General features: G+C 50.6%; 1 protein-coding gene and 1 long non-coding RNA gene across 2 annotated transcripts in view; both read right to left on the bottom strand.

The window, feature by feature from the left end:
* Window positions 1-5,427, bottom strand: part of LOC130680343 (uncharacterized) — a 15,001-nt gene extending 9,574 nt beyond the window's left edge. Inside the window, exons 1-2 of the long non-coding RNA XR_008993319.1 lie at window positions 4,869-5,427; window positions 2,687-2,888 (exon numbers count right to left, since the gene is read on the bottom strand). This is a non-coding gene — a long non-coding RNA (uncharacterized LOC130680343). The remainder of the gene's footprint in view (window positions 1-2,686; window positions 2,889-4,868) is intronic.
* A 10,749-nt stretch (window positions 5,428-16,176) lies between these two features.
* Window positions 16,177-44,482, bottom strand: TGFBI (transforming growth factor beta induced). The gene is made up of 17 exons (XM_036897798.2): window positions 44,313-44,482; window positions 39,755-39,853; window positions 32,434-32,498; window positions 31,586-31,746; window positions 31,070-31,234; window positions 30,679-30,825; window positions 28,588-28,729; window positions 26,220-26,432; window positions 25,281-25,418; window positions 24,525-24,670; window positions 23,557-23,693; window positions 22,672-22,802; window positions 20,277-20,401; window positions 18,947-19,049; window positions 18,312-18,391; window positions 17,269-17,293; window positions 16,177-16,810 (listed from the first exon to the last, which is right to left on the bottom strand). Exons 1-17 carry the CDS (start codon window positions 44,444-44,446, stop codon window positions 16,770-16,772), a joined length of 2,052 nt encoding a protein of 683 aa, XP_036753693.1. The 5' UTR covers window positions 44,447-44,482; the 3' UTR covers window positions 16,177-16,769.
* Window positions 44,483-70,610: the final 26,128 nt, after the last annotated feature.

Genomic DNA, 70,610 nt, shown 5'->3' with positions numbered 1-70,610 from the left:
TCTGCGGTCACATGCATTACTTAGAAACCGCTTTGCATAGAAATGAGAGACACAATAGAGTACATGTTACTAAGAAAAGTTTAGATCAAGGAACAGGAAAAGGTCACCTGTCTGATACTTGGCTAACCATGTATAGATCAGAAGGAAATAGAAAGATAAAGCTTGCCTATGCTTGTTAATCAAAAGAATAAATAAAACATAATCATATCCTTGTGCAAAATGGTATAAATAAAGATGTCATTGGCACTTTGTCGAGAGACCTCCTCCCTCTGACTCTGAGTCCTGTCTCTCCGGGCGCCGACTCCGTCCTGCACCTTCGGGCCCCCCCACCCCTCGGCTGGAGCTGGACTCCGGCATTACATAGAAGTGTAAGACTGACTGTGTTTGGTTCTTAATCTTAGAAGGGAAAGCCATTTAGTCTTTGACACTTAAGCATGATGTCAGATGGAGGCCTTTCGTAGATGACCATTATCAGGCTGAAGAAGTTCCTGACTCTTCCTGGATTGCTGAGTTTTGTAGTTTTGTTGTTGCTGTCTTTAAACCCGGCATGGATGTTGGGTTTTTAAATGCCTTTTCTGTATCTATTGCTATGATGATTTCTTTTATTTTTTTTTACTTTGTTGATATAGTGAACTATGTTGATTGATTTTCAAATGTTAACCAACCTATCACTTCTGGGAAAAATGCTCTCTGAGCCTGATGGGTTATCCTTTTTATAGATTGCTGGATTTTTATTTGCTAAATTTTGTTTAGAATTTTTGCATTTATGTCCATGAGGGGTATTGGTCTGTTGCTTTCCTGTAATGTGTTTTCCTGGTGTGGTGTTACAGTAATGCTAACTTCATACAATGAGTTGCTTCCCCTAGGGTACAGTCTGTTCTTGGGAGGGTGCCCTGAGAAAAAGGCCCACATAAACACTGGAAGACCCTCAGAAGCATTCTGGCAGGTGGTTAGAATGTTCCATTTACCCGGAATATGATCTAGAAAGTTCTGGGTATGCATTTTCTCTTTCTCAACAACTCCTTACTACACTGTGGAGAGCATCTCAGGCAGGGCTTCTTAGAGTACTGGACATAGAGCAGGGTCCTTATTGCAGGGGGCCAAGAAACACCACCTCCATGAAGCCTTCTGGAATCCTGACTACCACCATCTGGAATCTTTGCCCACCATGACTCTAACCTCTTTCTCTTCTAGAAACTTTCCCATGTGAATCATCCTGGTGCAAACCCTCTCTAGGGAGGGTCCACTTTCCCTTTGGGCACTTACTGCCTCCTTCCCAAGGGAATTTAGACATGCTCAAAGTTCTCCTCTTAAAGAACAACAACAAAACAAAGCTGTCCACAGTTCTGGAGACACTTAGCAATTTTGGAGCCTTATCTCCTTGCATAGCCCAATTTCCAGAAAGAGCTGAACATTCTCACCTTGTCCCAGCATCCCATTCACCCCCAAATAAACCGGAATCTGATTCTCATCCTCACCCCCCATGGCCAAGGTCGCCAGCAAACTCTCTGTTGCCAGTCACTTGGGAGCCCTTCCCTGCTTGACCCCTCACAGCCTTTGGCACCATTGGCTGTGCCTCATCCTGACTCCTCTTTTTTTTTTTTATTTCTTACAAGGCTGATCCTCCCCTTGCATCTCTGGCTTTTGCTTCTTCCACAGACTCCTCCATATTGGTGCTCCCCTGAGATCTGTTCTCTCTTTTCTTCTCATTCCTCAGACTCACCACCTAATTCCAAATGCCTTATCCCATCCCCACCAGCAGCCACAGATGTTTGCTCGGGCTGCACACTGCACCACTCCAGAGAGCACCATTCACACGGCAGTCACTGAAAAGGGTGATGCCCAGATTTAGGTAATGCACTACCTGGTTGACCTGCTTGTACATACTCCAAACATGCCACTTGACATCCTACAGAGCAATGGTCTATTGACATCTCTTGGCTATGAGGTTTTTGCAGGCTGAATTCACCCCTGAATCCTATTTAAAGGGCCTGGGACACAGTAGATGGTCTTCATGGATGTGCTGAACAGATGAGCCCACCATGCCATCCCAGCCAGTGTAGATTTCTCAGTTGAGAAGGGCCACCATGCAGGACGCATGGGGTCATCCACCTTTGAACTATGTACTATGTATCTTTTTGGGCTAGAGGAAGGGACTGTTTGCTCACTCGCCTCTCACCAGACACTCCCATTCTTTGAGCCTGATGCTAGCTCTGCATTCTGCTCTCTCTTTTCTTTTAATTTTGGTATCATTGATCTATGATTACATGAGGAACATTATATTTACTAGACTCCCCCCGTCACCAAGTCCCCCCCACAAACCCCATTACAGTCACTGTCCATCAGTGTAATAAGATGCTGTAGAATCACTACTTGTCTTCTCTGTAGTTGCACAGCCCTCCCCATGCCCCCTCATTATACATGCTAATCGTAATGTCCCCTTTCTCCCCCCCCCAACTTATCCCTCCCTTCCCACCCATCCTCCCCAGTCCCTTTCCCTTCGGTAACTATTCTGCTCTCTTTTTGAGTCTTGGTTTGCTTGTTCATCTAGCAAGTAAAAGCATCTGCCTTGCAGACTGTGGCAAGAATTACTGAAGCAAAGGCATGGACAACGCCCCCTGCTTTCTGTCCCCTTTTCTCCACCCCAGGGCATGCAGGATAATGCCACTGGGTAAAAGGTACCTACCTGGGAAAATGTTTTCTTGTTGATCACGGAAGGGCATCTAAAGGGAAAGGGAGCCAACCCCCTGCTTTACCCTCTGCTAGCTTTCAGCATCTGTCCTGCTCCGTCCGTCCTACTCCTGCTTGTTAGTGTCATTTATTTACTCACTGATCCATTCATTCCACAAATGCTGAGCGCTCCCCACTGCCAGGTGCTGTAGCAGGCCCTGCGGAGAGGGGGTTCATGTGTAAGGCAGGTGTAATCCCTGTCCTCACGACACTGCACTCTGCCACACTGGGAAACGTCTGAGTTTGTGTGGGTGTATACTTGCTCCTGGAGGAAAAGATGGGCTGATAGGACAAAGAGTAAGGGAGGGTGGGGTGTGTGCGGAGAGAAAGAGGTGGCCCTTTAGAGCCAGTATTCAAGGAAGAGCCTCTGAATAGGTGGAATATGAGCTGAGTGTTTAAGAATGAGACTGGAGGGTGGGGAGATCTCTGAGAAATAGGGAAGCAGCTAGGAAGGGCATGCTGAGAAGCTCGTGTGGTTGCATCAAAACAGGGAAAAGGAGAGGGGCACCAGGTAGCAACAAAAAGGCAGGCAAGCACCAGGTCATCCAGCAAATAGTCTGGGGTGCAGTTGAAAAACAAAAGGCAGTCTTTCGAGGTTCTGAGCAAGAATGGATATGATCTGCTTTAAGGTTTCCAAAGACGGGGGATTTCCTTACTGTCCAGGGACATTTACCCACCAGGGGGAGCGCCTGGAACACACCCGCTGAATCTTTGCCTTTCTGCTGGCCAATTCTCATTTCTAAACGCAGGCTCCAGGCCCCCGAGTCGGGGCTTCATCGGGAGTTGGGTATGGATAGGAGGGAAATGATCATAGGCAATTACTTCGGTAATTGCTTATGGAGCCTGTTATGCGTCTGGCCTGAATGAGGCACATTACCAGAATAACTTCCCAAACAGCCCTCAGGCATATACTATGAATAGCCCCATTTTGGAAAGCAGTTTCGTAATGACAATTTTAAATGTGTATATTATGCAGCTCAGCAATTCCACTTTTGGGAATTTATCCCCAAGAAATAGTTATCCACATAAATGAAGCGGCTTGAGCAAAGATGTGCATTGGAGCACTATAATGTAAACTGGCTAAAAAAAAAAAAAAAAAGAAACTTCAATGTCCAGTCCTACCGGGGGAATGGCAAAATAAATCATGGACTCTTAAGGAACTATCATAAATAATGAGAGATGTCCAGATGAGGTTGTAGGAACATTTCCCAGACACACGGTAGAATTCCCCGCAAAGCTGGTGCAGTACAGGCCCATTATAACAAACAAAACACAGCCGTAACCAAAATAAAGCTACATATCTTTGTTCACCTTTATATGTAAATATATAGAAAGACAAGAAGGAGGCACAGCAAACTTTTAAAAATTAGCTGTTAAGTCTGGGGAGGGGTCTGGATTGGTTCCCCGCATGGCTTTCACTACCTGTACTGACTTTTATTTTTCATGTGATTTTTGTTTCATATGAAATAAATATAAAAAACAACTGATGAAAAGTTTGAACTTGAACTCACAGCTAGGAAGAAGGGTTGCTGGGATTCAACTGTTGCAGGCAGCGGTTTATAGTACTGACCCATGAGTCACTCACTCAACACATGTTTACTTAATGTCCCCTGTGCAAGGACAAAATGGAAGAGCTCTGTCTAGTAGGGCTTATTAGTCACTTGAAATATTTTAAAGAAAGACAGGCAGGCAGATGGACAGTCCTTACCCTCTTCCAAACTTTTGTTCTGTCCCTGAATCATTACTTTTTGTAATTCCTAATGTTTTAGTTAAACCCCCAGACTCAGTTTATTCATCTGAAAAATGGGGCAACATTACCAACCTCACTGAGTTTTCTGGCCATTAAATGAGTGAAATGCTTAATCCAAAGCTTGACACTATGGTGTATGCTCAGTAAAAGGGACAGTATTCTCCCAGAGGTCTCAGTCCCTTGGTTAGCAATTGTATGGGTCAATTCTCCATCCAGATCCTGAATCCTCCAAAAAGACAGACATGTAGACAAGGGGGCCGGGTAGGGAAAAGGGGGAATGCTTGCTAGGGATTTTCTCTTGAGCTATAAGGCTTTAAAATTTGGAGGTTCCATCCCGGGCTACCCCCGGGACCTCAGCATCCCGGTAATTTTTCATTAATTCACTCACCGCCCCATCCAAACAACCACTCGTTGATCACGAACTCCGTGTCCCCAGGGCCCAGCCCAGGGCCTGGCACAGTAATGAAGTGAGCGGGTCTCAGCCCTTGGCAAGCTCGCAGCTGCTCGTGGGCGATTTTATGGAAGGCCTTGGACTACCCGCGTCTGCTCAGGGGCGCTCTGACCACGATTAGAGGTCTCTGCTCCCGCCACGGATTCCCGGTCCCTTTTATCTGCGTTGCTGGCAGAGCTGGGGCGGCGGCACCGAGAGGCCTTCCGTGACTCCTCCGACCAGCTCTGATCAGGGGCGCAGCAGCAGGGAGCAGGCGGACCGGGTGACATAAACAGCCCGAAGGCGTGGAGCATCTGCAGCCCGGCCCCTCCACGTCACTCCACTATAGTTTAGAGGTTTCTAGAAGCACCACTCCCGCGGGTCGGCTTCAGCTCAGCGGTTACTTCGCGTCAAGTCATGTCTGACTTCCAATCCCTCTTCTGGGGTTCGAGACCCGCGGGCGCTTCCTGACCCTTTTGTCTTCCGCAGTCTTTTAATTCCTTCTGAGAATTTCAGACGTGTCCTTAATACATTGCATTTTGCCCATTTTTTTTTGTCCTCTGAACTCCCTCTCAGAATTTTAAATGTGTCTTCTATTGTACTTCATTTTGCCCAATTACATAAATAATCGATTGATAACATACATTGAGACAGTTTTGAAGGCCTGACCCAGAGGGTCACCCCTGAACCCGGAATCTGACTGGTCCTTGTAGTGCGAGCTGACCAGCCTCCGCTGCGACGTCAGGTATGTGTGGGCCAAAAAATAGCACCTAACAGGAGACTCGTGGTCAAGGTCAGATCCCGGGGACTGTCAGGCAGCAGTGTGGATTATAGATTTCATTACAAGGGCGAGAGAGCACGTCCGGAACTCTAACAATCTCTGCCACTTATTATTTTATCCTATAAACAATTTTCCTCCCATGTGCAGCGATCCACAGGACCTGCTGGACAGCCCACAGGTAGTGCGACCTGCCCCTCCCCCCTCCAGCTCCCCGCTGGATTTTTCTTTCGGGCCCCGGAATGCCCCGAGTTCTCAGTCAGTGCAGTTTTACCCAAGTGGAACGTTCCTCCGCACGCCTCTCCCCCATTCAAAAGGAGAGCACCCCACTTAGGCTTCCTCCAACTTACTGGTTTCCTTCATGGCGCCCGCACGGTTTTATGTGCTTGTGTTTAATGTGGGGCTCCCCTCTGGATTAAAGACAGGAGGGCAGGGAGGGAGCTTAGGCGTCTCTGCACCCGCGGCACCTCGCACTTGGTAGGCTAGACTGAGCATCTGCTGGGTTAAAGCACACGGACACGCACAAGGATTTTTCATTGCAAATGCCTGTCAGCAGAGCTTCTGCTGGCGTATCTTTAGGGCTTTAAGGCACCCGTTGCCCAAATTCCCTCTGGAGAGGTCAGGTTGATTGGGGGGGCGGGGGCTTTATTCCCCTGGGAGGAAATCCCTGAGCGTTAAAATCACCAGAGGAAGTTTAAAAACTACTGTGACCAGAATTCCCTTAAAACCAGTTAAAATCAGAATCTCTCACACTGAGATGCAGCTTTCGGGATTTTAAAAAGTCCCGCAGGTGTCTTACATGCAGCACGGCTGAGAACCGCTCCGTGGGTTCCTGCTGAATGCTCGCTTCCCCTTGGCTACCCGAGGGGGTGGTTACAAGAGTCGGCTCCCTTCACCTGCACGGTGGGGCGTCACGGGGCCTGACCCTGAATCCAGGGAGGCCCTGCAGCCCCCGGGGCAGGGGGTGTCAGAGACAGGCAGGCACCAGCAGAAGGTGAAAAATCCGTATATTTGGCAGCGGGTGAGGTGGACTCTCACCCGCTCTGTGGGTGAGCTCTGCGCTCTGTGGCTGGTGGTGTATGCGCCTTGTACGGTGGCGTTGGCTCTGTGTCTGACCTGCAACTGCATCCGGGCAACACAGAGCCTCTTCTGCTCTGAAAAGCCCATTGTTTAGCTATCATGAGATAGTTGTCATGAGACCTCGGGGTGGGGGCTCCACCCTGCTGCATGTCTGGCCCATCTTGCTGGTGTCCTGATTTTTAAAAACTTCCATGCAGGGCCAGGCAGAACAGCTGGACTTTGAATGGAGCCCCTTGTGATCACTCAAGACCAGCGGCCGGGGAGCTGGAGGGCTGGCCAGGAAAGAAGGGGCTACTTCACCCCCTTCGTTCTTTTGCTTCGCTGCTTCCACCTTCAGCTGTAACTGAGCCTCCTCTTTTCAGGGCCTAGGGCGACAGCTCAGAGAAGCATAACTGCAGAAAGGAAACACTCAAAAGTCCTCCCAAAGAGCCCTGTCTAGAAGCCAGAAGTCCCTAGTATGCAGCCATATGTCCTTCAAAGGGTATCTAGTGACCTTGCAGAGGAATCCTGGCCCTTGAGCTCTGGGGTGGGCATGGAGCTGGTAGGATGGGGTCTTCGCACACAATAAATGGTATCACCCTTTCTCCCTTATGCTTCCTAGCACAGCACTGGCATACAACAAGCATTCGATAAATATTTATTGAAAGAATTAATGTTCAGAATGATAATCTCATCCCCTCCTTTCAGGGAGATGCCAACTTTCCCTATTTCCTCATGCCGGGGAAATCCTGTTGCTTTCCAGAAATGGGTGTTCTGGCTCCAGAAACTGATGCACGAAATGGAGGGGAAAAACCTAACCAAACAAACCATGTATTTCATCTCCCTGGCAGCTGTTGGTAAACCAATAACTAGACATCTGGAGAGAGGGCTGAGCCAGATCTCATTGAAATCACAAAGTCAATGGCTTTCTTTCAAGACTGTTGCTCTTTGCATATTTGCATAATGATGCCAATGTGCAGCTGCCCCAGATCTTGCCAGTAGACTGGATTTATTCATGCTGGGTTCCAGATGTGGCTGGCAGGACCCTAGTCTGCTTCCAGCTCAACCTGACCTTGCCCCCTGGGGAAACAAAGCTTTCCCCTTGGACCCCAAAGCAGAGCCAACTGGGAGAGCCAGATGCCCCCTCTCTGCTGGCCCTGAGCCACTGTCTTAGCAGATGTGGTCCATTTCTCTAACAATGGTCCTGCATCAGAATCACCTGCTGGCTCCACCCCAGGTTTTAAATCCAATAGGTCTGAATTGGGGCCCCGTTTTCACTTCTGACAAGTTCCCAGGTGATGCATGCAGCAGGGTTGAGGGCCACCGCTCCCTAGGTTCCTGCTGAATGCTCGCTTGCCTTTGGCTACCCAAAGGAGTGTCTAGAAAGGTCAGCCTCCTTCACCTGCATGGTGGGGCTTCCCAGGGCCTGGCCCTAATCCTAGCCCCCGACTCCATCTTGGCCCAGAGCACAGGCTGTCTGGGAGTGAGGACAATTCAGAGGCCTCTACAGATGCCAAGTGAAGAAAATGAAAATAAATTCCCAGAATTTTCCCCAAATATGATTTTTCTAATGTTGAAAATAAAATTACAAAGATGATAAAGGGCTTTTCTTGTTAACTGTTCACTGCTTTAAATGTCTGTATTAGTTTCTATTGCCACGTAACAATTTACCACAAACTTAGTGACTTAAAACACCAACTGTTTCCCAGTTCTGTGAGAATTTGGGGTGGCCCTAACTATGTTCTTGGCTCAGGGACTCATGGGCTGAAATTATGGGGTTGGTGGGCTCTTACCTGAGGCTCTGGGGACGAATCCATTTCCAAGCTCATCAGGTAGGTGGGTAGGTCCAAGGCACCCAGGTCTGGCTGGCTGCTCCGAGAGGTCGCCTGCATCCCTTCTCACTTGGCCCCTCCACCTCCAAACCAGCAACTTGCATCCCGACCTTGAATCTCTCTGACTTCCTCCTCTGCCACCAGCAGGAGAAAACTCTGCTTTTAAAGGGCTATGTCATTAGATTGGACCACCTGGAAAATTCTCCTTTTGCCATCAAGAGAGTAACACTATGGGGCAAAGGGTATGGAGTTGTCTTGCCAATGGGTTTCAGCCCTGGGCAAGTTCGCTATGGATTCAGTGTGACCAAAGAAATTGACAGCAAAACGTTCTTTGGGGTGAAAGGGTTTATTACCTGGCCTGTTCTCCCAGGGGCAGGTCGAGCACTAGCATCTCTGCCTCCACCCAGAGCACTGGGCCAAGCTCTCTATATGGCACGATAATAGCTTATTGCCTAAAGGTGTGGAAGTGGTAGCCTAGCAACAGGCCAGTTACATCATCAGGTGGTTCAGTGAGGATCCTGGTCATAGGAACCCCAACTTCCCCACCGAAGTCCATCTTAAAATTTGGCCTACCACAATGCCTGTTTTGTTTTTATTTTGAAACTTATTGATAATTTATTTTGGCACAGTAAAGGAAGATTACAAGGTGTTACATATGCTCACAAAACAAAATCTGGAAGAATCTGCTCCAGGAATTTGACAAAGGTGGTCACTGGTTGTTAGGATGATAGTTCATCTTTATTTTTTCTTTCTGCTTTTCTACAGTTGCTAAAACTTTTGCAAGGAGAAAGTGTTAATTTTGCAAAAAGAAAACAAATTATCTTCAAAAGCAAAGAAATATGACTCTGTGATGTTAAAAGATACTAAATTAACACCACTTTAAGTGGTGTGGAACAGGTGCAAGCAGAGATCAAAGGAAAAGAAAAGAGAAAATGTAGCCCTGAGACACAAGCTGATGTGAATAAAAATCAAATGTATCTCCAAGAAGGAAAACAATGTAATGGGGAAGGAAGGACCTGTTGAATTCCTGTTGGTGGGAGGAAAATTTGGCTGTGAAATTAATTCACTAAGACCCTACATTCCCATCTTAGAGTAAATCACATTCAAGTTGGATTTAAAAGTTAAAAAGAAAATGATAGACACATTAGGATAGAAAACTAAATTCACAGGTAAGATTTTTCTCAAGCTAAAAATATGTGTAGAAAGATGACACCGGGCCTTTTATTTTTAATCAGTCATTGGTATCAATTCCATCATCTCCAGAAAGGGTGTGTATATAAGCTACTGATAAATGCCTCCAAAGACTTACTTCCTGTAGGTGGTGTTCGTCCTGACTGAATGCTCTCGAGCATGTAAACTATAAGCCACACGTGACTCACATGCCCAGGGGTTCCTACCACTGTGGATTCTCCCATGTTGAAAATGTTTGTGTTCTGAGTAAACGTCTCCCCGTGCTTCTGGCCTCGGCAGTGTTTCCCACCGTGTGCATCTGCCGAGGTGACAGCTATGGGAACTCTTTCCACAGACACCTGCTTATGACTTTTCTCCCCTCGCTTGCTGGCATGCGGCCACTGTGCCTTTGAAGGGGCAACCTTTATGCCCTGTGCTGCTTTTTGAGGGCCTACTTGTTCTAATTTATTGAACACCTACTAATGAAGGACACCTAATAATGTGTATCCAAGCCAGATGCTTTGGGGGCAAAGGACTTACTGGCTTGCTGCCCTCAAGAAGCACCCAGTGCCGTGGAATGTATTTAGAGTGGGTTTCAGTGGCAGTGGTCATCAAAACTGAGTGTTGGGGGTACCAGTGCATTTTCCTGAGGAGAGAGTCCCTACCCTTTACCAGGAATCCCTGCCTTAAGGACGATTAGGAACCCTGCTCTAGGCTGGGTGTTAGGATCTGAATGAAGGTGTCTCCTCTCAAGTTGGGGTTTGAGGCTGCATCTTGGCAGTTCAGAGGCCCTTTTCCTTTGTTCCCAGGCATGTTCTGAGGAGCTGCCCCTCAGGACTGAAGCATTGAGGACATGTGTGCTTACACCTCACCCCACTTACCCCCTCCTCCCTGCACTTACCTCCTCCTTCCCTGGGGCAATTTCCCTTGCCCTCCACTTCTGGGAGACATGGAGGTGTCATCAGGAAAAGGTCCCCACATGCACATGGCCTCCTTGAACTAAAATTGTTTATGGGCTGTTGCCAAGAAGCTGTAGGGACTCCCTGGCCCCACTGACAGGGGACAGTGGTTTTCCATTTGTTCACTCGAAACCTCATTTCTGCACAAATAGGGTATTTAATCAGAAATTTTTTCCCTCTGTCTCTGCTGGTCGCAAATCTCAGACCTTCCTTCTAAGAGAAGTGGAAGAAGAGGATCCTGGAAGTGGGGGAAAGCTGTCCAAGCATGAAACCTCCTTCCCTTCAAAGGGGTAAGAGGGTTGCATCACCTGCTCAAGATGAGGTGACCCATTCTGTGCTGTGATTAAGCAGCCGTTTGTCTGTTCTCTGGACCTAGATGTTCACCTTGACCTGGGGCCTGCTGGCCCATGCTCCTGCTGATACATGACCGGCTGCTCCCCTACCTCACGTAGGGAGTCTTCTTAGCCGAAGTGGACTGCAGCACAGCTGGATACGCACGCTGTCCTGGGGATGGTGATGCCCACAGGGCCACCCTCTGCTTTCCTGGGAGAGACCTGGATGCAACCTGGAAAGTGCTGGATGCAGGCTTCCTCCACCCCATATGCACAAGGCTCCCCCAGAAGGGTACCCCCAAGTGTTTGGGAAGCCCTCTCTTCCTTTTCAGAGAGAAATAAGGTTTTCTTTATTTTTAAAACTCACTACAAAGTTACAGCAATCAAAATGGTGTGGTACTGGCATAAATTAGACCAATAGAATAGAAAGCCCAGACCAAGGCTGACAAATTAGACCAATAGAATAGAAAGCCCAGAAACAAACTCTTCCACACATGGCCAAATTATTTTCAACAAGAACGACAAGACCATTCAATGGGAAGGGACAGTCTTTCCAACAAATGGTGCCGGGAATATCCTCATGCAAAAGAATGACACTGGACCCTTACCTTATACCACATGAAAAGGTGAATTCAAAATGGGTCAAAGATCTAAACTATAAAACTCTTAGAAAAAAACAGGAGATAAGCTTCATGACATTGGATCTGGCGTGGACACCTTGTATATGACACAAAAAGCACAGGGAACAGGGAACAAAAGAAAAAGATACATAAATTGGATTTCATCAAAATTAAAACTTTTATGCATTAAAGGACACTATCCACAGTGCAACCCACAGAATGGGAGAAAATATTTGCAAATCGTATATCTTACAATAGATTAATACCCAGAATATATAAAGAATTCCTATAACATTAAAAAAGCAAACAACCCAATTAAAAAATGGGTGAAGGACTTGAATATATATTTTTCCAATGAACATATGCAAATGACCTTATTGGTATAATAAGCATATGAAAAGACACTCAACATTATTAGTTATGAAGGAATGAAGTGAAATCAAAAGCAATAATAAACTATCACTTCACACCCATTAGGATGCCTATTATCAAAAAATAGGAAGTAGCAAGGGTTGGTGAGGACATGGAGAGATTGGAACCCTGATGCACTGCTGGTGGGAATATAAAATGGTGGGAAACAGTACGGCAGTGACTCAAGAAGTGAAAAATAGAATCAACATATGATCCAGTGATTCCGTTTCTGGGTATTTACCTCTCCCCTAAAAAAAACAAAAACAAAATAACAAAGCAAGGACTTGAACAGATAGTTGTACACCTATGTTCAGAGCAGCATTATTCACAATAGCTAATTGCTGGAAGTAATTCAACTGTCCATTGATGGATGAATGGGCAAACAATGGACTGTTATTCAGGCTTAAAAATGAAGGAAATTCTGACACACACTACAACACGGATGAAACTTAGAGGCATGCTCAGTGGAATAAGCCAGTCCCAAAAAGACAAATACTATGACTCCATTTATATGAAGTGCCTAGAGTAGTCAAATTCAGAGACTGAAATTCAGAGAGAACAGCATTTCTCAGGGGCCAGGGGAAAGGGAGAATGAGGAGTTGGTGTTTAATGGATACAGCTTCAGTTTTGCAAGATGAAAAGCATCCTGAAGACAACAATGTGAATGTCCTTACACCACTGAACTTTACACTTAGAAATGGTTAAAATGGTAAATTCCATGATATGCTTAGTTTGCCACAATAAAAAATCATCTGATCATGGCACACTCTTCCGATCCATCTCCCTCGGCTAAACCCTTCACTGGCTTCATCGTCCTAAGGATAATGTCTGTAATTCTTACCACAACCTACAAGGCCGGCACAGTCTGGCTCCCAGACAGCTTGCCAGGGGAGTTTTCTCTGCTGTCTCCCCTCTAGCCACACAGATCTCTCTACCACTTGCCTCAGAGGCTTTCTGCACACTGCTCTTTCAGCCAGAATTCTCCTCCCCAGCCCTCTCATTCTTCAGGGCTCAGCGTCAACTCCACCGCCTCTCTCACGGGAGGCCAGCTCCCTGACTGCAGGGACAATGCAGCCGCTGGGGTGCAGATGGCTTTGTGGGGCCTGCCGTAAACATGCCCCAGGCCAGAGCCGGAAGGTTCCTAGAGGGCAACCACACCTCGGCTGTGGCCTTTCTTGCCTAGGCCCCCAGAGTTCCCCTGACAAGTGGGTGTGGAGTGCAAGTTATCTGGGCCTGAGGCTTTGTTTCGGGCCCCTTAAGCCTGTGGAGGGTGTGCATGCATGCGTGTATGTGTGGAGGGTTGTCCCAGATCCTCCCACCCCCACCCCCTCCTCCTAGGCTTGGCCAAAGGAGCCCACGGAATGGATGTGCTTCTTCCCTTGCCAGGCAGGGATGGCCAGAGGTGGCCCCATTTGACTTCTCTGGACAGGGCACTGGGCCCGTCCCTCATTCCATGGCCTCGTCTCCTGGCTCTGGAAAGATTCTGAGCACAATATTCCAGGCAGCTCCTCTCAGTCCATGACACTGAATTATGGTTTCAAGCAGAGAGGTATTTCCTCTGCGTGAGAAATCCTTTTCCTCTCCTTTCTTGACAGCCGAGTGGCTGGGGCATCCGTGGGCCCGGGTGTGGAGGATGGGGCACTGAAGGGGCACGTAGTTGGGAGCATGGGGTCTGGAGACACACAGGGCAGGTGTGTTCTAGCCCCTGCCTATTCTATGACCTGGCAAACTACTTCACCGCTTTCAGCTTCAAAGAAGATTCTTTGAGTACCAGCCTATTTCATAGGACTGATGCAAGGAACAGAAAAGATGATGCATTTACGTACATAGCCCCCTGCAGTGGCCCCAGCTCCGGTGCCATAGCTGAGCTGGCCTCTCAGTTGGCCAATGAGGCCACATGCCTCTGCCTCCTGCATGGGAAAGGCACACTCCAGCCTGGAAGGCCCTCGGGCCCCAGTGCTGAAGGTCTTTGCAGTCTTCTTGACCCCGGAGGTCTGGTAGCCCCAGAGTGCCAGCAGAGAGAGAAGGAACCCAGCAGAACCCTTTCCCTTTCCCCCCCTCCTTCCTTTTTCTGGCTGGGGCTCATACAAGGCCTGGGCAACATCCTGGCTTGCACTGCCCTCTGGCCTTCTGACACGGGGATAGACACTTCCCTCCAGCGATCACCCATGTACCTGGAAACATCCAGTGGCTGACCCCTCGGCCCTGGGAGCATATTCTCAGATGAGAGCTCGTAATGCTCAGCTTGGGTTTCCAAGGAGAACGGAAGTGGGAGGCGAGAGGCATTAGGAACCCAGAAAGGGAACTAGAATTTCTTGGGCTATGAGGGGAAGGCAGGGTTATATCTGGCCGTGCACGGTTCTGTCACAAGGAGGGCTCTCCAGCTGAGAAAACAGAGTCAGGCCCACGCTGTTGGGGAGGCTGGGATGGGGGCAAGGCAGGGGTCACAGGGCCAGGTGGAGGGATGGTGGCATTTCTAAGGAGCCGCGGTGATTTTTAATTAGGGGATTTTCAACATTACACTAATCACCTCTTTGCGTCCTGATGCTGTCTTGGAAAGTCCAGGTGTGTGCATTTTGGGTGCTCAAAGTGAAGCCTAGCTGCAGCACACCATGCATGAGCTAGGCCACCACTGGGTGGGTGTGACCCCGCCTGGGGCAGGTGTGCAGGGCAGGGCAGTGGACCAGCACACACAGACCGCCAAGCCTCATGTCTCAGGATGCCTTCCCCTAGCCTGACCACGCCCTCTGGGTGGACTCTTTCAACTCCTCTCATCTCCTTGCACTCCCAGGAACTCCTGGGGGACCCTTTGTCTGGCCCCCACTTTTCTAGAGTCCTTCATCATCCGTCACAGAACCACAATGCTGTCCTTCAGATCCACATGGCTATGCAGGCAGTCCTGCCATTAGCTGGTTGGCAGTTCTGCCCACGAGCAGGGGAGCTTCCTGAGAACAGGGCCTCGTCTGCTCACCAGGGCCTAGCACCCGTATCTGGGGAACGAATGGATGACCATATCAGATGGCACGTGATGTCTGTCTTTCCCCAGACAGGACGCTGTGTCAGAGAGGGACTCTGGCTGCTCCTCCATCATGTCCCCAGCAGTGGGAGGCAGCCTGAAGCGCTGCTGTAGGCAGCACCAGCTTCGGGGCACTGGGTCCCCCTTTAATTGAAATGAGCTCCTCCTGCTGGAGTGAGTCACCCCTGGGAGTGACGTGCGGCAGGGCAGGACGCCCCGCGCTCCAGGAAGGTGGCCTGCCTTTGGAAAAGACACCAAAAAAAGCTCCCGGGGCAGTCCCGGACGGCTCGCTAAGAATGAGGCGCCTGATGCTGCACCCACATGGCAGACGGCTTCTCTCACTTTGTCCTCATGTTGGACCTGTAAGGAGATGCTCTGGGCATCCCTGTTACAGACGAGGAAACGGAGGCACCGGAGGCTAAGTGATGGATCCAAGGCCACACAGGTCGGGAGCTGATGCCACCGCAGCCCTGGCCTCTCAGTGCTGAAGACGTCATAAGATGGAGAGAGCACAGAAGGAGCGGGGGAAGGGACCCAGATGTGGGCCGGCATGGGAGATAAGCCAGGAAAACCTGAGCTTGCTCACCTGCCCCGTGGCCGTCTCTGGGAGTCAGGACACTTGGGCCCCAGTCCCAGCTCGGCCATCCTCCGTGTTACCGGTGGCTCTCCCCTTCCCGGGCCTTGCTCTCCTCATCTGTGTGATGGGAACATGTGGGCAACCAGTACACGGGGTGGTGCCAAGGATTCAGAAACCCAACGCAAAGGCAGGGTCACAATGCTGCAAAGGACGGGTGTGCATGGGGCCAGTAAGAGGAGTAAAGTGCTGTGAACACAGAGGACTTGAGACCCCAAGGCTGGTGGTGGGGACTGAAATGGAAGCAAGTTCCTCAAAGACTTAGGTCCTAACCTCCATGTGCCACGTGTGTATCTGAGGAGCAGCTGCTGGCATCTCCCACAGACCACCCCTCAGGGCTCCTTGCTGAGCTGCTCCCAGGCGGAATCTGTGTATGACGGAGCATCAGAGCCACAGACACAAACCCATCCCTCGGGAACACCTGGGCCAGCACACACTTCCCATCCACACAGGCATGTATTTCTTGGTTTTATTATTACAAACACATCGCGGCTCTGCCACACCTGGGGAATCCTGGGCTCTACAAGGTCTACCTACTCTCTCATTTCTACCTGGACAGGGTCACACGGAAGTATCCAAGCCATGTGTAGGCATGAGACACTTTTGACAGAGCAGTTGAACTCATAGCTTATGATACCATTTCTCCAGTTGTGAAGAACATTATAAAAACCGTGCCAGGATCCCCCCATGAGGCTGGATTGCTTGATTCATGTTTTGTGAGCACCACAAAACTTCAGCTCCCACTTCTAGAGCAATTGGCACAGGGAGGGAAGTCCACGTTTGGGACAGGTCTTTTCTGGAAGTGAATATGAGGCAGTGACATCGAGGTCTCTGCATGTAGTGGGTTAATAGACATGTTCAGGGGGGAAAAAAATTAAAAGCACATCTCTTTCCCTCCACCCCACCCACCCAAGGCTCAGATCTCGTTATGGTGCAGCCCATATACATTGAAATGTGATATTTGGTTTCAGGAACATTGAGTCTCTTTGGCAAACTGAGGGAAACTGGCAGGGAGCTGCGGCCGTGCATCATCCCGCGGCCCTTCACGCTAATGCTTCATCCTCTCTAGTAACCGCTGATAGACAGGGGCTGAAAGAGAGCAGCATGGCAGGTGAAAAAAACGCAGCCTCCCCACATCCATTTGGGGCACTGCCTGAGTCATGAGCTCAGGGACCGGCTCCTGCCATGTTCCCTTGCACCTACCGGGTGCTGTTTGGTTTGTGAAACATCACAGCTTTCTCAGTGGCATTCTGAATTGGGATCTTCTACAGCCACCAGCTTCAAACCACATCCTCACCGTGGGCCCCTGCCAAGCCCCTGTGCAATATTCCTGGCTCCCAAAGCCAAAAAGTCAACCCTAAAAGGTTGGCACTCTCACTATCTCCATCTGATGGAGAAGGAGCATGTTCTGCATCTGGCCCCAAAGGCCAGCTTTTTGAATAGCACTGGGACGTTCTCATCTATACACAGCCCACGGCAGGTCCGGGCCTGCCTGGGGATGAGACCCAAATGCATCTATGAGGATTTGCGACCCAGCCCAGACTTACCTAGTTTCACAGAGCTCTGGGTAGCCTGAAAGAGAACACAAGGCGTCAGGTTTCTTGGTGAAAGTCATACCTACACCTGCTCATGGCTTTGCCCATTGTCCCCCACTCAGCAAAAACGCTGGGGGTGCGGAAGAGGAAGGGAAACGAGTTGCTGTGCCTGAGAGCCCCTCAGCTGGTCTTGGCAGCACTAAATGAGGTGTAAGCCCCTGCTGGGCAGTCTGAGGTCACATTCCTGGGATACCCCAAAGCCAGGCTTCCACTGAGACTGCAGCCTAGAGCAGGGGTCTGGGACTGCACAGGGTGGCTCTCAGGAGTAGGAGCCCAGCACCCAGAACCCTTCTCGAGGGGCATCAGGGCACCCCCCCTTGTCCAAAAATAAAGTGGTGAATTTCAGCTCCAGGCCTTTGGGTGAAGGACTACCCACTGTGGCCTTTTCCCTTGAAATGTAAGCCTTCTGCAAGGCTCTCCATATTCCCCCAGGGCTCCACCTGACCCGAGGCAACAAAGGACTCTGGGTAGGGCCCTGGGGCCCTGGGCCAGCCGGGGACCAGGAAGAGAAGCACAGAGAGCGTCAGGGGTTCTGAGAGGAGGTGTGCTGACGTGAGGAAGGTCCCATACAGGGAGCTGGCTCTGCCGCAGACAGCCCCCGGCATCGCCCGAGATGGAGCATGTCACGGACAACAGCACAGCGACCGGGAGGCCCAGGCGCAGGGCGGGGCCCTATAAGGCGCATCTGGGATGGGCCACCCTCCTTGGGCAGACGGACGCTAGAGCTGCATCTGTTCACCCCGGCAGCGGCTTCCCCATGGACTGCAGCTCAGAGGCCTTGGTTCAAAGCCTGGGCTTCTTCACACAAAAGCAGGGGCTCCCGGGGGCTCTCTCAATTCCACACAGGCCAGGGCTAAGGATGCCCCAAAGGGGGTGGGAAGAAGATTCAAGAAGGAGAGCCCTGGGGGAGAAGCTAAGGAAGATAAAGGCCCGGAGAGTCCCCTCCGAGGGCCTAAGGCTGCTCCGGCCCAGGGCAGACCTAGCAGGCGTATTACCCTGGAAAACGCTGATGCCTGTTTGAAGATTTCAAGGGCAGAGTCTGCGAGTTCATCCCCTCGTTCGTGAGGCCTGGTGGCTGGAGACGAAAGAAAAAGATACCTTAGGTGAGACAGAAACTAGTAGCGTTCATTCAGAACAACCCTGACGGAGGGGCCCTGTTGGGCTTTCTGGCTCAGTGTCAAATGAGGTTTTCTTTATGGCTCTCCAGAACTCAAGGTGGAGTCTGGCCTGTGGGAAGAGTGTTCCCAGGAAGGCATAAATGAGGACAGAGGTGGGTGCCGGCGCACCCTCGCCAGAGGTGAGGACAGCACACAGGAGGTGAGACGCTGCGAGGGGCGCTCTGAACCCTGACCGCAGCATCTGCGTGTAACAAACAACGGGCTGTGTCTGCGTGGAGCTGAGAAAGCCAGGCAATTCAGCAAATAGAAATGTGTCCTTGAATCTCTGGTGCAGCGCATTTGAGACCAATAGCTCCCGACCTGCTTTTAAATCGGCCGCAACAGCCATGCTGTGCACGAAGGCTCAGTTTGTATGTCACACACTTTTTCTTAGAACAGTTTCTCGACCACCTGGTTTGCACAGAGAAGGGCCAGCTGTAGACTGAGTGGGAACATGACACCCAGGGCCTCACCTGGAGGCTGCAGGATGCTGGACACAGCATAGACTACGCCGTTCGTGGCCATGATGTCAGCTTCGGCAACAGGCTCCTTATTGACACTGACCACGTTGTTTTTCTTGGAGAAGAAGAGACAATTGTTGGACACAGAGCAGACTTATCTTACTGATTCAGCCGGTGTCTACCAAGCATTTCTAGACGGCAGATCCTGCGCTAAGTGCTGGGGATGCTCTGAGGGATGCACTCTCACCCCTCCTGTGGGCTCAGCACGTTGTAATTTACAGGATTCTCTTGCTCTCCACTTGGTCCTCACAGCAGTGTATGGAGAGGAGGGAGGTATGATTGTGCCACTTAACAGAAGAGGAAACCGAGGCTCCAGAGAGGCCAAGTGCCTCCTTGAAGCTAAGCAGGTGCGGCCACTGCGAACAGCAGCCAGGCCTCCCGCTCCGGGTGAAGGGTTCTTTCCGCCTCTCCTAGATGCCCTACTTAAAAATTTCTCACAGGAAGTGCACCCAGGGTAAATCTGTCTCAAGTTTTCCTCAATTGCCTGTGTATCAGAACCAAGGAGGGAGAGGGAGAGAGCCCGTGACCGACAGCACCCCACACCCAAAATTAGGAGCCAGGAGATTCTCAGGTGACCTGCCAAAAACAAGCAACTCATCATATCCCTGCCTCCCGACCCACCTTTCCCGTGCTTCGGAGAGAAACCGAGGGGCAAAGGGAAAGCTGAGGGTCAGGAGAGGGTGCAGGGGGCAAAAGTGGGGCCAGCCACTCGCTGCAGAGTGGTGCCTCCACCGCGTGGGCACGCGGTCCCTGCCGGGGCAGGCAGAGAGGCCACGGCAGCAGCGTGGCAGAGCAGGCGGGCTGGCTGGCTCTCTTCCAGGCCAGGACCCTCCGGGGAAGCTCCCAAGGGGACTGTGTGTCGTTAATGTGCAGAGCAAGGGAAGGCTCCCAGACCAAGCCCTGGAAGCTCACAGACCAAGGTCAGGATGGGGTTGCGGTACAGCCCAGTGAGCCCTGGGTTTAGAGGTGAGGCTGACCTCCCAGAACACGTACGTGATTGCCTTTTACCTCCTCGTGGGAAGGAAGATCTCTCCCAGATGCCAAACAGATGCTCTACTCCCCTGCGAATCTGCAAGTTCTTGTTCATGTCTAACCACAATTGTACTTGATTTCCCTTAAGACCCTTTCTTTCCTCTTTTCTTAATTTTGGACAAAATGTACTCAGAGGTTCAAGAAGCATCTTAAAGACTGTGCGTGTGTCTAATGCTATCCTGGGAGCAAGATGTAGCCCGGAGCCTAGCGGCAGGGCACAGCCAGCCTTTCCGTTTTCAGACACACTCACTGAGCTGACTTCCAGCTTGTCGCCTTGGAGAGACTTCAGCCGCACCAGGGCCCCAACGCCTCCGCTGACCAGGATCTCATCGCCGATGTGGTATTTCAGGATGGTGGCGAGCTCCTTGGCATTGCCTGCAGGTTTGTGGGAAAAGAAAGCAAAGTTCATTCCAAGGCTGGTAAGTGGCGATCAAGGAGGGCTGCGAGGAGGAGGCGCAAGTGGTCAGCCCAGCGACAGAGAACATGCTGCCCGGGGAAAGAGTCCTCCCTGGGCATCCACTATGTGCTTGGCCCTCTGGCCCACCATGCACCTACTGGTCAGGGGAACAAGGCACACGGCCGTGGCTGTGAATCTGCCCCTGCTGTTGGCAGGCGGCTGGGTTGAACAAGGCACACGCTCTCTGTGATGCTGAGGAGTTAATCCATCCCACTCTGTGAGTATGACTCATGTTTCCATGAGCTAAATATTTGCTTGGAAAGCTAGGGACCTTTCCAGCACCGACATCTGGGATGCTTCATCATCAACGCGGCTCCCGATGGCTATAACACAGTAGTGAAATATTTACACATTCTGCCCTCAAATGCATATTCTGAGACGGCTGTTTCCTGGAGGGACAACTTAAAAGAGTTGACAGCTGCAGTCCGGAGGATCTACGGAGCCGATGAGGTCAGGGCTGAGGGGGGCATTCCCTCTGTGAGTCCTTCCTTGTCACGTCTCGGCATTCCTTCCAGCCCACATCAGCTTCTCCACCAACGGGGGAGAGCGGCCAATTGCTCATAAAGGTGCACAGGCATTTCCCAAATTAAGTGTGGGAGGCAGTTCTTAAAGCTGCCAGCTGCCCTCTCATCCATCAGGGCTGCCCCCTGTCCCCACCGCCCCCACGCTCTCATTACCAGCCAAATGGCTGCATTTTCCCAGGGTGAATGGATGGCTATTTCCAGCATCTTGAAATAGAAAATGTTACAGCCTTTCAACAAGTTCACTTAGTGCTAGACGGATCCACATCAGCGCCATGCTATGCAGCCAGCAGGCCCTAAGGGATTTCTAAACATTCACAACCTGGAGCTGACAGAAATGCCCCTTGCACAAAATTGCTGCCTGCAGGTGCTGCGCCAAGCCAGCCGGAGGTGTGAGGGGCCTCGTTCTTCGGGACCTCGCACACCTGGATGGCCTCCACCCTCCAGGGGTGCCGAGGAAGCTGTGCCTGTGCCCCTGTACAACTAGAAATGAACGGGAAGCTGAGCAGGCTCAAGCCACTTGGGGGAATATTCTGTTGCTGCTGCACAGAGAGAGGCTGGAAAGTTTATGTGCAGACTGAACTTCTCCCCTCTTCTCAGGAACACACGTCAGCATCACAGACACAGGCATTCATTCAGCAACAAAGAAAATTAAACAGCACACAAATTCAGCTCACAGCAGCTCGCAACTTGAAGGTTCTATTCTGCTGCCCCGGTGTATGAAGGGAGGGGCAGAGGTGTGAACCTGGGCCCCGCCGTGCGACCAAGGACCTTCCTCCTCCTCCGCAGCCTCACCTTCCTGTGGTGAGCCGAAGTGTCTCGCATGGGCATGCATCAGAGGGAAACCCCAAAACCCTGCCCTGCACCCCCATCAGCTTAGCCATTATTGATGGAGAATGTGTGCCCAGCGCTGGGGGCAGTACCTCATCTAATCCTCACAACGCACTGCACAAGGAACTGTTACCGTTCTCATTTTTTTAACAGGAAAACTGAGACTCAGAGAGGTTAAGTAACTTGCTGGAGGTCACTCAGCTGGTAAATGCCAGAGCCGAGATTTGAGCCTGCTTTCCAGCAATCCTGAAACCTAAGCTCTTCACCCCTAGACTGCCTCTCAAACATCCTCAGCTAGACTTCTCAGGGCCACTAGCATCTCAGGAAAGCTTTTATGCTAAGGGACATTTAACGCAGGTCGATGGCTTCGTTCTCAATGTTCTCACAGGCCCTCAGTGGCTGGGCTGGTAGATGCCCACTCTCAATCCCTTCTTACCCTTCTCTGCCCTGCTTGGTGTCCCAGGAGGCTGACTGCTGTGAAGTGCCTCATCCAGGCTGCCTTGCCCTCCTGTAATCAGCTGACAGGACGCCTGGTGGCCACGGGCATGTGGAGGAGAGGCAGTGAGGGGGGCTGAGGTACACAGAGGCCCCCTGGCCATGGGGCCACTGCCCTGTGCCCTTCCTCCAAGGCTCCCAGTGCCTCTGGTCCTGCTCCTCCAGCCTCCTGGCCTGGGAGGCTGTGTGGCCCTGGGCGGCACCCATGCTGGGTCCTCAGCCCTGCCCACACCCTTTACCTCCTTTCAGTCAGAGCCTTTGTAGGTGCCAACTGCTTCCTGCTGGGATCCTGACCGATAGTTACTGTACAAATTGAAAACTGTACTTCAGTTGGTCTTTACCCAAGAGTTTGTTCAGTTCTCCTGGTGGCATGGCTTGGAAGGCGTCGTTTGTGGGAGCAAAGACGGTATAGACCCCTTGCCGGTTGAGCATCTCTGTCAGCCCTGCAGTCTGGATGGCGGCGACCAGCATGCTGTGGACAAGCACACAGAACATATCACCGGCCCGTTGCGGGGTGGGAGTCGTCATTTCCACAGATACCTCCCCGCTGTGGGGAGCGCTGGAACCCACATCTCTTGCTGGTTTTCACCTTCTCTCTGTGCCCAAAGAGGGAACGATTCTAGTCTGCACCTTCTCTCTATAAATGCTGAGTTAAATGACCGGAAGTCAGAGGCCGGAGGGGGAAGGAGGAAGGGAGAGGTCCGGCAGCATGGCCGATCCAGAGACTGGCTGAGCCACCGGGGTGTTGTTGGGGGCCTGAGGGTGGGTGCGCCTTCACGAGCTTGTGTCACAGCACCCAGGGGTGAGTGAACAAGTCAGAAAGGGAGAGAGCAGGGCAAGACCAGGTGACATGGGGAGCCGGAGAAGGCACAGCAGGGGCTCTTCAGGTGCGGTGTGCACATCTGCACAGCTGGAGGCTCGGCACACACTCACAGCCACGTGCTCACAGCACGCTTGGGGCCTCGGTGACGGTGTGAGGTGTCCCTGGCACTTCCATAATGAAAATGCAGTCTCCTTGTTGCCCTGGATATGAGGATTACCCTCCTGGAAGTAACCCTTCTTCCCAACATAAGCCTTTGAGGTGGGCCTCCTGCTTTCCAAATCCCAAGCCTGGAAGGGCACCACCAGCGTTAAGGGAAGTAGGGGGCTGGACAAATAGCTGAGGCCCAGCGTCCTGCCCCATCATGACCACATGGCAGAAGTCCTGCTGGAATGGGACTGGTTACCTGAAGCGATTGTCCCCTTTCAGGACGTCCATGACAGTCCCCGTCGGAGGCGTCAGCATCCTGTCCATGGTGAACAGGGTCCCGTACCTCCCCCTCTTGTCATGGGCGGCAATGCAGCTGTTCTCAATGCATAGGCTCTGCAAAAGTGGGTAGAGAAGGGGCAGGTTATCAGGGCTCCCACTCTGTTCAGGGCATATGTTGATGGCTTCATCCACGGAGATCAATGATTGCATCTGTCAGAGAGCAAGAGGTCTTTGAGACTAGGATACAATGATGAGTTTTCTTCAGGAAAGAAAAAAAAAGGCCTTCCTTAAGGAAAAGGGCCATAGAAACCCCAATAAACTTACAGAGAAGCCATATCATGAGACTATCATGTCACAGGTGAGGCCCATAGACAATGATCAAATAAACAGATGAGTCTATCAGTTTATTTATTTAACAGATGACAACCAACATTAGCCAAATGGTGCTGGCTGGTCCCAAGCAAGGGCTATGGTGTGTTGCACTTCCTGTTTGGTATTCCAGGTAACTGTTAGCTTTGAAGGGAGAGAAACTACAGCAGAAGAGAAAAAGAAAACCTTCTGGGCCCAGGAGGGCAGTGCTTCAGTTCAGCGGGCTCCCCGTCACATAAGCTAAAAAGGACTCAATCTTCCATCCCTGTTCTTCACTCTGAGTTCAAGGCGGACTGCTGCCTACCCCGCCGCTGAGACAGGTGCGGGGTCTATTCCCAAAGGGCTCCAGCAAAGGAGATTCTAATCCTTCTGCAGGAACTCATTTTGATCCTTGGATATCAAATAGACTTTCCAGAAATTCCTTTCTTCCTTATTAGAAACTCATTGTCAGGCAAGCTCCTGATTATTGAGGATATATATATATATATATACATACACATATTTGAAACATGAACATAGCTTCCATTTCTTAAAACTGAAACAAGGAAGGAGTATGATTTAGGACCCAGAACTTACATTACGATAAACAAAAACTCTCAGCTTTTTGCCGCCCAGGGTGTCCAGGGTCTGTTCGTGGTACAGATACTTGGAGGCCAGCTGGTCTTTAATCATGTGGTTCAGAAGTAAATTCTTTGTACGGGCATCAATGCGAGGGGTTCCATCTGCAAGACAAGGTGTGGTGAAGTCCAGAGGCATGCTCTGGAAACGAAGAGAATGAGAGACAAATGCAGGGAAAAGTCTGTCCCTCTTTGAGTTTGGAAATGAGATTGAGAAATCAAGTGAGGTTGCCAATATTCCTTAACATCTGGCATTCTCTGCAAATTCAAAAAAAAAAAAAAAAAGGACTGAAGGAGAGGTCTAGATAATGGGGGGTATTTCTGGAGTTTTGCCCTAAGTGGGAGGGGAAAGCATGGACCCAACTTGCTCCCCTTCTCTGCCTCCCCTGTGGCCACAGCGCAGCTGTCTCCTTACTCTGACCTTCTGACTCTCACACCGGCAATTAACCCTGCAAATAAAAAAGGAGCGCTGGGCTCTCTGACAGATGCAGGCTCTTGAATTCCGAGGATCAGATCCCCAAACGCAGTCGCTGTGCCAAAGGAAACAGCAGAGCCTCTGAAGTTTCTGGCAAAGTCACATCTGCTTTCGGAGGAGCTGGGTGGAAGCCCTAAGAGTCCGCGGGGAGCTGGAGATCGGGAAGGGTACTGTGGACGTGTCGGCAGTGGCACAGCTGACCCCCGAGGTGAGGTCACAGGGGTGCCTTCCCCATGTTACCTTTGAATACAGAATTCAGGGGCGCCAGGAGAGTCAACCGCTCGTTTCCGGAGAGATGAGTGCTGAGACCGGCTTGTCTGAAAAGGTCAATGGCCGTGGAAACATCAGACTCGGCAGCCAACTCAAATAGCGTCTTGGCTACAGGGAAGGAGAAAGGACGTTCGCAAGTCAAAAGCGCTGTTTTCATTTATCATTTGTCCAGCCCAGAGCATGACATATATCAGCAGGAATGCCATCTCGTGAGTCAACAACTCCTCTGAACGCTGCTGGGACGCAGCAGGTTTGTGTCATCGGGCAACGGTCACCCAGAACAACGGGGAGGTAAGGTGGAGCTGGCCTCGGCAGAGGTGAGCCTCCGTGCCAGCCCTTGGCCAGGGCCCAGTCTAATGCTGGGGAGGCAGCACTGTCTGTGTCATGCTTCCAAAGAGTAGGTAATGCCAGCGACCACACCCATAGAAGGACTTTTCTTCTGGTTTGTTTTTTTTTCCTGTGAAATTCCTCCACTTATGCGTACTCCCTGGACCTCCAGAATGGGACTGGGACCCTCAGTGAAGCCCAAGCCCAAGTCCATTTGGTCACTGCTCCCAGGCTCAGTGACCCTGGATGCTTGGGTCCTATTGAGAAAGCTAATGCTCTGAGGTCAGCAAATGGCCCTGCGTGCCCAGCCAGAACAGCAGCTTTTCCAAAAGACTCCTGTGATTGATTGCTCCCTCCCACCTTCCACGGCTCTCCACTGCCTCAAGGACTAGACTCCCATGCCTGTGGTTCAAGATTCTTCCCAATCTGGCTGCAATCCACCGGCGGCCCCGGCCTTCTCTCTCAAGAGGCTGTGAGCTGAATGTAGACAGGGAAGTGGCCCCCAAGATCCCTGAGTTCCCCCATGGACAGCAGATGGGACAGCGGGACTGGCAGGATCAAGGCCACGGAGGCCTGGCTTACCTGAGTCTGGGATGAGCAGCTCATCAATGTAGTGGATCACACCGTTGGTGGCCAGGACGTCCTTATTGGAGATGATGGGCTTTCCGTTGATGGTGAGCATGTCCCCGCTGCAGCCCACCTCCAGCGTGGTGCCCTCCAGGGTCTCCAAGGACAGCCCTGCGACAATGGCCTCGGCACACATGGCTGACTTCAGGATGTGGTTGTTCAGCAGGTCTGGGGGCCAAACAGGGTGCAGAGCAAGTCAGTGCCTGCTCCAGGCCGAGCCCAGGGGCCAGCCTGCAGCCTGCGCTGGCAGTGAGGGTTCTATGTTCTCCAATGCCGGCCCTCAAACGAGGCTTGGCACCGCATAGCCTGGACCTCCCTCTCCTCCTGCCTGCTGCTCTCTGAACTGGCCAGGCTCTGCACTCGGGTGCTCTGAGTTTGAGTGCCGGCCTGGCCACTGAGCAGCTGTGGGACCCGGGTAGATCATGTAGCCTCTTTGAGTCTCAGTTCCCTCGTCAGTCAAGTGGAGATAAGCTTGCGTTCACCTCCTAGGGCTGGCCAAGGGCCCTGAGGAGCTGCGAGGGGCAGTCTAGGGGAACATGCCCCCAGTCCCAGCCGGGCAGAGCTGGTTCCCAGACCGCTGCTCACCCACGTCACCGAGGCCCTTTGTCTTTCAGTCTCACCACAGAGATGAGCTTCAATTTGTCCTGAGTGTGGGAATGAAACCCGCAGAGTCACGGGCCGGAGGAAGCTCTGGGGTCTTGCAGACGCGTCAAGGGCCTTGAAAACCAGAGCTGGCCTGATTCAGCTGGAGGGGAAGGACGGCGAGACAGTATGGGAGTGAGGCCTCGGGGACTCAGCTTCTCAGATAAGGACACTGCAAGCTGGCACGGGGCGGGGTGACCTGCCAGGGCCGCTTGGAGGGTCAGCAGGGCCAGGGCTGGAGGCCGGTCTTCAAGCCCAGGGCTGCTTCTTACCTGTCTGCCCCCCGGCTAGTGACACCAGCAGACTGTCGGGTGGACTCGTGGCCCCCTGCCCTCCAGCCTGCACCTACAGCCCCCCTCGGAGGGCCCTTGCTTTGAGCGTATGGGTTACTGAGTCGGAAAGGCAGATGTGCGAAAGGGATATATTAGGGTTTTTTTTTCTTTGATTTTATAGTAAGGAGTTCTAATATCTACAAAGAAAAAAATGTGCTCTGTGCCAAACAGATTTTAGAGACGGTTCTAAATGTGAAGCTAAATATAGTGAGATGCACCCATCTCATCTCCTCCAGGAGGGCTTTAGGACCCCACAGGCAGGCGGCATGAGCCCCACCCCTGCCCTCATCGCCCAGGATGGTGGCAGCATCTCTGTCACCGCGCTCACCACATCGGATCCCTCAACCTGATTTTAAGCCTGTGTCCCAAGTAGGCTTAAACTTCCCTGAAGGTAAAGGCGGTACCAGGTCCACATTTTTGGTCTCGGTTGCCCGCCCAGGCCAGGCACATGAAGGCAGCACACATCTGGACACAACAGACCCCCAGCTGTGCTCTCAGCAGTGTGCCCTCGCCCATCCCTGCATGGCTGCAAGAACACGCATGTTCATAGGGTGTCTGAAACGCATCAGGTGTTTCATAAAGTATACTTCAAAGGTGAGTTTAAATAGATTCAAAAGAAATTAAGTCATCCCTGGATTATATCTGGGAGGAGTAAGTGTGGTTGGGGTGCTCAGGGGAGCTGGACCCCGCTCCCCTTTGCTGGGGACTCCAGGGTCAGTCAGCAGGCAGCATCTCAGCTGTCCCAGAGTTGAAGGGGGCAGGTCGGGAGAGGGCAGAGTGCAGCCTGGCCTCCTAATACCCCCAGGCTGGTCCTTCTCTCCCTGCCAGAAATAATCGATGCAACTCCTGACTTAGCAGCTCACTGACGAGGTGAGCAAGAACCTAGAAGTGAAGACGAGAGTTGACTGCTACTGGTTTTTAACTGTAATTTTGAATTATCCACAAGGCCCCTGGCCAGACACAAAAGAATTCAAGGGTACGCATGATGGTTCTATTTCAAGGATGCCAGGCCCTGCCCTCCCTTGCCCACTCCTCCAAGCTGCTGCCTGTTTGACAGCCTTGCTCTGGCTTTGATCCCTCGTGCCTCTAGCTCTCCCAGAGTTTGGCCAGGGCCTGCTACGGACCTCTGGCTCTGCCCCCTCCTCAGTGCCACTGCATCCCTAGACAAACACTGCTTTATTTTGTACCTGCTCCTCTGACCAGGGCTCTGTTCCGGCTTCTGCAGAGACAGGGCTGGCTGGGGCAACTGGACAGGATGGCAGGTGGCATGTCTAAGTCAGACGAGGGCCGGCCTTGGGCTCAGTTGGCCTGCTCCAATGCGGCGGCAGCAGGAGCCAAGGGGTACTCACCTCTCAGGGCCTCTGGGTCACCCAGGATCCGGTTCAAGGTCTCAGCAGGGATCTTCTCGAAGGCCTCATTGGTGGGGGCCAGGAGAGTGAACTGGCCTTCACCTTCCAGCAGGGTGCTGAGCCCCGAAGCGGCCACGGCTGCCTGTGGGAAGGGAGGGAGGGAATGTTTCCTGAAGGCTCTGGGGTTCTCCGAAGGCGAGAGGCACACAAGCTCACCAGTTCCCGCTCAGAGAGCCCGAGGCTTGGACAGAAGCCCAAGACGAAGAGACATGCTGACCCAAAGCTGGCTCCTTGCCACAGCCTCCCGGGCCTTGCCCAGCTGAGCGCCAGCCACGCTGGCTGTCCCTCAGCTACGTGTGTGCCTTCCTCCCTGCCCTCTCCAGGCCCCTGCCCCTGCTGTTCCCTCTACGCCTCCCCTTTCTGTGCTTCTCTGACTCCTATTTCTTCTTTGGGTCTTGTCTAAAATGCCGTTTCTCTAGGGAGTCACCTTGGCACTGCCCGCCTGTCCCCCACTGCCCCCAGACGAAAGCGAGTCTGTTGTATGTCCTTTCACAGCTTGCTGTCCTTTTTGTGTTATGATCAGTCAGCGGTAATAATGACTGCTGTGAGCTCCATGAGTGCACGGACCATATAACCCGTTCTCTACAGAGCAGCCGGAGCCATCTTCTAAAAGTAACTGGCACGCTCCTGCTCTCAGGACGGAGACACGCTCCCTGCAGGACCCAGCTGCTGCCGGCCTGGCTGTGCCCATCTCACGATTTGGCTACCTGCTGGCCTCCTTCTTGCTGCTCCTGCTTCTGGGCTTTCTCCTGCTCTCCTCTCTGCTGGCCATGCTCCCACCCCGCGTTTTGCATAACTGGCCATTCTTGTCCTTCAGGCCTCAGCCCATGAGTCACCTCTTCCAGAAAGGCCTTCCCTGACCATCCAGTTCCAACGGGCCTCCTCTGCTCACCACGTACTTACTCACTTGACAGCGCTTAGCACAACCAGTGGCTGCCTTGTTCGTTTCTTGTCTGTCTCCCCAGAAAGAATATAAGTGCCACTGAGGACAGAAATGTGTCTGTCTGGTTCACCTCTTACCCCTGGCACATAGAACAATACCTGGGAAGCAGGGGTGCTTAATGAGCATGTGTGGCAGAAGGGAAGATGGGCGTCAGGAGGGCCCAAAGGGGAAGAGGAAAGGAAGGCATAGTCACCAAACCTAAACAGTAAGAGTTACGCAGTGCGGATCAACTCCTGTTAATCCAAAGACGTGCTGCCCACTTTGTGGGGGCATCATCCCTTGCAGACCCCTGACCTTTGAGTGACCCAGAAGGAAGGTGGGGAAGAGCTCAGGGATGAGTGTCCCTGGGGCTCTCCAGAGTCGCCTGAGTGGCAGCCCGGCCTGAGGGTGTTTGTCTGTCTGTGTTGGGAGATCTCAGGGGGAGGAGCCACCCCCTCCCACTGGTATCCTTTGCGGTCAGGAAGTTCTCCTCGAATCAGGGCAAAAAACCCTGACGGGGCAGCCTGTGTTCACTTCCTCTGAGCAGCTGTTGCTAAGGGAACCGCCTGCTCCATACCAGTTCTGAGACACGTCCGCGGGGTGGGGGCAGGAGCAGTGTTCTGCGGCCCCAGAGCAGTCAGAGGCCAGGCCAGGTGCACACTGGTGGCCTGTCTGCTGGTCTGGACTGTGAGAAAACATGGGTATGGCTGGCGCAGGCATCCCATGGTGGGGGCATGTGGTCCAACCCATGCAGCCTGACGGGCCACTTATTCTAGCCCCACGCGTGGGAACTGCCACCTGGGGGAGGCATGCACCCAGGCAGCCCCAGTGCAAAGGCCCTAGTCCTGCCGCCGTAGCAGACCTGTGAACTTCCGGCGGAGTCAAGACAAGCAGAACTTTACAGAGGAGAAGGTAGGCGGAGGATTGTGTTCCTTGTGGTCAAGCTGAGGGTCTGATGAGCAGATTCCCCACATTCCTGGGCATTCAGAGGAACTTGCCCCAGGCCCCCTAGATTCCACAGGGACATCCTCCCCTCCTCCCGCAGAAGCAGCCCCTCTTGGGAGGCGGTGTGTCCCCAGGCTGGGCCTCCTCCCAGGGCAGCCCCTCACCCGAAGGGTCTCAAAGGTGTCCTCGATCTCGATGATCTGCTGGATGTTGTTGGTGACGGTGGAGATGACCTTATCGATGAGGTGCACCACGCCGTTGGTCGCATGGTGGTCTGCTTTCAGCAGCCGAGCGCAGTTGACCGTCACGATCTGCCCAGAGAAGCGAGGATGACGGGTTAACACATGGAAGGCACAGTCGGAAGCCCCGGGGGGGGACACAGTACAGAACGGGGACCCACAAGGAGGCCCCGAGGAGCGGCAGGTGCAGGAGGCAGAAGATTATCTATAGCTTATCTCACCTGCAGGACAGATTCCCAGAAACCAGCCCCACATGTGGACAGGAGTGGACCGAGCGCATGCACAGGTCAAGGCTATGCAACCGGGGACTCCCTACCCCGTTGGGATAGTGGTGGATCTGGATGCCCGAGTTCTGGTACATGGACGTGAGGGCCATGCCGTGTTTCAGCTCATCCGTCAGGACCCGTCTGTCCACCATGTGGTAGCGAAGGGCGTTGAGCAGCTCGATGTTGACATTGCTCACCAGGGAGTCCAGAACTTCCTAGAGGGAAGGTCAGGGTGGCCGTTAGGGGGCTGCAGAACCCACGTTCAAGACATGGGTCATTGCCACCTGGGGAAGGTGCTTCTGAGGCCCCAGAGGCCCCAGGCCTCCATTCTGCCAAGGATCCCTCCTCAGTGAGCACCGGTCCATCTGTCCACTTGGATGGAGGGGCATTGGAAGCAACTTGGTGAGGTACATTTTAGCTCAAGTTCCCGGGAAATTTATAAGAAAAATCTTCATGAAACAGTGGGAAATCACTATGGAGTCTCATCCTTCATGCCCACCAGCCGCCCTCTGGGAGGTAAGGCAGCCCCCAGTGAGAGTCCCGTGGGCAGAAGGAGGTCATCTCACAGCTGGCAAGGAAGCCCAGGCCTCGTTGCTGGGCGCGAAGATGGTGAAGCTGCCGGGCCCTTCCATCTCGGGCCTCAGCTTCTCCGTGCGGTCCGTGTACAGCTGGGTGGTGGTCGATCCAACGACTCCCAGGGTCTCATAAAGGTTTGAGAGTGGCAGCGCTGCAGGGCCAGAGGACAGAGAGGATGGGCTGCGGGGCCCACCCAAGCACACCACACCCTCCCTTCATCTGTGGAGAGGATGGCACGTGTGCAGAAGTGTGTGCGAGCTTAAAGCTTGTCACCTGCTTCTTAAAACAGCTCCATAGGTCAAATATTTCTCTATGTGCATGCAACTAATTGATCATTTTAAATCATTTTAACCACAGCAGAGCAAAGCTTTTGCTCTGCTAGACATTCAGATAATACAGGCAGGAAGATATCCTGATTACAAACGAGTCTAGACGTATCTAGTTGTTGAAACTGGCTTCCTACTGGCTTCCACTAGAATGAATGAACAGTACAAGTCTTCAAGGTCCTCTGTGTATTTACAAGTAATAAAACATTATTTCCTAAAAGTAGCTTGAAGCCGCGCAGGGCTTTCCCCTCTCACAGCCAGCTTAGCATTCTTTTTAAGGACTGTGCAACTACAGCTCAGAGGCTGAGCTTCCCCTCTAAGGCCATCTCCTTTCCCCATTCCGGATTTCCCACCTGTCCTTCTGCAGAAGGCAGGACCTCCCCGGCCCAGCGCACATGGGGTGCACGCAGCCTCCTCCCCTCAGCCCCCAGCAGACTCTGCTGCCTTCCACACGGGTGCTCCTCTCTCCCCATCCCTCCACTGCGCCCATGGGCGGGGCCTGGCTCCTTCACCTGCAGGACAGCCCTTCTCTCCCGGGACCTTCTCGTATCCAGGACAGCACTCGTAGCTGATGACTCTGCAACGAGACACACACGCGTAAGAGGCGAGGCGTCCCTCCTCCTCATGCATCATCAGCCATCTCTCCAGGAAGAATGGCCTCCGCAGGCGAGTAAGGGAAATGGCATCCTTCTCTCAGAGGAGACCATTTGCTAAGTCGTATTTGTGACTCTCAGTGGCGAGGAGCTTGTCACTCTTCAGCTTTGCAGAATGTTCCCGGCGGTTGCTCTCACCTTCAGCAACCCAAAAGGGAAGCAGACAGAGAGGACAGAGGTGGCATATTCAATAGTGGGATTAGAAACCTATTTACCAAGATTTGTCTCCCACATAATTCATGGGGCACCCAGCGGTCAGCGTTGCTCAGAGGCAGAGGAGCAGGAGGAGCCCTGGAGCAGCTCTCTGGCTGCGTTTGCCCTAACTGGCTGGGACCTCGCCTCCTCGCTGGCTCTGTTTCCTCATCTGTGAAATGTATGCATGTATTGTGCAATGGTCATTGGATTAAATCGCTTGGGTTCTCCCAGCTCTCTGATTTCATGACCAAGGAGGGCAGCAAGATTTTTTTTTCTACAGATTTAAAACAAAATTTTAATCAATAAAAACTTTGATATGGTTTTAAATTGAATATGTACAAAGGATGAGACAGCCAAGTGTTCCCTATCCAACCTCATCCCTCCACCATCCCATCGTTCTTCCAGGACACATCCAAGATTGCCAGTTTGCAAGATTCTTTGTGTTTGGATGAAAACAAGACTGGCATTAGACAGTTTGAAACTTTGAAATCATTTGGCAGAAAAACTTAAAAGCTTTCTGTTCTCCCAACGCAGATGGGTCCATCATGGAACATTTACCACCTTCTGGAGGGCTGAAACACATGGCTTCAATTAATATTCTGGTGAAGCCCCAGAAGACTGAGAATTTCAAGTAACCTTGCAAGGAAGTAGGTATGCTAAAAGCCTACATCTAAGAAAGACTTGCCTCATATCACATCCCCAGGTTCTACTCCAGGTCACCCCTGCTCTGGCAGTGTGCGCGCCTCCCGGGAGCCACGTCCTCTCCCTTCCTTTCCTATACGTGGATATGCCCTTTGGGTTGGAGGAACTCAGACTTCAACTGCGTCAGGTTTTACCACAGAACAGCTCACCACGGAGCTCTCCTAGAATGTTCAGTGACCTCACCAGAAGAGGCACGCAGAGCAGAAGAAATATGGGCACTGGAGGTGGGGGGTGGGGCGGGGCATTCTCCATGTGCCCGGAACATTCTGCTCTTATTAGTTCAATTGGAGTCATCTCAGGAAGCCCTGGTGAGTCATGAGAAGATGAAGCCTGGTTCATCCTTTATCCCGGGATGTGTTTCAGAAACGGACTGCCCGGGATGCTCAGGCTGCAGAGACAGCAGGTGCCACTGTGCCAGACACGGCCCCCCAGCAAGCGGGTGCGGAGCCACAAGCCACGCACACCCTTCTTTGCTCTGCTCCCTCTAGCCTCCTGTCTTTCTCTCCTCCCTTCTCTAGACCTCACTGCATCCTGTTTCTTCTTCTTCCAGAGCATCAGCTTTTGATTTCCATCACAAAGAGCATCAACCCAAGGTCTAAGACTAGAAAAGTTTAGGAAGCTCTCTTTCATTCCCCTCTAAGGCTTTACTCACGATTGGGTAAAGAGAGAAGCACTGGTATTTTTCTCCCAGAAGTAATTTTCCAAGAAGTTAATATAATAAGCTGAAACCCTCACTCTCCCAAGGGCACTCCGTGGTTTTGGCCAGCTATTCCGGCTGTAAGGGCTCAAGGACTAAGCAGGCTCTGGAAGCAGGCAGACCAAGGAGTGCAGCCTGAGGGCCAGTCTCCCAGGACAGAAGGAAACCATTCAGTGTATCATGATTTCTAAGGCGAGACAGAGCAAGCACAGGCCGTATCATCTAGACATGCGCCATGCCAACCAGACTGCCTGTCCAGAGTGGTTTATTTTCTGCACTCCTGGCCTGGGGAACTCAGCTGTGTGTTTTTGGGCCTCCCAGTAGAAAACAAAATCTTGAGCCCCCTGGTGAAGAAGGGCTTGCTTTAACCCACTGTCCCCCGCCAAAGACCCCAGCACTACCCCATTCACCAGGGGTAGCTTGGTTAGTGCTGATGAGAGAGCCCTTAGGAAATGTACTTAGGTTTTTGGTGGCAATCTGCTCACATGCAGTGTGCGAGGGCATCTGGGGGCTCCTGGAGGCTGACTGTCTCTTCAGTTGTGTCCCTTCATCTGACCAAGGAGTCTGGGGCAACCCTTGCAGTAGGGGGTCAAGATGACCCCCAGATGGGGGTTGAGCAGCCAGAACGTTGGTGACTCTGGGCCAAAGGGCCTCTGCTGCCCTGGAGGAGGCCTGGTCTCTGGGACCCACAGCCAGAGGTGTAGGGCTATGGACAGAGATCTGTTGCAGTTCACCCAGGCCCTGCATGGGCGCTCACTGACATTAGCTGCTCGGCTTAATTCTCCCTGGGCCAGCAGAGCAGAGTATCTAGACCTTCCCTGCTTCCTGCTGGATGACCTTGAGCATTGCTTAGGCTTTCTGAGCCTCAGCCTCCTCATCTGTAAAAGGGCTGGTAGTCATACCAACCTCACAGGATGACGGTAGGATCTGCAGGAACTTACACAGGAGACACACTTAATGGATCCTTGATGTTTACTAAGAGCTCAGTTGTTGACTTACTTTAATAACTCCATTGAAAACAACATTCTGCATGAGACCACTGATGAATCACATGGTAGTAAATAACCCCCCATAACACATCCATGTAACTCAATTGGTTTCCCATTGTTGCTGTAACAAATTATCACAAATTTAGTGGCTTCAAACTACACATTAGTTGTTAACTTATCTTAAATTCTGGGTGCTCCATCAGAAAGTGGCCTTAGGAGGCTAATATCCAAGGCTCATTCCTTCTAGAGGCTCTAGGAGAAAATCTCTTCCTTGTCTTTTCCACCTTCTAGAGGCTTCCTGCATTTCTTGGCTTGTGATCACATCACACCAACTTCAGTCTTCATAGTCACATCTCCATCCCTGACTCTGACTCTCCTGCCTCCCTCTTACAAGGACCCTTCTGATTACACTGGACTCACCAGATATTCCAGGGTAATCTCTCCCTCTCAAGGTCCTTAACTCCCTGATACCAGCAAGTCCCCTTCTCCCTGTAAGGGGTCATATCCACAGGTTCCAGGATATGTCCATGTGGACAGCTTCAGGGGATATTATTCTGCCTATCACGGAACCTTACCGCAGATGGCACATGAAGTCAAGTACATAAGCTGCCTCCTAGGAGTTTACAGAATGGGACAGAACCTTCAGGAAGCCCTGCACACAGAGGTGTCTGGCGTATATCACATCTCAGTTATTTCAGAGCAGATTATCCATGAGGTCCTAAGTGGCTGCACAGGACACATGAAATGGGGAGATACGATGAAGTGGGTCTGTGGACAGCCTGGCATCCCTAGATGGCTGCTCACCATCCTCTTCTTTTTCCCTCTTGAGACCAGGTTGAGGGACACAGGGAAGAGAGGGGAAGGGGGGCCCTCCCTCCGCTTCAGTGCAGATGCTCTGCTGCCCCGCCAGGGTGAGGCCTGCTTGGGGGGAGCCCCGCCAGCTGATGGGAAAGCCGGACCGTACACCAGCTGGCTCCAGTCAAAGCAACTCTCGAAGCTTTAACGCAGTGCTGAACAAGTATTGATATTTCATACTTGTATGAAATACAAGTATTTGCCTTTGGGCAAAGTAATGCTCACTACTAGAGAAAAGGGGGCACCCTGCCAGCTCATCTTGGCTCCGGAGAATGGCTAATGCGCTTGTGAAATGTGTCGCGTGAGAAACAACTTCCAGACTTTCAGAATGGTCAGCTGCCACCCCGACCTGGTAGCTCCCACTCTGGCCCTCCCTGTGCCACGTTTGTGAGTCTGAGCTCCTGCTACGACTACTTCATCCCCAAGATGTCAACACCAACTTGGCTGTTAAGTAGGCCTCTCCCTTGCCAAGGCGCACAAAGGAGGCCTGTCAGAGGCAGAGGCTTCCGGACCACAGTTTCCTGCACCATCGCTCAAGCTGCGCATGTACAAATGGTTCACTGATCAGACCGGGGCCTGAAATCCCAGCGTGGGATGCCACCTCCCCCGCAACCCTCTGCTCGATTAGCTCCTGTATCACCCTGGCACTCTTCAGGATCTGAATTTCCAAGTAATAAAACTCCCTCAAGTCACTAAATAGGGGCCCACTGGCAACCACTTCCCTCAGTAAAATCCATTATGTTCTGCTTGGCAACTAGCACCAAAGACTGAGGTTCTGGTCTTTGTGGAAATGCAGGAAAGCTACTGTCTGAGGACAGTGGAGTGTCCCTTAACCCGCGTGCTGAGCGTGGCCAGGCCACCCTTCCCTCCAGGAGGTAGAGTTCGGGCTCCTGGGTCCCTGTGTGTCCTGACACTGCAAAGTGTTCACCCACTGGCCCCAAGCTTGGTGCCACTTACCTGCTTTCAAGTTCGGACTCTCCTTCTGGTCTCGGGCCCCGTGCTGACCTGCGTCACCCTCTTCCCCGTGGCGCTCGGCCCCTTCCATCCCAATGCGTACCTCTGCTCCAGCTTTCGCCCTGGAGTCTTGTTGAGAAAATTCCCACTGCCTCAACTGGCCTCACGCTGAGTCGGTCCTGTCTGTGCCAGCACCAGCTAGCTTCCCCATTTCCCAGCATGGTCTTCACCCAAGTATATACACTTAGGGACCCATTTTCACCAGAATGGCATCACCTCCAGCCAACACTTCCCATCCCTTCCTGACCACCAGTAGCTCCGACCCCTGGGGGTCACTGGGAAGCTTTCTCATGGGCTCTGGGGACACAAGTCAGATGCAAGGCTATTCTCAGCTTTCTGGGGGACAAAGGAGATGAGTCCCTTGCCTCCCCTTTCCCTTCCTGAGTTCTCTGGGCCTCTTCCAAGTCAGCCCCACCTTCCTGACAGCACATGTGATATTCCAGGAAGGGACCCTCTTGTCATGGATCATGAAGTCTTCTGTCAACTCATTTTCCTACCTCATTTCTTCTTTCTGAGGCTGCACAAAGCAACAGCCACCTTTGTGAGCTGAATGTGCAGCCCCTCCCCTCGGGCTGTGTAAGAGCCTGTCAGCGGCTGGGCCTGGGCACCGACTTGCCTGACTCCGTTCTGTGCCTGGCTTTCCCCGTCCACACCCCAGCCATCCACTTCTGCTCCGGTGCCTGGGCTCCCCCGTGCTCAGCAGTGTGAGGGGGCTGCCCCGTCACATCACGCTCTCAGAGCCAAACCTGCCCGGAAGTGGGTCATCAGGAACATTTTGCCAACGCACAGCTGTGCAGCCTCTCCCTCATCCTGGCATGTGGATGGACAAGGCTTGGGTACCAGGAGCCCATGAGCCGAGGTGACTGACTGATGGAGTGTCAGCCTGGAGGTGCTGAGGAATGTTACTGAGCTACTGTTAACTAGTCAGGCAAATGCTTCTACACAGAGCCACCTGAAATACTATGACCAATGCCACTCCATTGCCAGCTTGACATCACAAGTGGGTCCCATCTTTAGGGGAACCAGAACTAAAAAAAAGGTGGGGTTCTTAGAACCCAGGGCTGTGAGATGTGGAAGAGCTATTTGCTTGGTGCAGGCACTTGGGCCACCTTCCAAGAAGCAGTTATGTGGGACCTAGTTCTGCATTTAATTAAGTAATTAATTGTTAGTTTGATAGATAATATACATACCATGGCAAAAATCAAATAGTAGTAAAGGCATTCTGGTTTGTTTGTTTTTTTTTCTTTTTTTAACTTGGGCACTGCAGAAGGCTATGTGGCATACATAGACTTGGCAAAATCTATTTTTGTCCATAGCAGCAAGAATTATCACTGTCCACTCAGCCCTTAGCTCTGAGGCTGGGCTTGGCTGAGTGGGGAGCCAGCGGTCCTGGATCTGCCCTCCATAAACTTCCAGGGAGCTGCTGGCCTCTCCCCAATTCTCTGCCATGATCCCTAATTTCTCTTGATTCAGTAGGATTGAAAATTGCCTAAAGCAATCAGGACCACAAGCTGCGACATTTATTTCCATGTACGCTTTAAGGACAGAGGGTTTCCCCTTGTATCAGTTAATTATGAAGTTGAGAGAGATGTCTGCTCAAAAGCAATGTCACAAGCACTACATTGAAAAATCCCTAACACGGGCAAGGGTTCATGAGGGTGGCTTAGAGTCCCTTAATCCTATTACACAGACAAGAGGAAGGTCAGGCCCTCGCAAGTGGCTCAGGAAGGTTTGCACAGCACATCTTCCTGACTGTAGGAGAGAGCCAGCTTTGAGATCTGTGCACGGTTGGTGCCCAAACAGATTAGATTTGCCCAGAATTCTGTTGGAACATGCACACTGCCCTGTCTGCACCCAGCCACAGGGCAGCTGAGGTGAACGCCACCTCCCTCCAGGCTGATAGAGGCACCGACAAGCCCTATCTAACCACACTGGTCCACACCCCACTGGCTCTCTCGCTTTCATTTGCATGGCCTAGATTTGCAAATAATAGCAGGTAGCATTTACTAAGCACTTACTGTATGCCAGGCACCTTATTCAGACTCTCCTGTGAATTATTTCACTCGATTCTCATAACAATCCTGTAAGATGGACCTATTGTCGTTCCCATTTCATGGATGAGGCAGTTGTGGGTTCCAAAGGTCAAGCAACGTTCCCAGGTAAATGGCCAAGGTAGCTTTCGAATCAGGACATCTGAGCCTATGTTCTTAATATGCTATGTTACCTTGTAACATGCATATTTCCAGGTACTCTCAGTCTTTTTGGGGGTGATTACCTTATGACTGCAGAGCAGGAATGGTATATAAATATAAGTCTATCTCACATACTGACATAATTTCATGTCTTCCCCAGAGCTACAGGCCGGTGGCTTCTCTATTGAATATTTGTACCATGTAGTGAAGATTAAGAAGCACCCTGTACACACACACACACACACACACATGCACACACACCATGTTTCACGCTTCTTCTAATCCTCAATCAACCCTGAAAAATGTATCCAAGTCTTGTCAGGAGACTTCAAGACGCAAACCAGAATTGGCCGGCTTACTGAGCCTGCCACTCCTAAGTGCAGAGCTCCCTGACATGTCTGCACAGCCTTCTTCACGGCTCCCTAGGCAGCCTGGAGTTTCAGAAGGCTGGCCCAGGCCTGGGGCACTGGCAGCCAGCACACACGCAGCAAGGCCTCCTTGGTGGCTGGTGGTCTTGTGTGGCTACAGATACTCACGTCGATTTCCCACAGATTTTCCTCTGGTACCACTGCTTGCAGTTCGTGAAGTACTTCTTGTTGGTGCCAATGAGCTTCTGCACAGCGCACACATTGGGGCTGAAAACAAAGCAGCTGTGTTAGCGAGATGCCAGCAGGTCCACCCCACCTCCACAGCCTTCCTACCATGTGGGCCCTCCTGGGTCATTAGAACATTCTAGATAGAGAGAAGGTACATTCATTTCAGCCTTGTTACCAGGGGTGGCTTGTGGGTAGACTCTGGCGGGGCCCTCCTGACCTAGATTTCCATCAATCACCCTGAAAAGTTTCTCCCTTTATTCAGCATTGTCAAAGTCTATCTCACATACTGACATAATTTCATGTTAAGTATCCTTCTTTGACACAGACATCTGGTAAGTGCGAATAAAAGCATCTTAAAATTTTAGATTGCATGTTGCAGACTGAAAAACCTAGCTCAGTAAAGGCGGTGTGCTTGCTAAGCAGAGCAGCTTTGGGAGAAGTCCCCAGCCACTCTCTGCATCCCCACCCCACACTGAGCCAGAATGTCCAGTGGCTCTAACCTGGCATCCCAGAGCACATCGCTGGCCCTGTTGCCATGAGGGGAGGCCAAGACCTGGCCCTGCTCCCCACACAGACACACTCTTCGTCTCTCAGCCAGTACCCTGGCTCCGAAATCACTACGCTGGCTGCTGTCAGGGTCCTGGTAGGAAATGACCTGCCACTGAACCCTGAGCTGTTCATTACTTAGGCCTCAGCTTGAGCCCCAGTTCCCTAAGCAAGCATCCTGCCAGTGCCAGGTGACATGCTCCCACCCACCTCCGACCTGGGATGCTGGGTACCAAACAGAACCCAAAACTGATCAGGGTGTGTGTGACTCCTCTTGTCAACTACTCTCCGAAGAACCTTGAGGGTGGATGATCTGCCTTATTCTTTCTTTTGCTTTCTAGATGGGGCCTCGCACCAGGTCAGGGTGAAGAGGGAGCCTGGAGCGACCTTGTTGAAAATATTGCTCCCCAGACCACCCAGCTGAGAACAGCTCTCCGGAACTCTGTGGAAAAGCCAAATGCCGATGCCCCGGGGTTCTGCTGAGAAGCCTTCTCCCCCATGGCCATGGGCGTTTGTTTGTGTTTGTGTATTTTATTCGGTGTAAAGTCCTGACCCAAACCAGCTCAGGCCTTGTGGTGGAAGGCCCCCTCCTTAGGACCCCTGGGGAAAGGAGGCAGTTGTGGCTGGGTGGTGACAACCGGGAGGGGGCCTTCCTGAGTCAGAGACAGGGGATCCATCCAGCTGCATCACACAGTGCAGGAAAGCAAAGCAGAGTAGGGCTTTCACAGATCCTCTGGGCCAGGAACTTCGGTAACATTTTAAAGTATCAGTTCCTCTGTTGCTTTAAAATGTAATCAATAGTCATCATGTGATGTGCTTCTCCTGATGACTCTGATGCTGCAGTGGGGGCCATGCCTGTTTCCCGGCCACAGCGGCAGCGGGAACGCGGTCCACTCTCAAATGCTCGGAGTCGGCTTATTGGGTGGGAGGCACACTGGCCCTTTGCTTTTCTGCCCTGTCTCTAATGCCATGTGGCTGTCACCACGTGCCCACTTTGTGGGTTCAAGGGCAAAGGTGAGTGGCCCAAGGAGGCACAGTAACTATTAGTGAGTTGATGTAAGAACCTGAGGGCCAGAGAAGCTAAGGGTGGAAACCACAGGCTGGCAGGGAGGACAGCCCACGTCCCCTCTGTCCCAGCAGGGTCTCAGCAGTTCCGCCTGAGGAGTCTAACAGAAGCCACCTTGCTGCTTGGTTGTTGCACAGAACTCACGGGTTACTGAAGTTCCCAGATAACCCTTGGAGAGTCCCCATGGCCACACTCCAGCCCTAGGCGCTGTTTATGCTGAGCAGTCTCAGAAGGTCCTCTCTCTGACCAGGCAGGAAACAATGGCCATCACTGCATCCCCTGCAACTTCCTGTAGGCATTTGGTGGATCTTCAGTGAGCCTCATGTGGATGTGGCTCCAACATTCCTCCGCAGAGTGGGTCTGCACTGCTGCTGCCCTTTGAGACAGAAGCAGAGGCTGTGACCCGCTCCCTCTCTTTCGGGGTGTGTGAGGGGTGGGCTGTGCATGGAGGAAACTCATGCTGATGTTAAGCAAAATGAGCAAGCCTTTTCTGGGCTTTCTGCCTCAAGCACAATAGCTTTGCTGTTCAATTCGGATTTGGAAATCAAGTGCTTCAGGAAATCCAGTCCAGTTTTGGTTGTTGATATTCGGAAGTGCGATTGCATTTTTACTTCTCTTTCAGTATTATTTTTACCCCTCCCTATGGCAACACGAACACAGCCAGGAGTCAAGAGACCACATCATAGTCACTACTCTCCAGGCAACTTTCTGCGTTTGTTCTAAGTCACTTCTTCTCACTAAGCTGCAGTTTCTCCATCTGTGAAATGGGAACACGAACAACAGGTCTCACTGAGTTATGGCAAAGATGGGGGCACAAGCAATGGTGGGTGACAAGGTGCTGTGCGCAAGCAAAGGCCCACTGACTACTCTCTCTCTTCTCTGCTGGGAGCACGCTGCGTCTCCTGGCTCTCCTTCTCTCTCACAAGTTTTGACTTTGAATGAAGGGCTGGAGTTTGAACAAGGTTACCCATTTTGCACAGGGTACCACACTCATGTGCAAGGCTAGGCAGCTCTGTGCGATTTTCAGGGACAGTTAGATCACAGTAAATGCTACTGTGCCTACAACCGTTCTGTCACAGCTTATGTGCCCGTGCCTCCAGACTTTATGGGGGGAGAGGGTGCACATGTGACTTCTTAGATCATTCTGCCCATCATGGATCATTCAGGCCTTTTAACTGCACTGCAAGAAGCAAGATTAGCCTGTGGGGGTCTGGGAGGAATGGTGGAGAGGAAGTTGATCTATTATCTGAAATACATAATAAAGAGTTTTGCATTCTTAACAACACTCCTTATTTTCTGTTTCTGTGGAGTCTGAGCTCCTGAGGGAAGGAGGTTTGCTGCAGAGATGGTTCTTGGTGGACCCTCCTCAACACTCTTGGGAAAGCATCACTGGGGTGCACACAGGGACACCATTCTGGGGGACACTGCAGCAGAGCGTGCTACAGGGGTCTCCTCCTGACTTGGTGGCCAAGATACGGAGGAAACAGACAGATTGAGGCACCCAAACATTATATGCTTCATTGGCAAGAAAGAGGGACAAAGGTGAGCTGGGCAGAGGCAATGAAACTGCAAGGTGCTAACTTTCGGCTTGTCTGCCTCATGCCGCCCCGTCTTTCTGGTTGCCCCCTCATCCTTTCCTGCACATAGGCTGTCAGAGGTGATTCTCCTGCTTCCCTAACAACCCTAGGACACCCCCAGGTGCTGCCTCCTGGCAGGAGGGCTCTGAGGCCGGGCATGACCTGGCTTGATTTCACTCTGTAGTGAGATCAGACTCACTCCCCGCAGCCTCGGGCACCTGGAAGGCCAGTAAGCCCTTGAGGTCACAGGCAGAGGGAACAAGGACAATCCCTCCCTATGAGGGGGCAGCCTGCACCAGCCCAGAGCACTCCGAGGGGTGGGAGCTGACTCTGCAGGGTCCTACGAAGTTGACTCCAATCACCTCCGACTGTGAGGTTTGACCTGAGTGCAGACCTGCCCACTCCCGGGCAGCCTGGGCACCATCTGTGTGCAAATGCCAGATCCCGTGACATTCGGGCTCCGCCTGAGACCCAGAGGCCTTTGGGCTGCGACACAACTCTACCCACATACCATTTACCCAGCTGTGAGAGAGGGGTCGGTGCAGCCGGGTGGGCTGGAAGCTGCAGCAAAGTCTGGCTACGAAGCGGATGGCCTAGTTCGTCTGTGCCAGGGTCTTTACAAGGTCAGACCCCCTGCCTGGGTCTGCTTCTTAAAGGGAACATCTTCAGCGTCACAAAGGAACATCAATGTCCCAAATTTACAAACTCAAGCTTTGTTTTAAAAGAAATTCCAATCCTGGCTCCAGTGCATACTGCAGGACCGTGGGAAAGCGGTGTGTCCTCTCGGGACTCAGTTTCCCCATCTGTACGATGTGTGAGGCCCAGTGGACTCTCCAGTTCTTCATCCGGCAGGGGAGAAGATGCCACACTGCCCTTGCTGTGCCCAGAAAGATTGTCTGGTGCCCGGTGGCGGGCGCAGCGCCCGGCCAGGTGAACAGCAGCCTGGGGGCCCGCGATGCTGCCAGTTCGTGTGGCCCCAGCGTCACATCTGGAGGCCCGGCTGGACTGGAATATGTGCCCTGCTGGGTGGGCTTCCTGCCTGCCCTGGTCACCTTCCCAGGTGATTCTGGGCAAAGCTGCCAACTCCCCCTTCCTCTCATCTGCTGGGAGGAGAAGCTGCGAGGCGGGGTCACCTCTGCTCTTGGCCTGAGTCCGCGGTCACCGGTGAACTCTCCCCGGCCCCCTGCAGAGCTTTCCCTCCGGGTCCCCCACGTCCCTCCGCACGTGCAGGACGGGCCCTCCAAGCGCCCCCCGCGGCCTGCTTTCCCTGCAGGCTTTGTGCCCCGTGCCCCCCGCGCGGCCGGCTTACCCGTGCTGCCGACCGCGGAGCCGGCTGTGCTGCAGCACCAGCTGGTAGGGCGACCTGGCGGGGCCCGCGGGGGCGGCGGCGGGGCCCAGGGCCAGCGCCAGGGCGAGGGGCAGCAGCCGCACGAGGAGCGCCATGGAGCGGGCGGCGGGAGTGAGGGCGCCTCGGCCGCCGGCCGGCTAAGTAAGCGCGCGGGAGGGAGCGGCCCGAGGGGCGGGGACGCCGAAGGCGCCGGGGGCGGGCTGCCCGGCGCCCCGCGCCCGTCTCCCGCCCGGCCGCCTCCCCCCGGCGGCCCTCGGGGAGCACGGCGAGGCCGGCCGGGGGTGAGGGGTGGCGGTGCCAGGCCCCCCTCCCGCCTCGCCCCGAGCTCGACGCCCTCAGGGCCCTGAGCCCGCAGTCCCCTCGCTCGCGGCGGCTGCACCCCACTCTGGGGGCCGGAGGGAGGCGTGCGCGTTCCCACCACACCTTCCCTTCACCCCTGCCTCTGCATTCCGGAAGCACCCCCTGCCCGCCTGCCAGCTGAAAGATAGATAAAGGAGGAAATCTTATGACCGACAGAAGCCAAAGAAAAAACAAACGTGTGTCAGATTTTGTTAGACTCCAAGCTACTTGTGGAAACCTGGGAGAGGGTGGGGCTCATCATCTTGAACACACCCGTTTTTCTCTTTCACTAACCGTCTCTGCAGCACTGTGGCCAGGTAGATGCTGCAAAGAGATGGAGAAGACAAGATTTTGCCTCCAGGAGCTCAGGGCAAGTAAACAAATAGTCACATGGGAGGAAGGTTAAGTATTCACCCAGGCACCTATCAATCACCTACCTACCAGTTACCTGGCCCTCCTAGCCCACAGGGAGACAAAGGTGGATGAGCTTTCTGAAAAAGCTCACATGGAGAAATCCGTAGGGCAGCCAGCAAGGAGCTTCAGAGGGGCCGGCTGCGGCCCTAGAAGCTGGAGGGGGCACCTGGGGCTGACAGAGGTGACACCTGCTCTCAGGCCTGCAGAGTGAGGAGTTAGCAGGCACATGGAGGTGTGCGTTCTGGGAGTTCGGTAGAGGAGGGAACGCTCAGACCCACGCTGAGCCCTGCAGGTGATGGAGAAGCAGGCAAGTAATGCGAGCAGTGTCAGGAACAGGCCATGAGAGGATCAGGTAAGATAAAAGCAGACAAGGCTGGAGACAGGATGGTCAGGTGGGTGTCCAGGAAGGGTCAGGGGAGAGCTGGATGGATGGTAGCAGAGATGGGCAGACTCCAAGGGTGTACAGGCGGTACCAGGCTCAGCAGAACTCAGAGGCTGTACACGAGGGTGGGGAAAGGAGGCACTGGGGATGACTTCGGTGGATGGTGGTACCACTGGTAGAATGTGGGACGTGGAGGAGCTGCAGGTTTGCAGGAGTGGGCAGTGATTTTGGACACACGGATACAAGCATCTGGAGCTTGAGCAAGAGATCTGGGACAGAGGCTGAGCCATGGGAGTCCCCTCAGGCCTGCCAGAAGGTGAAGCTGTGCGAGTCGGTGAATGGTCCGGGGAGGGCATGTGCAGCAAGGGGCAGGTGGTGACAGTGACGGTGAGGAGGCAGGGCAGAGAGCAGTCACAAAGGAGGCGAAGGACTGGACAGGGGAGCAGGAGACGGGAAGGCAGATCTGAAGATCACGTGCTGTGCTGCAGACAGCGAGCCGCGGAGGACTTGGCCGTGGCGAGCGGGAGGGCTGCAGCCAGACCCTGGGGTTTTGATGGAAAGCTTCTGCAGGGGGGACACGAACGTAGCAGGTATCTGACCTTTCAAGAAGCTTGTCTGCAAAGGGAAGGGGAGAGTCAGGGCAGAAGGCAGGGAGCACAGAGTCGAGAGCAGCTCGGACATGTTAGAATGCTGATGGGAAGGAGGATGTCAGGCCACCTGGCCAGGGAGGAGCAGAGTGAGCGGTGGAGAGAGGCGTGGAGTAGAGCAGTTGGGGGCTGGGGAAGGGACAGGACTGAGGGAGTAAAAGCTGTTGGGGGCCTGACCTGGGGGAAGGCAGAGGGAGTGGGGAGGTGGGGGCAGGTTTCAGGAGCTGTCAGCGAGCGCTGACTGGACTTGAAAAGCCCGTGAGCATGGACAGGAAGGGAGCAGAGTCAGGGGTAACCAAGGCTTGTAGCCAGGATGATGGGTGCATGACAGGCACACCAGTGAGGGTGCACCCTGGGGGGCCCGCAGGGTGCGGGGTATGATTCAGGTGTGCTCCCATCATGCCTGACAAGCCACCAACTTCCAGGTGGGGCTGCCTAGGAGGAAGCCGCCTTCACGGTCTGAAGTTCAGGGCAGGTGTGAGGACTGGGGTGTGGAGCTGCGTCACCGCCCTAGCAGGCAGGGGCTGAAGTCAGGGGCTGGGTAAGCTCACTCAGTGGCATGTGTTGGAAAAGAAGAGGCAGAACAAGAGGAAGAGGACAAGAGGGAGTGGGCCAGATTCCTGGAGACCCCCATCTGAGAGGGTGAGGGGCAGGCAGAGAAGGAACCCTGAGGGAGGCCGGTGGAGAGGGGGGATTTCAGAGAGCCACAGTTACTGCCAGGTGGGGCGGAGGTCCAGCTGCATCCATCACTGAGTGGTTCCCAGCCTGTGGCTGGTGCTCAGGAAACCAAAGACCACAGGGCTCAGAAAGCCTCCTGGAACATTCTAACCCCACCTGGATCTTCTGCATTGAAGACTAAGGGATGTTCTGGGGTGGTCTGACCAGGGGCCCTTCCGTGATGCTCTTCCCCTCCCCATCTCCCCAGAAGGGAGGGGTGGGACATGCACTTGCCTATCTGCTGTGGGGGCCAGTCCCAGTACTGAGGGCCGTTTGCCCGTCTCTAACCAGAAAGGGCTCAGCCTGTTCACTGGTGAGGACTGTGAAGCACATGGTTCAGTCTAAAATAAGTGGACTTTCCTGAGAACAACTTTCTGAGAGAGGAGGTTCTAGGCTTGGGCTCCTGGGATTTAGTGCCATTTTATTTATGAGTTCTTTTCCTCACTGTGGTGTTTCTATCATTTTCTTTCTTCTTCTTTTTTTTTCTGGAGCTTCTGGGAGGAAATCCAGACAACAGGACAGGAATAACTATTTTGATGATTTCCACATCGAAAAATCCTCTCTGCTGACTTTCTGCTTAGCCAGTGCTCACGCAAAGAGAGAGGCCTTTGGCAACGGCCCTACTCAGTGAGTCGATATGGATGGCTGCTAAGATCACGAGCTGGGAAACCTGCATTGGCCCAGGCTGAAGTCTGAGTACACATCTGAGTCTGAGCTGTTCTAAAATAAATCCTTTATAAAATCAAGGGGGTCATGACCAGAAGGGAAGGGTGAGAAATGATAGGAAGCTTCTGGGAAGGTTATGTCCTGAGAGGAGAGGAGCAGCTTCTGACAACTTTGCTTGACGGATAAGGTTTGTCGGTTGGGACCCCCAGTCGGGATCCACCAGGTAGGCTGCCAGCCATGCCTGAGCAATGACACTGGTATAGCAGAGCTGGTGAGTACAGGCTTTAGAGACGGGGGCCTGAGTTCAAATCCCAATTCTACTGCTTATAAGCTGTGTGGCCTTGGGCACACAGATCAACGCCTTTGAACCTCTGTTGCTACTCATCACCATAGAGGTGATACTAAAACCTACCTTACAGGACTCTAGGGTAGATTACATAGTATAGTTCAAGTAAAGTGGCCAAGAAATATGAGTTGTTTATGTCTTCCCAGCAATTGCTCCATATAAGAGAGGCCACTGGGAAGATGAAATAGTTTAGCAACTATGGAAGTAATCATCTGAAAATGATCATTTAATTGATTGCAAGAAAACACTGCTGTTTCAACATCACCTTTGGCAAAAGACATTGGGAGGCACTCAGAGAGTTTCAATCAAGCTCGGCTTGAAATTTCCCCTGGGGCCGGAGCGGTGGCAGCATCACAGTTTTAGGGAAGATACCACTTGTGGGTAAGATATCACTGGGAGCCCTGCCCTCCCAGCCCAGTTCTCCTTCCAGCAAGATTTATGGTAATCTCACTCTAAAACCTCCCTCATCTGTAAAACTAACACTCGTGATGGATGTTTCCATAAGCTCAGAAAAGAGATTACAGAAATACTTCATTTACTGTTGAGATGTAAAAAAAATTTCACCTCCATGCCCCACCCCTGCCCCTTCTCCAAAGACATAAAACGCAGAACCCTGTGAATGTAAACATGTTCTTCCACACAGAATTGCTGCTTTGGGGCTTTTCTGGCTCTGCACATAAGAGGCTGCTGGGGGAAAGGAGCAGGGTTGTTCCGTCCCCCTGGCGACCAGGAGTCAGCCAGGCTAGCACAGCTCACTAAAACACCCTGTGTTTGGGAAGGATTTTCATTTTCTTTCCAGGTTAGACAAACTGAAGAGAAAGTGATGCTTGTTTGGAACAATGATTACTAGACTTTTTCAGGCACTTTGTAAAAATGACTATTTTCATATTCTGTGGCTCAAACAAGATCACTAAAAACCATTTTGAAAATAACCCTGTTGCGCTTGACAACAGGCCTTAAACATCAGGATGAATTAGTAGCTCCAATTAAGTTAGTTCCCCACAAAGGAAACTATGAAAGAAACGGATTCTGGGTCTGTCGGTGGGGGCGCTGGCCTTTGCAGCCTGCCCGACTTCATGTCTCCCTTTTTCCATCCTCCCCCAAGTTCCCGGTGATGTTTGGACACCAGTGAAGATACATAATATGGTCAAAGTAATTTCCACAGGACACTTGGCCTTTCTAACCGGCCGCCAGGTAGTACATTAGCTTTTAAAGTTCCGTTCCCTAAGACTTGCTAGGGAGAAAGAAGGGTGGGTTTTGGTGTAAGATGTACAGTTTAAAAGAGCACATGAATCATATCTGGGGGAAAGTTTCCATTCTTTGTACAATACACAGCACTTGACACAAAGCAATTATCCATTCACCCAAAAAACAAGTGCAAGAAACATCCCTGTTTACTAAAATGAAGCGGTGATTGTAGCGCTATTTAGGGAATTTGGATTTGGTCTTTCAAGGATATGCCATAACTTTGCCACCCAAAAAGTGATCTGCAACGGCAGCACCTGCTCTGACCTGGGGCTTCTTAGTAATGCAGAGTCTCAAATACATGCGCTCCTCCCCAACACACTTGCAGACTGAATCGGACTGTGCATTGTAACAAAATCACATGTCATTTGCGTGCGTGTCAGTTTTAAAAGCTATTTATGTGAAATAGCTAAAGCTCAGCAGAGTTCTATCCTTTGGTATTGGATCCTGAGCTAGTATTCAATTTGTGTAAAACTTTTAAACAAATATGGCCACTGACAAAGAAGAAATAGACCTGAAAATTTACTCCAACGAGAGACTACATTGGAAACCTCGACTGGCTCGGAGGCCCAGCTCACCGTGTGAATGACGGTCTAATGCCTCGGTAACTGGCAAGTGGCTTTTTCTCTAGGTCCACAGATTGAACAGGAAAAGGAAATTGTATTCAGTCCAGGTCACTTTCAATTCTTCTCCCCTCCCAAAGCCTACAAAGAGGGCCGGAAATCCACAGGTTTGTAACACCAAGAACTTAAACCTGTAGCTTCAGTCTCCACAACTGATGGGGATGGAACAGCCGTCACAGCCCTAAAATGGCATGAGGTCCCCAGTGTTTACTTTCCTAAATGACTTGCTGTTTTCTCAACTTCTCCAAACACTGGCTTTCTTAATCAGGACTTGCCAAATGCTACTTGTTGGTTAGAACCCAACTGTATTTTCCGGGGAAATTGATTTTTCACAAGAGAGTTGCATTGATTTGGCTCAGATAAAATATCTTAAAAGAGAAGGATCCAGAGGCACTTCTGAGGTTGCTTCAATTGCCTGACCTCAAATACTTTCGAGGAGTGATGCCACAGCAGGGAACTTCCTGGGCAGTTGCTGGCTGGAGAGGCAGAGCTTACCCATGCCTTTCCTCTGCTCCCCTAGTTTGCTTGCACGGAGGGCAGAAGCCTCAGAGAGATAGACCACACCCAGCGGCAATGCATTCCGAAGTCTGGCTCTACAGCGGCTCCTTTGTCCAGCTCTGCTTCATTTCTGTCTTCTCGCCAATGGCACCGCCCGAGGTTGGAAAGCTTGCAGTCAGTTTTGCCTCTCTTCCCTTCCTGGCTGCCCACACACAGTCACCACGACCCTACAAGTTTTCTTTCTCCTAGATATCTCTATGCCCCCATTTACCCCTCAAATACCCTGGCTCCCCACTGCCCTCAGCCAGGCTCCTGATACCAGGTCCCACCCCTACCCCCACCCTCAGCCATCCATCTTCCCCAACACTGCCTGTTTCATCTTCTCCAAATACCACCTCTACCAAAGCACAGCTCTCCCAGGACACTCCCATGGCTTCTATTGTTTATGAGAGAAAATCCAGACTTCTTTGCCTGTTTTCTTTCATTTTAATGGACTATCTTCTATTTTTCCCGTTTACAAAAGGGATGCATGCACATTAAACAAAGCTTGGAAAACACAGAAAACGCTAGATAGGATAAAAATTATCCATCCATAATCCCCATACCAGAAGGTACTTTGGATGTATTGTGTCCTATTGTGACCGACCTCCAAGTCCTCTATAGAATTTGTCCTTTTGCTCCATCTGGCCTGCGTTCTCCTACGTCCCAGCATCTGCCCTGACTCCTGCAGGACATTGCCTCCTCCAATGTCCCTGCCTGCAGCCCACACAGCCCCACTTCCGCTAACTCTGTGCAGAGCCCTGGACTCTTCTCTGACTCCACTTACAAGTGTAACACTCTCTCCTCAAGGCCACCTTTGCTACTGAGCAGCTGTGTGCCCTCAGGCAAATCCCTTAGCCTTCCTCGGCTGCTGTTTTTTCAGCTGGTCTCCCTTCCATAGCCTTGGCTCTTTATGCAAGCTTTCCTTTTCTGTGTCTAAGTTAGCCTTTAGCCCTTGGGTCTGTCATCACAGTCAGCCCACGTGTTTACACATGTGCTGCTTTTATAGCCTCATATTAACTCAGCACTGAGCCCAGTTAATATTTTTGGATTCATTAATTGACCGGCCGTCTGTGACTGCAAAGTCTAGCCTAAATTCCTCTGGTGCAATTCACACCTACCCCAGTGGGTTGGTCTGGAGTAGACAGAGCCTGGCACTGCCTTTGGTGGCTGCTCCACAGCACCCTGGGACCAGACTGACTTAGGTGGTCCTTTGGGTCAGGCAGGGACTGAAGGGTCTTAGGAACACTGGGTCGCTTCTCCACCCCCCTGCTCAGACCTAATGGGAAGGAGGCAGCCTCTGCAGGTCTGGGTGCTCCCGACGTCACATCCTGATTCTCTGACTGTCCCTTCATGCCAGGTGCAAAGAAAACCTCCACTTCCTCAGCTGCAGTTCTGGGCCAGCAACAAAGAGCAGAAAGGGGAAGAGGCTGCAATCACCGCGACTGGGAGCTCTGCACAGCCATTCTGAGAGCCATGTTCAAAGAGTCTATGAAATGCTCTGATCCTGACACCAACCTGCCTCGCCCAGAAGAACCCTGGGCATCGGAATCCATGGTATAGAAGGAGATGCATGCAGAACAGAGAGTTCACAAGATGAGAGCACAGCATTTTGCCTGCTGGTGTTCACGTTGTGGAACATGCTCCTTCTCTAGATCAGCACCTTGACCCTGGAAGGAAAGGACAGCACTGACCCCCACAGGAGAGCTCCAGGATGCACACCCCGACTTGTCTGCGCCCTCCACTCCCCCTCACCCAGTGTTCAGGCTCTGAGCCCATCCAGAGGCCCAGGCCCAAGGGTGCACTGGCAGCATCCACTGGCGGCAACACGCCTCCCCTCCCCAGCATTTGCTTCCTCAGTCTTCCACGAGAGTGGTGGGGGGCTGGGGGGCTCCTAATATTTCACCTGGACATGTAAAGGGGCTTGGATTGCTGCTTCTGAAGACAGAAAAAGCAGGGATTAGCTTTCAAGGTTCCCCCAGATGATGTCTAGGAAAGGCCATGAGCTCGATGGTACAGGAAGGTGGTCAGAAGAGGAAAGCAGATCCCTGCGTGTGTGTGCACACGGAACACTAGCCTGTTAAAGAATGATCACAGCTCACCAACAGCGGGCACTGCTCTAAGTGCTTTCCCTGTGTTAAGTCATTTCTTCCTTAATATTATCCTAGGAGTTGGGTATTATTTTTCCTCTTTACAGATGAGGAAGGTGCCAGGAGAGGTGAAGGAACTTTCCACAGGGGTGACAAAGCTAGGAAGCAGAAAAGCCAGCATTTGAATAGCCCAGTTCCCAGCACCTGCCTTACATAGGCCACTGCACGATGCCCCTCCACAGGTAGTGTAGCTGCTCATTTTTTGAAAGCTCTGGATCCTTCTCTTCCTTACACAGATTTTCACTGGGCAAATCCCCACGAGCCCCCAGCAGCCACTCTGGTGAATGAGCAGCCCTGGTGAGGAAAGTATCCGGCAGGAGCCTGGCCACTCCCCTCTTGCCCTGGACTGACAGGAACTGAGCTCCTGGAACCGCTGTTTTTACCACAAAATCAGTGTTCTTTGAGTGGGTCAACTAGAATTATTCAGCCATCCTCAACGACCTCACCGTGGCCATTCGCAGCCTACAAAAGCATGCGCTGTGTTTACTGCCGGCGAATCTGTGAACCAGCGCTTTCCAGGCACCAGGGATGGGATGACCAGCCAAGGGCACCTGCTGCTCCTGCAGCCCAGACTTTCTGCCTCCTCCAAACCATCCAGTTGCAGGGTCCTCCTCTGATGAAGTCTCTAGAATTTGAGTGAGACAAATGAAAATGCTACGCATCTAGTATGGGTCTGAAGAGAATTGCTTTCCTGAATCCATGGAGGTCTTCTCCCCAGGGTCTGAGCAGACACTGACTGGATAACCTACGGCCTGGGCCCTCCCAAAGGGAACATTCCCTGGTGGTGGCCCCATTTACCATTGGTATCTTCCAGGTTCCAGGTGCTGATTTATGGTCTCAGCTCACGTGGGATTCTTACATATACCGCAGCAGGAGCTGGCGCATTCTCGCCATTCTGCCCTGCTTTCCTACAACCCTCTGCAGCCTTCTTCGGTTGGCGAGATGGGTCATTTTCTTTCCTAATGCATTTCACCTTGGGATGGACCAATACATACTCAGCGGTCATTGTTTCTCTGAAAGTACTAATAAGAGCATGTAAAATAAGAAGTGAAAGGTAAGTTCTTGGGGCTTGGCACAACCCCGGATGTGACAACACTTTGGCAAAACACATGAAAAAAAAAACCCCAAACTACTTTTCTTTTATTCCCTTTTTAATTACTGATCAAATATCAATTGTCACCACCTGAGAATTCTTTAAACTAATAGCATGGTCACCTTAATCAACATTTAAGGCAACAAAATCCCAGGGCAACAAAAGAATAAAATGATCCCTGGTGTCCATTAAAAAAAGATTTGCCTACAGCGATTATTTAGCACATTTCTGAAGTCACATTTGAACTAGAGTTTAAGTTAGTCCTTGTTCTACGTCATTAAAAAAAAAATGCTACTGACAATGTATGGCCGAAGAGCTTGCACCAGAAAGTGATTCTGGACTGATTCCACAAACACTCATTCCAACTCATGGTACAAGCCCAAGAGGTCTGTCTGCTGCAGTTCTAGAAATGAGTCAGTCATTCTCTGGCCATGAGACGCTCAGTCTGGTGGGACAGCCAGGCATACATACAATGAAACAAGTGCCTTTTACCTGGCTCTCTGCTAAAGGAACTCCAAGGGGAAGTACCCAACCACAGGGCGGGGAGGAGCCGCAGGGGCTCGGGATGCTTCCCAGAAGAGGTGACTCATCACCTGGTGGAAAGGGAAGCCAGTCAGCAAGGCAGACTGCAGCTCATCAAACCGGAAATCAGGGACAGGGCTGGTGCCAGAGCTGCTGGTCTGGGTGTCTGGTTCTTGTTCAGGCTTTCTCAAGAACTGCTTTTCTGCACGTCCATTCTTAATAGTCAAGGAAAATGCCACCTTGATGATTCTATTGAAGAGTATAGGTAGAATTTTATTCCTTTCTCTCCCCCTTTTTTCTGTGGTATAGAAATCTACGAAATATCCTAAGGCTTGATTTTTTTTTTTTCCCTACTCAAACATAGACCCACAGTTTCTATGCGGGCACTTTCCAAACTCCAAAACCAGTAAGCACCAGAGTGGGTGGGCCCCTGGGGCTTGTGGATTCCAGTTCATGTCCAGGGCACCATCAACAACCAGTGGCTGGTGTCATGTAAGTACAGTTCAAGCTCCTTCCAAACTTTCTAGTTGCTTACACTTTAAAGAAGGCAAGGGGGCGCAACAAGTGTACATCTCTGTGTGTGTCTGTGCAATGTGCAAATAGCACGCTCTGTGTGTCCAAATCTAATAAGTGTAAATCCTATAGAGCCCTTACGACGGCTGTGGCAGAGTTTGGCTAAGTTGGGGAGGAGCGCAAAGCTTAGCTGGGTTTTTAAAATCCAAGACAATATGCAACCTCAAAAACGTGTTTATCTAGATACCAGGTTCATCCAGGACCCTGCAAATAAGACCTCGGCCTGTTTCTGTAGAGTATTTGACAGTCATGGCCTCTTTTGTTAACTCCGGTTTCTATAACTTACAGTGGGGGCCTGAGCTGATCACTCCAAACCAGCAAATTCATAAATAAAGCAGCAGAAAGGAAGATGGCAGGGCCGTGAGGCCCAAGCTTTCACGGCTCTTCTTTCTCCATAACTGCTTCCAGATGTGGGAGTTGGCACAGTGCCAGCTGGGTGACAAGAACTAATGAAAGTCCTTCCTCCCCAGCTAACAGCAGGCGGCTACTGGTCCCAGCAGAATGGCGTGCTTGTGTTTTCATTTCAGAGGACTCACTCAGCAGGAAGCATGGCCCCTGCTGAACATTTAGCTGGCATAGGCCATGGAGTTGATTACCAAAGAACACAAGAACCTCTCAGTGCAAGCACTGAGAGGTTCTTGTGTTCTTCGGTAGAGAGGAGGTTCTGAAAATTGTATACTTATAACAGTTGTCCTAAGCAATGGAGAAAAATGGGGGCTGGATTTGGGGTCAAACATCCCATTACTCAGGAAGTGTTATACGTGTAGTCCTCAGCCCAGGACCCTGACCTTGTCATGGAGATGAGTTCTCTATAGGTCCTCAGAGGAGAGATGAGAGACAGTTCGACCTCAGGGTATTACAATCTCCGATGGGACACACAAGCAGGGGGCCAGATCAGATTTGCCAGGAAGACATCCTGGAAAACATGCATATCAGAGGATTCACAAAGGATGGTCAGGCTTGCTTTCAGCAGCAAAAAGAGGCACTCTTAGAAAATGGCAGTTGTGACACGATGCAAATCGCCTGTCTCCATGTGTGGGGAACTTCAATTTGGACCTCAGCCCTTGGCCAGTGTACTAGTCAGGCTGCAAGTGGCCCAAGGCCTTGAGAACAGGCCAATGGAGCTCAGCCTTCTCACATTTTGCTTCAGTCCTCTACTGACTTGGGAAAGTATCCTTCTTCTGCTGATATTTATTTGCCAGCCAATATGCTCATCCCCGCCCCAGGGAATCAACTCAGAACTTTTAAAACTGAAAACACATAAATTAGTTTGATGTAAATGTGCCCTTCTCTAGCAGACAGGGAATAAGTTTGCCTGTGTGGTGGAGTCACTGGCCGCCTTGAAACCAACCATCAGAATGAATTTCATTGCTTTCTAGAACAATCTGCTCTAGAAAAACAAATCTATGGATTTCCAGGAAGATTCTGCAGCTGGGAATGCTCAGAAAGATCACAGAAAATCTCTGCTTTCATGGCTCAGAGGATGCATCTGATCTGAGTTGGTTTTGATTTGTCAGTGACCAGGGCTTGTTCCCCTGAGTTATTTGCAGGAGTTAATTTTGTGGACTTGAACAGAAAGCCCTGAAGGGAGTGAGGGAGAGAGGCAGAGGATGTGGCTGATCGGGGCCACTTTGGGGCAGCAAGAAAGTTTAAGTCTGTCTACCAGTCACAGGATCTGACCTGCCAGAGCTACGACCAGAGTGTAAATGGACAATCCTGCCCTCTCATCCCAGCTGTGGACTCTGTACCCTTCTCTGGTCTTGGATGGGAAAAGCAGGTCTTGACAAGCCACAGATTTCATCCATCCCATAGGCCCAAAGCCCCTGCCCCGCCCCAGGCCACTGGGTGTGCACAACCCTTGCAGGTGAAGTGCTCCTACATAATCCTGATTTTGGAACAATGCATGAAAAGATATTTCACAGCATGGCTTCCTGGGGATTCAGTAGATCTAGTTCTTTTAGCCCTATTCCTGGCTAGACTGAGTTCCATGCAGTGCTGCCCTGACCCAGGGATGTACAAGATGAGCCCCAGAGAGCTCTAGAAGGCCTCCTTTTCTAGTAAGTTCGACACCCAGTGAGCATTTATTAAAGTGTCAGCTGTGCGTATTGCACAGTTAAGCAAATGTGAGGGTAAACACAATAGACATAGAAGATTCTTCATATTTTCAGGAAGGACACCATTATTTGGGAGGGCCAACTAAAGGCAAGAAATCAAGTTTAAGATTAGGAAAACTTCATCTCTATGGCCAAGTATACCAAGGCCTTTTCTGTTCATAGAACTTGGCATGTTCTCTTACCTCAAGGCCTGTGAACACACTGCTCCTGCTGTCTGGCTTCCACTTGCCCGTCTGATTTTAGTTTAGAACAACCCTTTCTCCAGGTGGCCTTCCCTTCCTTGATGCCCTTATTTCTGGACTTGTGCTGGCCCTTATTTTTCTACTGTGGCATTTGTCAGTGTTGTCATTGTCTAGTGACATGTAGACAATTTTGGAGAGGGTAGGGGAAATGCCTGCTTCATTCACTACCCTATTCCTGGCATTCATTCACTGATTCATGAACTTATTTATGGAGTACCTAGCGTGAGCGTCAAGTGATTAAAGAAGAAAAGGTCATTGTGAGGTCAGGGGAGGCATGTTGGAGGAGGTGCTTCATGAGGTCTTTGAGGAAGTCTGAAAAGGTCAGACAATAGGAGGCCTAGAACCTAGCTGCACCATGCTCCCTCCCCCACGACATGTCTGAGCTTCCATGGGAATAAACCTGGGAACAATTAGTAAGGTGGAAGGTACTCATATTCAAGGAGCCCCTGCCACATACCAAGGTGGTTTTCCAGCTACCAACCATGTTAGTAACGTCTGCCATTCATCCAGAGCTGCCTGAAGGCCAGACCTCTCATTTACGCTTTTAACAACCCTGCTGAGTAGACATGGTTGCCCCTGCTTTTACAGATGAGGGACTGAACTTCAGAAACGGTAGGGCTGGGCCAAGACCACTTCATCTCTGAGCCAAATTTGAAAGCTGATATTTAAAAATTTTCTTATCATATGCTTAAATAACTGCCAAAGATGCCAGAGTACTATATTTTGAAAATATGCATTATGTTATATTTTTGTCAAATTACTGGAACTATGGATTTAGTTCATGCAATTTATAGAAAATGTCTGCTACATGTCAACCCCACCCCTTACCAGCCATGTGGCCTTGGGCAAGTTACTTACTCTCATATATACCAATGCTCTCTATAACTTGGGAATAATAATAATACCTATTTATAGGGCTGTTGGGAGGATTAGATGCGTTAATCATGTAAAGTGTTTAGAACAGGGACTGGACCATACAGCTATGTGTTTGCTATTATTATTATGTGATCTAATTGCATAGCCAGTCCTCATTGTCAACATTAGCCAAAGCAGCCTTACTTATGGTCAGGAAGTGTGACTTTACTTTTTAACTCAAATAACATACTCCTACCTGTCCTCCTGACAACCGTGTGTCATGGACTCTAATTTCTAGCAGAGACTGAAGAGGCTGCGGTGTGGGAACCAAGAGTAGCTCCTCCCCCACTTCCTGCTTAGATCTCAGGAGCCTGCATTTTCCAGTTGCCTTTTGTTGGGGATCCCGGGGACTTTTGCTTCCTGGTACAAGGCCCCAGGGCACGCCCGATGAGAGGAAAGCCTCGCTTTTGTAGTGTGAGAGAGGAGCGTGGGGAGGGGAGGTGGGGCAGGGGAGTCAGCGCCGAGGAGGAGGACTTTCCGGCAGACCTGCGGTAGGCGAGTCTGCATACCTGCGTGGAGGCTGACAAAAGTGATTCTAATAAGAATTATGCATGCTCGCACACTCCCGGAAGGCCTTCCTGGGGCCCCAGCTTATGCCTACTTCGGTTTACTGTCCCCATTTGTCGCTGAAGGTCAGCAATCACTAGTGAATGAGGCTGCTCCCAGCAGGGGCCCAGCAACCCAGAGCACACCAGCTGAAAGAGGTCAAAGGTTTCCTCACTTTTTCCTCCCCAGCAATGTTAAACTGCTGGCAAGTGCCCTGCTGATGTGGCATGGCCACATCCTGCAGACCCCTGCTGCTCAAAGAGTGGTTCATGGAACAGGATCCCTGGCTTTGCCTCAAGCTTTCGCCAGCAGGCTTCACCTCACAGAATCAGATCTACCACAGACCAGTGGTTCTTGGCAGCATCTTAGAATAATCACTGACCTGGGAAGTCAGGTCACAAGTCCTGATGCCTGGGGCCACACCTCCGACCAGGGAAGCCAGAACTCTGGTCCTGTGGTCCCAGCAGCAGTTCTGAAACCCCAAGAGTGGTTCCCCTGTGCAGCCGAGGCTGCAGTAGCGCCGCGAGGCCTCCGCCCCAGCCACAGCGGTGTGCCCATCTCCTCTCGCGGTGGGGGGGGCTATGGCAGCCCCCAAGCGCTCTCCCACCCTATGCCAGGCTCTCCACCACCTGGCCCAGACTACCCTTCCCAGCCTTCCCGCCAAGCACGCTTCTGCTTTCTAAACAAACCGGACGGACGGCCCTTCCCCAGGTGCGCCTCAGCGTTCCCCACAAGCTCCCCTCTGATCTGCCTTCTGCTTCATTTCTTGCCCAAATCCCGCCCGTGTTTGAAGGTGCATCTTAAACATGCCTCCTCTACCTGTGCCCTCTGCCTGGGGTGGTCTCCCCATCATGTTTCATCTGACTTTCCCATGGCCCTTCGTATTTTCTACTTCTATTCATGTTCGCATGTCTTCTTTCCCCATTCCACCCCACCTCCTCAGGCCATAGGGCATAGTGGGGTCCCACCCGTTTATCCAGACTCTTGGCTCTGCACACAAGAGCCAGTCACACACAAGTGCACCCTCTTCCCACAGAGGACAGGCCCAGGACAATTCCCAAGCCTGGGAAATTCAGTCCTGCAGACCATCTCCACCGCTGCTGGGGATTGGTTGGCATGCCAATTTGTTTCATTAAATTAAGCTCTTTTAAAATTACTACTCTAAGGGGAGTGGGCAAAACCCACACTGGGCATGTCACTTTGCTCTCTGCAACATGAAAGCTGCCTAGAAATAAAGTTTTCTATCATTTGTAGCAATGCTAACACAAAATTTCAAATGTAGGCCCCTCCCTTCTAAATAACAGCCTTAGCCTTTGGTGGGACAAGATAGGCTCCCGACCACAGCCAGCAGGACCCAGCCACCGAACCCCAGAGGAAGCATTCTCCAATCGCCCCTCCCAGCTCACTCTGGCAGCCTGAGCCTGGCCTCAGTTCAAGCCCACAGTAAACGCTCTTTTAACACAGAGACTTGCACGAGCGTTTGGGCTTGGACGCCTCTTGTTTTCTCTTCATTCTATGGAAATCATTTAGTAATTTGCTCTTAGAAAATTTGGGCAGTGAACCAGATATTTAATGTCTAGCAACAGGATGTGGGAGGACCACGCCCACCACCACTGCCATCCATGTGCTCTTAAGGGCTGACCACTGGCCTGCCTCCCAGGGACATGGAATCCTAGTGGCTGCTCCTTCTGCCTTTGCAGACACCCACTCTTTTTCTTCTTTTTTTGTTAACTGACATATAACTTTGTATTAGCTTAGGTGTACAACATATGATCTTATATATAGGTATATATATGTATGTACACACACACACACACACACAGTGAAATGATGGCCACAATAAGTTTAGTTAACAAACTTCATCATATATAGTCATAATTATTTTTTCTTGGGATGAGGTTCAGTGTTTCAGTAACTTTGAAATACGCAATACAGTATTATTAATTATAGTCACATGCTCTACATACATCTTCAGGTCTTATTTATTTTGTAACTGGAAGTCTGTACCTTTTGACAACGACCTCTCCCAACCCCCACCCAGCCTGGTAACCACCAATCTGTTCCCTGTTTCTAAGAGTTCATTTTTTTAGATTCTGCACATATATGAGGTCATACAGTATTTGTCTTCATCTGACATAATCACTTTTAAGGTCCTCGATGTTGTTGCAAATGGCAGGATTTCCTTTTTTTCTGAGTGATATTCCATGGTATGTATATAGATATCACATATTCTTTATCTGTCCATCTATTCAGTGGATGCTTGTGTCGTCTCTATGCCTTGGCTATTGTAAATAATGCAGCAATATGGGGGTGCAGATATCTTTTTAAGAGAGTGATTTGGTACCCACTCTTCCTATGGCTCTGCCAACCCATTTTTTAGATGGGGTTCTGATAAGCATCGATGTAGGTCACATTCAAAGTTCAGTTTTTCTCTGGTTATGAGATTTGTACTGACAAGGTTGCAGGTGTATGGCAGGATTTATTAAAGTGCCAGCATTTTTTTTTTTGCATTCTTATCTTCTTAGCAACAAACCACAGGTCTCAAGAGAAATTTTAGAAAGTGTTGCTTCCTTAGCACACATTACTTAAGAGGAAGGATATTGAATACAGATAGAAATGAGTCAGTCTATCTCTGTGTCTCACCTAGACACGTGGTATACCTCCACGGGGCCCCAGGTTAGAGCAGGGCAAATGTATATGATAATGTTTAAAAGATTCTCATGAGTGGTAGGCTCGAACGGAGGGCGGAAGCTGCCGGGCGGTGCCCTGCGGAGATCTTTAGAAACACACAGCCATCTATTACACTCCGCTGAGGACAAGGGCTGCAGAGAGGGGAGGGGTGGGCGCTTCGTGAAGTGTGCAGCCAGCCTCATCCAGAGCTAGGGGAAGCTCTTGTCCTTCTCCGACTTCCAGAATACTGCACAGTTTCCATCTACTGCAGGGGCCTCACGCTCACAGAGAAACTTCAGCCCAGAGGGGAACAATTGAGCTCTCTGGGCCAAACACTTGGAAACTTGTTTGCATGTGCCTGTACATTCCTCTCTACACGGATGGCACAATCATTGAAGATCTAAATTCTGAACTGCCCCTTGTTTCCAAAATATCTTTAAGAAAATTCCACCTCAAAGCTAACTAGGCACTCAGATATTTACTCTGAATTCAAAATTTCTGATGAGAACTGCAGTTTTGCTATTTATCTGGAAAAGCATGAATTAGACAGAGTAAGAAGAGGAAATGGCTTACCAAATATCAGCGTTAATTCTCAAGATTCCGTTTAATTACACAATACACTACTTCCTCTTTCTCCATATGAACAAGCAATTGTCTTAAATATTAAATATACAAAATCACAGCAAATACTAACTAACAAAAATCCTAAAATTATGTATGTGTGCTCTTTATGGGTAAAGAAAAGCATATGGCATTGTAGAAAGAAAAGGCTAAGTAGAGGAAGATTCCTCTCCCCTCCCCAAGTTCCTTGAAGATTCTAGGAACCATTTTTCAAGTTCATTTCTGATTTTCAAAACCACAGGCTGATAATAAATAGTTAGCTCTAAAATCTTTGGCTACAACCACCCAGGGTAAATTGCTTCCTTATTAACCTAGGGAGAATAATTATCAAGTAAAAGATCCTCTCTTGTTCTTCGGTCCTGATTTATTTCAAATGCATCTATTCAGCCCACATTCAATTTTCTCACATATGTGAACACTTAGACATTGGGAGAAGTTTCCTGCTAGCTGTCATCGTGTACTGCTTTTCAATTTTCAAAAAATTTAAAGATTATCCAATAAAAATATTTCAAATCTTGGAGCAAATCATCTTATTATATTCCCAACTACTTTCTGTCTCTTATCACAGGGTTCAGCTGAGCGCTATTTTGGCTGTTTTCCCAAATATCCAGACATATTTTATGTGGAGTGTGAGTTATGGTAGCATTGCTTTCACAGTTTGGGACAGTCTCCTTGGGGTGAAGAATGAATGGCTCTGAAGTTATTGGTGATGATGGACTGAAAATTAGACATTTATCCAAGTGAAGAAAAGCAAAATGAGAAAATGCAGCCTACCAATTTAAAATGAAAAGAACTTATTGTCTTATATGAGTTGTGTCAACTAAGAAGTATGGGATCATGGCAGAGCCTGGGCAGAACAGACGTTAGAGAGGAGCACCCTCATGAATGAAATAATTTAAATGCTAGAGCAAAATGTGGACTTGTAAGCATTTCCGGAGGAAAAAAAATACTGCCTTTCCTCTAGTCAGTGTTGTTTTCTGTGGCAATTTCAATAGGCATGAAGTCAGTTATTTCCTAAGATGTCTATTTTGGTCCAAACTTTATGTAACATATATGTGATAAGACAGAAATGATTAATGTATTTGTTTCTAGGGCCTTTGGCCTTTGAAAGATTCCCATCTTGAAGAGAGTTTCATTTCTGCCTGACCACAAAGACCCCACTTTGCTGGATAAGGGCATTTTGAAGGAAGCTCTTCTAGAGTAAATGTTACTGGAACATTTGTGTTTTTGAGTCAAGATGTCAGGGCAAGGAAGAAAACACTACAGGATAAGGAGGGAAAGGAGAGAACTGGGAAGTCTTCACTGATCAGACTCAGTGCGGTCCGACACAAATATAACGTGAGCTATGTAGGTAATTCTATACTTTCCAGTAGCAATATTAAAAAAGCAAAAAGAAAAAGGTAAAACTAATTTTTAATATGTTCTTTATTGAACCCGATATATTTAAAATATTATCATTTCCACATGTAATGAGTATTAAAAAAATGATTAGCCAGCTCATTTCCATGTTTTTTCATACCAAGTTTTCAAAATCCAGTGTGTATTTTATACTTAAAGCACATCTTAATTAAGTGTGCTTAACAGCCACTTGTGCTAGTGGCTACCATACTGGACAGCACGAATCTAGATACATAATAAATTACTCAACAGGAGAAATAGAAATGAAGAAGAAAATAGGATATGGGCTGTGGGCTTAGGAGTTTTGGCCAGGGGAAGAATTTTGAAGAGAGATGTGCTGGAGCGGCTGTGAACTGCCTGTTAATGTACAGGATTGCTGTGGAGCATAGACATGATTCCCTGCCGACTTTGCAAAGAGTAAAAATAAAACACTGGAGTGATTTTGAAATGAATTGAGATAGATGGACTGTGTTTCATGAAACTGTACCACTTGGTCCTGGCTTTATAAGAGTTATATATCCCATCATGGATGGAGGAGAGGTAAATGAAAACATAGGGTAAAAAGATGTTAGTGGTTGTGGGCAGTGGTCAAAGCTATATTATCATCTAGATCTGCCCTAGAAATGCCTGTCCCTTGTCTGGCATGGGTCACAACTAACCAGGAGGGCACAAGTCAGCACATATATGATTGTACTGGTGCCCTGGGGTCACAGAGCAATGGTCTCGAGACCCTTGGAGGACACAGGCATGGCCGTGAGGTTTGGAGCCCCATGCGGGATTGCGTTGGGTGTTCACTGGGGCGCAGCAGCAGGGAACAGGATAAAGGACGCCTGCCACCAACCCTTGGGTGGTTATAAACTAAAGGTTCACCACAATCAGAGCATGGACAGGGGAGACTGACACCCGGGCCTTCAAAAGCAGCTTGAGTCCAAGAGTCAGGGTAGCCCAGAGCTCTGAACACATCCTATGTCCGATGGGACTGAAAGTCACTGCAATCGGCATGTCAGTGCCGTTCCGGCAGCCCAGTCTTGTGAGACCCTGTGAAAGAAATACCATGCTGCCCTGCAAGAGTGATCTACTCACCAGGCCATCATCCTGGAACTGGGGCCTGTCCTAGGGCCCCAGAGTAATCCCATGGATGCAAGTCCTGAAGTTTCTCAGAGCATCTGGTCAACCCAACATAGGTGAAGGGGGTCAGAGAGTGCCCTAAATGGAAGAACTTAGGGCCAAAGCTCATACAGATAGGACTGGGGACTGATGGCTCCAGCTGATCTCAGGCACCAGAGGGTACTTAGAAAAGGTCAAGGAAGTTCCTCCAAAGCATGGGGCCCAGGACAGAGATCCCACTTTGCTGGATAAGGGAATTTGGGAGGAAGCTCTCCTAGAGTAAGAGAGAAAAAAGTTAACACGAAGAGAGAAACAGTGGAGGAAACAAGTGACATAGACAGTCCTGCTGACTCTGAGCCTGTAAAGCCAGTTCAGTCTCTGCAATGTTCAGTTTGGGCAGTCAGCAAACTCCCTTTCTGACTTTTGCTACTTTGCATAGCATCTGACACTTGCAACTAAAAGAGCCCTGGCTGTTGCAGGGTTGTTCAGTGCTTCCACGACCAGAATTGTGGTTTCCATCCTCATGGGAGACATTCCCTCCCTTCCAGTCCCACGGCCAAGGACACCCCTCTCTGCAGATCTGAACACTCACCGGACCACAAGGCTGTAGCAAAAGTATAGCAAGAATCATCTTCTTTCCTGGAAAACAGCATGAAAATGTGAAGGGTCATCCCCATAGAAGATGAGACTGTTTTTATCATGAGGCCTTCTCAAAATGAACAGATTTGTGCCACCTTCCTTCATCCAGCTCAAAGCACCTTAGGGGCTTCACAGTGCCTTTAAGATTATCTGTGTATGTGGCTCCAGCCTGCCTGCTTCTTCAGACCCATGCCGTCTATTCACCACTCCCGCTCTGTGCTCTTCAGACATTCTGGACTTCCTCCTGTTTCTTTAACATGCCAAGTTTAGTTCTGCCGCAGGGCCTTTGCACTAGCTGTCTCCACCATCTGGAGTGCTCTTTCCTCTGGCCCACTTCTTTCTGTCCTCAGATCTCACTCTAAAGGAAACTGGTCTTCCCGGACCCCAATTGCTCTCTACCATCCTCTTTTTATTCCTTTAACAGCTGCTGTGATTTGATTGTTTTGTTGGTTGTCTTGTGTCTGTCTCCCTGTTATATTTAAACTCTTTGTGGGTAGGAATCCCATTTGTCTTGTTCACTGCTATATCACCAGCATCTAAAAGAATGCCTGGCACATAGTAGGTGCTTAGTAAATATTTATCAATTGCATAAACGGAACGCAACAAGATGTTTTGTTTGACAGACACAGATACTTGTCTTCTGGGGATTGTCATCTCTCAGCTCTTTAGCCGAGTCTAGAGGCAACTTATTTATTTGGCTTAACAAATCATTGCTGGGCAAGAACTCTGCATAGGCTCCGTTTGAGGCAATAACTGGACATGGTTCTTAACTAACTTCCACGAGTGCAGACTGACGGGAGAGACAGACACATGGACAAATATGGGACAATCGGGAAAATGCAGCGAGCCAGCGAGGGAAATAAAGAGGGTGCAGTCTTTCCACTGGGCACCAAATCCCGGCAGGGAAGTCGGGGAAAGCCACAGAGAAAGATCCTTTGCGCTGCGTACCCCTTGCCCTCTTGCGACATCTCACGGATATGAATTACTAAGGCAGTTCTCCCCACTCCTCTGTCTCCCTAAAGCACGGGTATATGCGAGAGACATGCGTATGAGCAGTTTGTGCTGAAAGAAGGGGAAGCTGGAACACCAAGTACTAGGGAGAGCTTGTGATTACCTAGTATGTTTGCATGTCAGCAGCCAATTAGATTATTTATGTCCTTCAAATGGATTTTGCATTAATCTGAGTATCTGTTTTTGGTGGTGTTTCATAATCTGCTAAATCAGCTAACTGCTCCTCCTGTCTACTCCGTCACAGGAGATAGTAGAGGGTAACAGGGCCTTCTGCCTACTGAGGGCTCAGAGTCAGTGCAGCCAGCCAGTGGTGTCCCTGAGGTCCCAGGTCTTCATCCCACTGCCCCGAGAGGGTTCACACCCTACACCAGCCTCCTTAGACAGCGGGGTGCTACCCTGTTCTTCACCTTGGGTGCGACTCACCTGCGCCTGTAAGACACTCACAGAGAATACAGAATTCTAAATACAAGAGGAAAATTAACCCAGAGCACAGCAGGCTCCAGGCCGGGTCCCAAGGTGTTTGCTCACCGTGGTGTATCAGAAGTTACTCACTTGTGCCTTAGACCCTTGTCTAAACTTGGCCTAACAAAAGGATCAGGACTTATTGTCAGAATGAAGCAACGTCCAACTCCTTAGAGTTAATTATGAATCAGTCATAAAAAGGAGAACAGATTTCTCACTTCTGAAAGAGAGCCCGAAATCCATTTTCCACCACACTAAACATGCACTTTCACACAGGCAGGTGGTTCAAACAAACGAGACCTTTGTACACTGCAAACTCATGCAACTTATAGGCCATCCTGTGTAAGGAAATCTAGCAAAGAGGTGAGTGGGAGAGGCTGGAGATGGGCACCCCTGGGAGGACGCAGGGTGCTCGCTGGCGCTGAGGCCAGGCCCTGGGAAGTAACCGCAGGTTGTTTCTTTGGCCCCGAAAGCTCTGTAAGCCCAGGGTCCGCTGGTCCTTTCTGCAGTATGCCCACTGATCGCAGCAGCTCAAAAAGATGAATGTCGCAGCTGGAGGCACACTGGAAATGCTCTAGACCAATCCCCTCATTTGTAAACAAGGCAGGAGAGTTCCCGAAGGGAGCCCTGCCGTGTCTGCGGTCACACAGGGAGCCCAAGCTGGAGTCAGGAACGAGAAGCCGGAGCTCCTGCATCCCAGCCGGCTGCCCTCCCAGCACAGCCACCACGACACCCTGTCGGGCACTGTGAGTTATCTTCCGTGCGTGTCTGTCCTAGCTGCCTAACGGGACTCTAGTCTCCACTGGCTATTCACAGTGCTTTTTTCTTTGTGATCCCCCTGACAATCCCTTAATCAGAAGGCCCCTTAGGACTGCGGCTCTAAAATGACACTTGGTTAATAGCCCTCTATCGAGCTGCCCCAACTTCTCATGAAAATACCCAAGACAACACTGAGAAATGTAAAAAGGTCATTCGGTGAATTAGGAACAATAGTCAACCAAATGCCAGGTAAGAAACTGGACTGAAGATGTCATTTCAGGAGCACCCATTCTGTGTGCCAGGGAGCCAGTCCCCCAAACCAGGAACACAAGGGCCGATCTATCCACAGCACGGCAGCTCTGTCCAGAGTGCTGTCTGCGCCCACGCTGCCCCTCTGCTGGTCCAGGGAGCTGTGGCTGTAGAGGAGCAGGGCTCCACTGTAGCCCAGGAGGGGCGTCTTCACAGACATGGCGCCATGGCCGCAGCCTGTGGACGGCAGGCCCCGGGGGCAGGCGTGTCTATGCACTCCATCTCTTTAATGGGCCAGAGAGCTGCCTGGTGGGGTAGGAGAAGAGGGATTTCAGTTAACAGATGTTCTGTAAATAGAAGCCTGCTGTTCACTAGGAATAAGACCAGAAAAATCACACCACAATCCATGACTCAACTATTGAACAGGGCTTTTGACAGACACCCCACATGACAGAGGCAGCAACAAGCATAAGCCCCCACAACCTTTCTGTTTGAAATTAGTGGATCTAGAGAGATTTTTCACTGTTTGAGAATGAGTAGAGGGGGGAAAACAACAAAAAGAAAATAATCATGGAGCATTGGAAAAGGGCACTCGGGTTTGCAATTTAAACGTTTTTAATGCAATGCAAAACAAAAACAAAAACCCGCATTAGCTCACATCATAGAAAAGTGAATCAATAAAGTGGAGGACAAGACTGGGATGCCAAGGGAATGGGGAGGACAAGGGCAAAGTGATGAAATGACAAGGAGGGAAAAAGGACGAGGTGGCGTCCCCATTCTCTGTCCTTCCAGATCCAAGAATTACAGGACTTCTTAAGGAAGAAACTGGGGCCAAGAGCGACAAGGGAAGATCTAAGAAAACTGTTTAATGTGCACCCTGCAAGGGCTCCCTGTATTCTGAGTCAAAGCGCATCTGAAGGGGGCCGAGCCGGGGACAGGTGACCAAGCAGCCCTGGAACGGTTCTGCTTACCAGGGCCTGCCTGCTGGAGTCTGGGAGCCCGGCTGGTCAACAGTTCCCTAAACTGACGTTAAACTTCGCCTAACTGATCAGAGTGGCTCACTGGGCCCAAACTGTTTCTAGAAACACGGTGGTTTATGCTGAACACCGGCTTTCCTTCTGGGAATCTGGAATTTTGGTTCATGCTAGACGATTGCCTGTATGATCAGACCCCAGCAAACAAGCTTGAGAACCGAGTCGCTACTGGGTTTCCCCGGGCACATGCCTGGCATGGATGTTGTTGTTTTCTCCCTGCCAGGGGTAGAGCGAGCTCTGTGTTACCCGCAATGGCAGGGAGGGAGTCTAAAGAAGCCGGTGCCTGAATTCTCCAGATTCCGCTGATCTTTCTCTTATAAGCTGGTTACACATTCTTACTACACGGCTGTAATAAAACTCAGCCATGAGTACACTTTATGCAAAGTTTTGTGAATCATTTGGTGAATTTCCAAACATAGTGATGGTCTTGGGGACCCCTGGCACAGGACTTCACTTAAGACACATTCTAATAAAATGTTTGAATTCTAAGAATACTTTACTTGTACATTATAAGCATCAAGGAAGAAAAAATACTCATTACAAAGAATACAAAAATGGGTTGGCTTTGGACTTTTCCTTCACCACTCTGTACGGGGTAGTGTTCAGAGGGGTTTGAAGGGGAGAAAGTTGGGACCCGATCGTTTTGTAACCTTCAGAGTAAAGGCAATAGGTAGACATCCTTAGATATGTAAGCACTCAAAATAGACTTACAACTAGAGACTAAGATCGCAAACTTTAAGAATGTGAGAATAAGGAATTCTGAATATGCTTTTCTTCTTTTATGGCGATCCCAATAGAAATCCATTTGAATTGTTTTATTGGAGAATTCAGCAGTTTTAGGTTTAATCCTTCACTATTTACCTCAGCTGTTTTTCTGCCTCTGCAATCTATTGAGACCAAGAAATGGGTTTTTTGTGCCGTGTCTTTCACCTCTCCATTCACAAGGAATCTACTGCCGTGGTCGATGGCCACTGGAACTACGGGCAGTGCGGTTCTGTCCTTAATGATTGTGAAGCACAAAGGTAGCAATAGTCTCAATTTGTGAAGAGTTACGGTGCGGAGAACTGTTATGCTGCATAGGAGTGCGAGCCACATTGGATCTGCACGGGGAAGAATGAAGGGGGTCAGTGAGCGATGCCTGGTGTGGGGGAAAGAATGGTACATGTACCACTTATTTGCTATCCTTGATCACATACTCAGGATATTATGGCTTAAAAATTAATAAACAAAATATGTTAATGTTGCCTAACAAAAGAATGACTGCATAGTATTGCACAGTATAAGAAAAGACTACTTACATTCCAAGAAGCTTGAGTAATAATTTTCTGCATTCAAAAAATTGACACTGGGAAAAAAATTACTCCCATTGAGTGACTTGGGTCAGTGTGTGTGTGTGTGTGTGTGTGTGTGTGTGTGTGTGTGTGTGTGTGTGTGTGTTAATGTACTGGGAAAGTTAACAAACCACTCAAAAGCAATTATGATCTGTCATCAAGTCGTTCTTTAAATAGTTTTTCATTTGGACCTCTCACTGTTCTTTGGTTAATTATAGATTAAAAAGCAATTATGCAATATGATCTCAACTGTATGAAAGTGATGGCATGCTACAAAGTCATTGAGGAAATCTACTAAGGTTTTAACCAAGGTTATGTGTGGATGGTAGACTTTGGGGTAATTTTTAATTTTCTTCTACTATTTATCCTGGCTATTCTCTGTTTACATGTCTGCTCGCCATCCAATCCGTTCTCCACTTCTCTCTACCTTGCTCTGTGACCCAGGCTCTGTAACCTCCAAAGGTCATGTTGCCCGGGCTCTCCTGTCCTCTGGGTTCTGGTTGGGTGTGGCCAGTGGGGATGTATGGAAGAGATCAGGGGGAGGACGGGAAGAAAGGCTAGGGAAATGTACCATTGGACCAACCTTGGCCTTCCACGGTATTTCGCAGCAGTACGGTGGATCACCCATGTACGCATTTTGTCGCTCATTCCTGCCTTTTGGATATCGTTCCCCACGTGTGTAAGTAAATTATGTCATTTCTAAAGGTTTTACAAATTGGAATCCACCCCAAACTTGTTCACCTATAAGATTTCTATTCCTTCCCATGGGAAAGAAATCCAGAATGCATTTAGGGGTCTGGACTGAGGAACGGAGGCTGTGGTCAGGATGGCACTTGATTCTGGATTCTGTGGCAGCAGAGAGATCACATCTTAACTTTGAGCACATAGAGACTGGGTGCAGTGCAGT

The sequence above is a fragment of the Manis pentadactyla genome, chromosome 13 (assembly GCF_030020395.1).
Source record: "Manis pentadactyla isolate mManPen7 chromosome 13, mManPen7.hap1, whole genome shotgun sequence".
Lineage (NCBI taxonomy): Eukaryota > Metazoa > Chordata > Mammalia > Pholidota > Manidae > Manis > Manis pentadactyla.
Note: the sequence above shows the minus strand (reverse complement) of the source record. Positions and strands in the feature narration are given on the sequence as shown.

What these genes read in the sequence shown, in the direction of transcription:
- TGFBI (XM_036897798.2), bottom strand. Translation starts at nt 44,446, where the DNA reads ATGGCGCTCCTCGTGCGGCTGCTGCCCCTCGCCCTGGCGCTGGCCCTG. An exon ending in CTCCGCGGTCGGCAGCACGG is followed by an intron (nt 39,854 to 44,312) that starts GTAAGCCGGCCG and finishes CTTTGTTTTCAG; the next exon opens with CCCCAATGTGTGCGCTGTGC. An exon ending in AGGCATCAGCGTTTTCCAGG is followed by an intron (nt 17,294 to 18,311) that starts GTAATACGCCTG and finishes GTTCTCTTTCAG; the next exon opens with GCTACCCAGAGCTCTGTGAA.